Here is a 72,089-nt window from a genome sequence, read left to right as displayed (position 1 = left end):
ACATTTTAAAGCTGTAATCAAAAATTTTTTGCTTGAGATTATCATACTGTCAAAGTATGCATCTGTATTTAAGTTCCTCCTTGTATTCAGTACTTGGCTGTTTGTGCTTGCACGCTGTCTCACATCATTGTGTTTGAGTTTTTGTGTTAGTAAAAACAATTCTATTTGAATTTTCTTCATCGTCTTTGGTGTGTTTTTACATTAAAGTGTGCATGTCTTTTTTAAAGCAGAATACATCCAGAGTTGTAAATTTTAACCGGTTGGTGAAAAAACAAACAAAATCTAAATAATTTGTCATAAGAAATTATAGTATTATTATGGCCCACATATTGGAAAAATACAATTTGCAATTCCTTTCGAAATTATACTGGAATTTTTTTTTTTTTGGTCAATCAGAGGTGGTTAATTATTGCAATGAAAATATTAAAGGAAATAATTTATATTTATTGAAATTATTTTCCCCATTATCCTCCAGCTCTAACTTCCAGGTTGTATTGCTGCTAGCATTATTTAAATTCATCTTTATTGCAGGTGCAGTCAGGCAGAATCTCCTTTCTGCAAAAGCCTCAAATAAAGAGATCGAAACCAACATAATTAAATGGTTGCACCTCGCTGGAGACCGAGAGGGGGGTAGGAGGGAGCGAATGAATAAAAGAGAGGCCCAACAAAACACTGCCGACCCTCATTAGGCACATCATCAAAAGCAAATTCAAGTTCTCTACAAGTTACTCTGATTTTTTGTATTTTCTTCTGTGATTTTTATTTTATTTTATATTTTTATGAGTTTAATACATTCTTAAATGTATTCTTATGTTTATACTCTTAAAGCTGTGATGATTTAAGCACTTGTTTTGAAATAAATTGTTTTGAGTACATTTGTTGTTGAGTGTTTCATTTACCTTTAAGTTAACATACTGCCAGCTGCATGTGGGGCACATATGGGCCGTTAGATTTTTAACAGAACTCAACCATGCTAAAATTGCATATAAGGCTCACATATGGGCCACATTAAATTGTATTATTTGTCTCATGCTTATGGTACTGCTTTGGTTCAGTTTTGGCAAAGAAGAGGTGTGCCATATTTGGGCCACATAAATTACGTTTGGCTCATGCTTGGTGGACTTATGGCACTGCTTTGGTTCAGTTCTGGCAAAGGAGATGTGTGCCATATTTGGGCCACATAAATTTCGTTTGGCTCATGCTTGGTGGACTTATGGCACTGCTTTGGTTCAGTTCTGGCAAAAAAGATGTGAGCCATATTTGGGCCACATAAATTACGTTTGGCTCATGCTTGGTGGACTTATGGCACTGCGTTGGTTCAGTTCTGGCAAAAAAGATGTGAGCCATATTTGGGCCACATAAATTACGTTTGGCTCATGCTTGGTTGACTTATGGCACTGCGTTGGTTCAGTTCTGGCAAAAAAGATGTGAGCCATATTTGGGCCACATAAATTACGTTTGGCTCATGCTTGGTAGACTTATGGCACTGCTTTGGTTCAGTTCTGGCAAAGGAGATGTGTGCCATATTTGGGCCACATAAATTACGTTTGGCTCATGCTTGGTGGACTTATGGCACTGCTTTGGTTCAGTTCTGGCAAAAAAGATGTGAGCCATATTTGGGCCATATAAATTACATTTGGCTCATGCTTGGTGGACTTATGGCACTGCTTTGGTTCAGTTTTGGCAAAGGAGATGTGGGCCATTTCTGGGCCGACAAACACAAACTAATCTGGGCCACAGCTCAGCTGTTTATCTGGCCCAAATCTGGGCCAAAGGAAATTTGCTGACTGGGTTATGCTTATTATATTTTAGGTTAAACAGATCTTGAACTTTTCTCAGCAGCACATTGACCTCAACTCTGGTAATCGATGTTACAGCTGAGGAGCTGGCTACAGATGTAACAACAGACAACAATTAATTTTATAAAACTGTATTATGTATATTTGCAGTATTACGGACCTGAGTCCATTTCTGCAGATATATGGATATTTCATATAACCAAAATTACCTTTGAAATGCAGTGCAAAGTTGTTCACTGTGTCTGTTGAGTCCAGGAAATCTGCAGCGCCTTTGCTGCTCAGCTCATACACCTCTAAGCGGGTAAATAGCTGTTTCCACACCCAAATCCTCAAGCTTGGACTCCTTTACAATATTTATATAAAAACAACCACAAAAATAGTAAATAATTGTATACATTCATTTTTCACAGTAACATTAGCTCAATATAGTAGATATGCTTTAGCTATGATTTGTACTAAGGTAATTTACTTGTCTTCAACCCTGCTACTGCAGGACCCACTATCCTGCAACGTTTAGTTCCAACCCAGCTCCAACACACCTGCCTATAATTTACAAGTGATCCTGAAGCTCTTAATTAGCTTGTTCAGGTCTTTTTGATTAGGGTTGGAGCTAAACTCTGCAGGACAGTGGGTCCCCAGGAACAATGTTGAAGTCCTCTGCTCTAGAGGGACTCTGTTGTTATTCATTCATTTGCGGAAGTTTACCGGAAGTTAAGTTTGGGCCACAAAAGCAATTTGTTTATGTTGTTGTTCCCGCTGAAACCATCTATACATTAGCTGTGTTTACATAGAGTCCAATATCTAACTAATATTTGACTCATGGCCATATTTGACTACTAATGTTTCAATTGACCACCTTGATCTAAATAGACTAGCCCAACCAGTAGGAATTTAGTTTGAAAAAGTTGTATGTGCCTTTGACAATCTCTTCAATGTGAGAATATTTGATTCTGATAGCCTTGTAAACAAAAATCAGATGGAATATTTTTTGGGGATGAATTAATTTGAAATGATGAAAAAAATCTACAGATAAATAATCTAGTTGTCTATCACAATGTTCTGCTCACATCACAATGGCTGTTGATCATCCTTGTATCTAATACTATAATAATACCACTAATGCCTAGCAAATGACACTTCTTTTAAAACCTCTAACTTCAGCTTCTTCAGGTGCATTTTAATTTGGTGATTCCTCATTTAAGGGCTAAGGTCCTGTGCCTGGCCATGTGCCCTCAGTGCTGCTGCTTCTTTACAGTATTTGTATTTGTCCTCTTTCCCTAATGTGGACCACCTCCCCATATCTTTCATTGCACCTGAGGAAAAAAAATAGTCAGTCTCTCTTTTTTTTAAAGTAAATCAGGGCATGCTCACATTATACTTAACCGGAACGAACCGTACCAAAGTACGATTGTCCCCCCTCCCCAGCTTTATGATCCACACTTTATGATCCATACCTGAGTAAGATGCAATTGTTTTGAAGAAAACTGTAAGATATGCACAATGGAGTTCATCGTAATATTGAGTTTATGGCTTATTAGGTGTGTTTGAAATCATGCGCGCTTTGCAGATTGTTTGGCGTATGACTTTAAATAACCGCGAGAGAGATTTAAAAGCATATTACTGTAGGAGCAGTCTGCTTTCCAAATGTAATTTTATTTAACAAAATTTGGGAGGCACACATTCAGATAATCAACCAATAAGTGCAAGAGGAAGCCGGTATATAAAGCCGTCTCTCACCTCTATTCTGCGACATGTTTCACAACATCCCTCCACCACCCCGTCACCTCACTCTTGGCTTTTTGTTTTCCCAGAAAAAAAATGGGTGGATACTCTGAGTTCGGGCCAAATTCTGAGCTCGGAGCCCTCCCCGGACAGCATGCAAATATGCTTAAAATGAATATATACGAATTACTTTACTTTGATTTCATGTATGTGTAAACTTATGAATCACTCACAAGCTGCTTTAATGTCATAAGCAAATTGGTCCAGGTAGCGCACATAATGTCAAACACACCTCTGTTATGCTGTGCGGATGCAGTGACACATGGTTGTACGTATTTGTGTAAGTATCAGAGTGTTTTACAGGGACAGGAACCATACTCGACACCACCACTGCAAAGCATACCAGGGAAAGCTTAAGGGTACCACACCCTGGTACAGTACGAAGCGATCACACAAGCAAAATGAACCGTATTTTGGAGTCAAACGTATGCGGGTACGGTTCACATAATGTGAGTATACATACTGGTTCACTTGCGTTGTGAAACCCTTTTCTCTGTAACAACTCTGTTAAAACAAGATAAGGTGTGAAGTACAGTAGATGACCTGATAATTCATTCAATACAATTCAATTTGTTTTACAACTCTGATGTACAGAGAATGTCCCTACAAAAAAGGTTGTATGGGGACAGCTCTCGGATCTGAACTTTGGCCTTTGATGGTCGGGGCTCAGATGAAGCATTTAATGATCTTTCGTAAATTCGTAAAAAAATGGACAAAGTACCGTATAAATATAAAGGAATTCTCCATATTTCTGTTTTTACAGGCATTTTTTCCATATTTTTAATAATGCATTGAATTGTGGGTGCAATAACCCCTGAGGAGACAGCAAGGCGACCATTACACGAGGTCATCATGTAAGCGTTTGCCATAAAGTTCCTACTTCTGTGATTAAAAGCTGATTAAAAGGCAAAAGTTAAAAGCTGAAATCTTTCACTTTTGACACTCTATCACCATCTCTGTTTGAAACCTAAAATTACAACTTGCTTGCAGAGTTATTTTCTAAACATGGATGATAAGTTTAACTTCTAAACAACTGCTGTCAGAACAAGATACAAGTGCTCAACTATTCCAGCATCCACACACGTTATTTAGTAGACAAATCTTTCTGACGTGATGTAATAACAAGTCAAATGGATATTTTCCACCACATTTATCACATTAAATCTCCAATTTGTGTTTATTTTAGATTCATTTGAAGTCACCATTATGGTGATTACTGTTTCCTTTAGTTAGGCATTTGTCTCTTGACCATCACTGAGCTAACTCTCCTCTTTTAGCAATTGCAACAATATTTTATTAAGACCACTTGCTCATTGCTTGATGGAAGAGGAAAAACATCATGTCATCTAAGATTGATTGTTTATATGTTATGCTGCCTATTATTTAAACATGAAATGATGAAAGAACAATAAAGAAATAAAGCATATAAAAGTGATGCTCTATGCAAATGACACTGTATTGAATAAGACTGCTGTAATGTGCTAGTTCTTTTGCTTCAGAGAGACATCAACACTTTGGATACAAATCTCAACAATGGTGACAGTAAATGGTAAGAAAGTTGCACAATTTTGTCATGTCACAATGCATGATGGGAGTTGTGAATGAGTTTTCTACAATCCTGGTACCCAGCATGCATTGCGGCATGAAGCTTTGTTGTTGATTGTCACCATTGATGCGTTTATAGGTGGATTGAAGTGTCCCTAAAGGTTACGGAGAATGTACTGTAAATCTACAGAATATTCTGTTTTTTAAGTAAATGAAAAACAAAACGGAGAAAGTTCTGTTAATTTTCTGCCAGGACATTTTCCCTTTTTCTACGCAGGTTTTTTTTTTTTTTACAGTGTACATAAACAGACAGACAAGCAAGACAGACAGGCAGACCTGTGCCTTTGGGTTTTATTTTCCAAGTTCAATGTTGAGGACAGCAATAAATGTTTGTTAGCCTAAATCACTGCTGACACACAGAGACACCAAAGTCTATTTATTTATAAAAGATTAGTGTCCGTCTTTTGTAATGCATGTAATTGTAAGCATTCACAGTCAACAGGTGTACTAGTAGAGCAGCAGTCTGATTAAACTTAACATTACTATATCCTAAGGTTCCTCATGTAGGATCAAATGCAGCTTTGTTCAAACCCACAGAACTTTATTTTACATTCTAGTAACGATCCAAAGGTTTCCAAAAATACTAAGCAGCCATAAAATACGTCTTGGGTTTGAATATTTCACTCAATATGAGTATGATATAACTTTAGTGAAGCGATAAAGAGCAGATAAACAATATAAGCAATCAGCCTTATTGTCTTACAGTGTGGAAAACGTCATTTTTACAGGCTAACTTTGCGTTTTAATATTAAATTACATTTTCTCATTGGCTTCAGACATGTAAAACATGGTAATTAGTAACGTTAATGCTAAAAAAGAAAAAAAAAAAAAAAAAAACAGCAGGTGGGCTGGTCCTCCCAGCCTGGCAAAGCTGGTCAAGCTGGTGGGTCAGCTGGTCTTCCAGCTGGTCTTATTTCATGCCAGGCCACAGGCATGTAAAACATGCTTATAAAGTTAATGCTCACATATGTAAAGGGCTAATAACGTAATCTATAACGTTTACAAACACCATTTCAACACGGATCTCTCATGTCAACACTCATGCCACACCACCTTCAAACACGTTTTCTGTATTGTTTTCGCTTATTGGCTAATTAATAACAGTTTAAATGCTCTGTTTTATCATTTAATTGGTCTTACCTGAAAAAATTAACCAGGAAAGTGCCCAACGTTGCCGCGTTATCCAGTCGATTTCCAGTAATCGGTGAACTGGATTCCTGGTGAACTGGATGCCTCTGAGTGGATCTGGAGTCTTCTCTTGTAGTTGTATCATTGATTATTTGATAGATGATAACAACCTTCAGAGCCTTCCAGTAGCCACAGCATGCCCCCACTGGACCATATCGATGGTCCCATTAACCACTGAATAACATCCATACATAGGAGGATAACATTCGAAGCGGGTCGTTTCATCTGGTTTTGATGAGATATATAACTGTGTATCGTCAGCATAACAGTGGAAACTTATCCCATGCTTTCTAATAATGTTCCCTAACGGAAGCATGTATATCGAGAAAAGCAGGGGTCCTAGGACTGATCCTTGAGGGACCCCATAATTAACTGGCAATAAACTAGAGGATTCACCATTTAGTTCTACAAAATGGTATCGATCAGACAGGTAGGAACTAAACTAACTTAAAGCCTGTCCATGAATACCTGTGTAGTTTTGTAAGCGATCTAGAAGAATGATGTGATCTATAGTGTCGAATGCAGCACTAAGGTCAAGATGGGGTCAGACGTTTTTCCTGAGGATGGTTCTGGGAAGTGGAGCTTGCCGGAAGTTCTCTGAAGGAAGATGGAGTTGTCTCTAAGCTGTTCCGAAAATCTGACCACGGATTGGTGGTGTTTGTGACAATTTAAAGGTCCCGAACTCCACACATCTTTGGGGAGATGGCCAATACTACGGCCCGGGTTTCGGAGGGAAAAACTCTCTTTGTTTCAGGTGTCTGTGGGTATGGTTTATCTATCAAACTTTAGATGACTTTAAAGTCATCTAAAGTTTAAAGCCTTTCATGCTCAAATAAAATACACCATTGATTGAAAAATGAGTAACTGATAATATTGTGGTCATTTGGATACTAAGCATGAAGGGGAATGACGGTATAAAGGCATCGGTACATTATACACAGTATCAGTAATCAGATCAGTAATCAAAGTGTAACTGATGTTACTACAATATTGTGTTCTGATAAAGGAGAAAGAAACAAAAATGAAACACAAAACACAATGCATTTGCATTAGGGAAGTGAAAAACATAATTTTGTATACATCCTGACATCAGACCTTAAAAAGGACATACAGCCTTAGAACAGGTATACATTAACATGCCAAGATCGGTAATCAAAGTATAATTGATGTTAATCCAGTGTTGTGTTCTGATACATAAATAAAATACACCCTTTTCAGGAAAGTAAGGAGCACGTAATTTTAAGTCAGGCAAGCCTTAAAAGAAGGAACACATTACAACAGGGTTATAAGAATAAGAATCTTAGAGTATCTTATCTACTTGTTTTATTAGTAAAAGGAATGTCCCATTGTGTTGTGTTGTGTGTGTGTGTGTGTGTGTGTGTGTGTATGCGTTTGCAGGGGAGTGCGTGTGTGTGTGTGTGTGTTTGTCTGGTTGAGGTCCCTATGAGTTCAATCAGAGAAACAGCATGGTCTTATCTGGTCTTTGTGTAGGATCCCAGACCTTTTGGATCCAGGTGTGTGTGTGACACTGTGGAATGTGGCCCTCAATAAAACCGTAAAACTGGGTTGCTCATTGGTTGATTGAAGAGTAGATGCCGAAGTTTAGGGTGCCTGGGATATGAAATCTAAATGACTTGTACCAGACGCTACAACAATATAGATACATAGGTATGAATGGTGTTCATAGACTTCAGTTCAGCACAATCATCCTTTAGCACCTGAAGCCTGAGGCTTCAGGTCCTATAGCTCCTGAAGCCTCTATTCCCTGAGCCTGCTGGGAATGAACACCTCCCTCTGCAACTGGATCCTGGACTTCCTGACTGGGAGAGCACGGTCAGTCCGAATCAGGAACAGCATCTCCACCAGCGAGGAGGCTTGAACTGGCTTGAGTCTGGAGACATGGAAGCTAGGGTGAATACACAGGGCTCTGGGGAGCTTGAGTCTGACCGGCACTGGATTAAGCACCTTGGAGATAGGAAAAAGCCAAACAAAGCATGGGGCAAGTTTCCTGCAGGCAACCTTAAGCGGCAGGTCTCTGGTGGATAGCCAAACCCTCTGACCAACATGATACGGGGGTTTCGGACGGCGCTTGCGATTGGCCCACTGGGCATTGCTCCTAGAAAAACAGAGTACGACCGCACGTGCTTTTCTCCAGACACGTCAGCAACGCCTGACCAGGGCAAGAACAGAGGGAATGGATGCCTCCATTTTTTGGTTGGAGAGCAGTGGAGGTTGGTATCCATATGTGGCCTGGAAGGGGGAGACACCTGTGGCAGCCGATGGCAGGGAGTTGTGGGTGTATTCCACCCACACCAGGTTAGAGGACCAGGACGTAGGTTCTTTGGAACAAAGGATGCGAAGTCCTTTTTCTGGTTCCTGGTGAAACCGCTCAATTTGTCTGTTAGATTGAGGGTGGAACCCAGAAGACAGGCAAAACTCTTTCCAGAAGTTGGAGGTGAACTGAGGTCCACGATTGGATACAATGTTGCGTGGGAGGCCGTGCAGGCGAAAGACATGCTGGAGCATGAGCAGGGCTGTTTCCTTGGCTGACAGAAGTTTGGGCAAGGCAATGAAATGGGCCATCTTGGAAAATCAATCCACCACAGAGAGGATGGTGGTGAGCCCAGCAGGGGGGGGGTAAGCCCGTAACAAAGTCTATGGAGACGTGAGACCAGGGCCGCCTAGGGACAGGAAGGGGACGGAGCAAGCTGGCAGGGGAACCCTGGGGTGTCTTATGCTGAGCGCAGACAGGACATGCCGCCACGAATTCCCAGACATCCTTCCTTATCTTAGGCCACCAGAAGCGTTGCTGGAGGACTGACAAGGTGCGGGCAGAGCCAGGGTGACAGAACAGGTGAGAGCTATGGCACCATTGGAGGACTTGGGAGAGTAGATGGTCAGGAACAAACAACCTTCCCTCTGGACAGCCCTTAGGAAGCGGGAGACTGGAGATGGCCTGCTGGACACTCCTTTCAATGTCAAGGCGAAGGGCTCGGACCTTGATGGAGGAAGGAAGTATATGTTCCACGACAGGTTCTCCATCATCCTTCATTATGAATTGCCATGATAGAGTGTCCGGCTTGGCATTCTTGGATCCTGGGCGGTAGGACAGGGTGAAATTAAAATGTCCAAAGAAAAGACCCCAACGGGCTTGCCTGGAATTCAGACGCTTGGCCGAGCAAAGATATTCAAGATTCTGGTGGTCCGTCCACACTAGAAAGGGCTGCCCAGCACCCTCCAACCAGTGCCGCCATTCCTCCAGGGCCAACTTGACGGCCAAGAGTTCCCGTTCGCCTATAGCATATTTCCGTTCAGCCGGACTGACGCGACTAGAGAAGAAGGCACAGGGATGGAGCCGGTTGTCTTTGGCGGATCACTGAGACAGAATGGCCCCCATGCCGACATCAGATGCATCCACCTCCACAATAAACTGCCGGTCTGGGTCAGGGAGAGCCAGGATCTGGGCTGTCGTGAAGAGGTCCTTGAGTCTGGTGAATGCTTGCTCAGCCTCAGGATTCCAGCTGAAGGCCTGAAGCCCCTGATGAACTTGCGATAAAAATTTGCAAACCCCAGGAAGCGCTGGAGCTGCTTTTTGTTCTCTGGGGTTGGCCAGTCCCTCACTGCCTTAACCCGGTTGTAGTACATCTGTATGCTACCGGGTGAGAGAATGAAGCCCAAAAAGGTGGTACTGGTGGTGTGGAATTCACTTTTCTTTGCTTTCACATACAGATGGTTCTCAAGGAGGCGTTGGAGCACAACTCAAACATGGTTTCTGTGTTCCTCCAAGGAGCGGGAAAAGATCAGAATATCGTCCAAGTAAACGAAGACAAATTTGTTCAGAAGGTCCCACAGGACATCGTTGACCAAGGCCTGGAAGACCGCCGGTGCATTGGTCAGGCCAAACGGCATGACCAGATATTTATAGTGACCTGAAGGGTTATTGAAAGCCGTCTTCCACTCATCTCCCTCCCGAATACGGATAAGGTGGTAGGCATTACGTAGGTCCAATTTTGAGAAAATGGTAGCTCCCTGAAGGAGTTCAAAGGCAGAGGTCAAGAGAGGCAGGGGGTACCGGTTCTTAATGGTAATGACGTTAAGCCCTCGGTAATCAATACAAGGGTGGAGTGAACCATCCTTTTTCCCCACAAAGAAAAACCCTACCCCCGCTGGAGATGAAAAGGCCGGCCTTGAGAGAATCCTGGATATACTGTGCCATGGCCTCTCTCTTGGGTCCAGTCAGGTGGTAAAGACGGCCAGCAGGGGTGGGGGGGGAGTAGTTCCAGGCAGGAGATCAATGGCACAGTCGTAGGGCCGATAAGGAGGGAGGACTGAGGCTCTGGTCTTGCTGAAGACAACCCCCAGGTCATGGTAGTCCTGGGGCACAGAACTGAGGTCTGGTGGAGGTTCCTCAGCGACTGGATGCTGAGTCTGGGGTTTCGAGTTGAGGCAGTGAATGTGCCAGTGTGTTCCCAGTCCAAGATGTGACCACTGGTCCAGTCCGGGTGGGGATTGTGTTTCTGAAGCCAGAGGAACCCCAGCATAATGGGCGCTTGGGGTGATGGAATTATCAGGAATATTATCCATTTGTGTTGATGTTCGGCAACCATCGGGTGTACTGGTTGGGTTCGACATGAGACCTTATGTAAGATGTGGCCATCCAGCGCCCGGACTTGGAGAACAGACTTTAAGGGCTCAGAGTCAATGAAGGCTGCCAGGCAATGGTCTTGATGGTTAACAGAGATGCAAATCTTGAAAAGTGGTTTGGAGGGAGCTGGAGATTGTGGGCTCACCGCTGGCCCTTCCTTCAGTGGTGAGCCCTGCCTTTTGCTGGACATGAAGCAGCCATGTGACCAGCCTCCCCGCAGTAGAGGCAAAGTCCCTGGGAAAGCCATCTTTCCTTTTCCGTGGGCGAAAGGTGTCGCCGGCCGATTTCCATGGCCTGAACGGGACAGAAACCTCCAGAGGCTGCCCCCGGTAATGAAGAACTTGGTGGGGAGCTTGGAGTGGGAGGACGGGTGCTGCAATACCATGAGCGGCGGGAAACCCTTTCGGAGCAGCGCTCTCAGATATGTCGGTCAACACGAGTAGCCAGAGTGATCAGATCATCCAGTTCCGGAGGTAGCTTGCGAGCGGTGAGCTCATCCTTGACCTCATTAGCCAAGCCCCTGTAGAAGGCATCATACAAGGCCACGGCGCTCCATCCACTATCCGCCACAGCTGTCCGAAAATCCACTGCATATTCAGCTATGGAGTGATTGCCCTGAGATTTCTCGAAGAGTGACCGAGCGGCATCCAGTCAGGGAGTGGTGGAGTCAAAAATCTTGCGAAGCTCTCTGCTGAAAGCTTCATAGGAAAGGCAGAGAGAAGACTGGCGTTCCCACTCGGTGGTTGCCCACCGCCTGGACTTGCCGGTTAGCAGCGAGATAACATAAGCCACCTTGGTCCCGATAGTCACTGGTGCAGAGGTGGCTGAACTGGAGAGAGCGCTGAGCCGGTTGATGAGTTCATTGGTGGCCTTTGTAAGGTCAGATATCTGCTTTTCATGGGCCGCGGTGGTCTGAGCCAGGTTTCCGAGGTGGGTCCTCAGGTCTGGTGCACCTGCTGAGTCCATAATTGGCCAGATGGTACTGTCAGGGTGGGCCGGAAGGGAGGACTCAAAAGCAGGACACTGATGTAAATAATAAGAGTCTTTAATGCAGTAGAGAGGCAGGCAACAAATGCAGGGCAGGCAAAAACACAGAGTGATAAACAGTCCAATAATCTACAGCACAGGCAGGCAAGGTAATACAGGGCAGGCAAAAACACAGAGTGTAAAACAGTCCAATAATCCGGTACACAGGCAGGCAGAGTAATACAGGGCAGGCAAAAACACAGAGTGAAGAACAGTCCAATAATCCGGTACACAGGCAGGCAGAGTAATACAGGGCAGGCAAAAACACAAACTGGAAACAAACCGAGTCAAACCAGGCAGGGCAGAACGGGAACAAGCCTGGATGAATCACAGTGCACAAGGCGAGCTGAAAAATCCATCTGGCAAGGAACCATGTAAAAGCAGCATCCGTATATAGTGCCTGACACCTAAAATGGCCGCCACCCTGGAAGTGCAAAATCCAAGATGACCGCCGACCTGGAAGTAGTGCAGCAAACCAGGAGGTTTGATAAGAGAGCCTGTCCCATGCTGTAAATGTAAATTTTGTGCATTTGTCTTCAAAAAATATTGTTTTGTATTGTCTGTTTGCATTGTCTTTTGTCTTGCACTGTTGCATTAGGTTGCACACGTTGCACTTTATGTGGCTAGGACTTAGGTCTGCTTTAAAGTTTCTACAATCATCCCGGTCCCCAAGAAAGGGACATACTGTTTGTTGACTTCAGTTCGGCTTTTAATACTATAATTCCGGAAATTCTCCACTCCAAACTCCTAAGGCTCACTGTACCCCCTTCCTTCTGTCAGTGGATCACCAGCTTCCTGACAGATAGGAAACAACAGGTGAGATTGGGATGTGTCACCTCCAGCATTCGGACAATCAGCACTGGCGCTCCACAGGGATGTGTCCTCTCCCCACTGTTATTCTCCCTATACATTTATACACTAATGACTGCACTTCAAGTGACCAAACTGTTAAACTTCTCATTGGTCTCATCCAAGATGGCGATGAGTCTGCATACCAGCAGGAGGTGAAGCGGCTGGTGCTATGGTGCAGTCAGAACAGTCTAGAGCTAAACACCCTCAAAACTGTGGAGATGATAGTGGACTTTAGGAAAGACCCCAACACTACTCCCCCTCACACTATCTAACAGCCTGGTGTCATCTGTGGAGGCCTTCAAGTTTCTGGGCACTACCATTTCCCAAGACCTGAAATGGGAGTGCAACATAAATGCCATCATCAAAAAGGCCCAGCAGAGGATGTACTTTCTACGCCAATTAAGGAAGTATGGTCTGGCACAGGAGCTGTTGATGCTGTTCTACACTTGCAGTCATTGAATCTGTCCTGTGCACATCCATCACCATCTGGTTTGGTGCAGCAATAAAACAGGACAGAAACAGACTGCAACGCACAGTAAAAACAGCAGAAAAACACGCCCCTGCCCACTCTCCAGGACTTGTACGACACAAGAATCAGAAACCGGGCAGGAAAAATCACCACTGACCCCTCGCACCCTGGACACAACCTCTTTCAGCTCCTCCCTTCTGGCAGGCGCTACAGAACTCTGCTTACTTCCTGCCAGACACAGGAACAGTTTCTTTCCCCAGGCATTCACCCTGATCAAAACTCACCATAATTAATTATATTTATATGATTATACTGCATTATAATACTGCATTATCAGGACTGTCAGTGATCACATCATCTGTATATTACACACTACTGCTGCTGTATATTGTATAAAAGCATAATATTACACAATATTATTTGCACGCCCACACTTTATGTACATAACTGATCAGCCATATTCTATATTCATATTTTATATATTTTATTCATTCTATTCATATTTTATATTCATTCTGTCTATATTGTATCCCATTGTCTGCATTATCTTGTATAGTTTGTATATTATTGTGTATGTCTGTACTTTTGAGAGTCACAAAATACTGGAACCAAATTCCTTGTGTGTGTCAACACACTTGGCCAATAAATCTGATTCTGATTCTGATTCTGTGTTGTTTTATGTAGCTTTATGTTGTTTTATGTAACACCATGGTTCTGGAGAAATGGTGTTTCATTTTACTTTGTACTGCATCAGATATATATGGTTAAAATGACAATAAAAGCTTCTTGACTTGACTTGAGCTGAAACCTAGGTGTAAAATACTTACCACAGGACACTTACAATATGAGGTGATGAAAATGTATATGAGGTTTTTAATGTTATGGCATTGGAGTATCTCTTCTCTCTATCATGGACATTTACACCACACGCTGCATCCACAAAGCCAACAGTGTTCTGGATGACATCACACACCCCTCAAACACACACACACACTCCTCACACACACTCTTTACCCCACACTACCCTCACACACACTCTTCACCCTACACACCCCTCACAAACACTCTTCATCCCACACCCCCTAAAACACACTCTTCACCCCACACACCCCTCACACACACTCTTCATCCCACACACCCCTCACACACACTCTTCACCCTCCTGCCATCTGGAAAAAGGTACTGAAGCATTCGGTCCTCATGGCCAGACTGTGTAACAGTTTCTTTCACAGGCCATCAGACTCAACAACTGAACTGAACTTTACCGAGCACAATACACACACACCCTCAACTGTGTGGACTGCTATACATCCATGTCTACAGCACCACCATATCAAACTGTTTACAGGATGTATTTACACACTGTTTCTGCTCTTTACTCATGCTGTATTTTACATTTCAGTTGATTGCTGTTTTGCACAATACATTACATTACAATACCTCATGTAACTGCTGCTATAATACTGTGTTCATTCCAGTATTTCTGCACATGCAATATTGTTGAACATACAGTATTTACACTGGTCTGTGCTGTTTTGTGTATTGTCTTTTGTGAAACCTGTTGTTTTTTTTGTTTGAACTGTCTTTTGTCCTGCACTGTATAGACCAGATTGCACAGATGCACTTTATGTGGCTAGGACTAACTTACTAAGTCCTTAGCTCTGTCTTTGTTTTATGTAGCTCCATGGTCCTGGAGGAACATTGTCTCATTTCACTGTGTACTACAACAGCTATATATATGGTTAAAATAAAAGCTTCTTGACTTATCTTGAATTGACATAATAGCTTTTTTCAAGCTGTGTTCTTCCTACCAGCATACAGTCGATGTTTTCCCCTATGGTTTTGCACATGACTGTAGCTAGATGCATGACTGAGAAGGAGCAGTGCTTGTGGAGGATAAACTGAAATTACTGTAGCTGTATCTCCTGATGTGCTAGCAACATAGACACAGGCAGCACTAATATTGCTTTATAGGCTTAAAAACAATACATCAAGTTGTAACGACAGTTTAATAAATGTAATAAAATTTTAATGTTGGTTAAATTATGAGTATTCGTTAGCTGCTGCACAGAAATGCACTTGAAAATAAATCTATTAATAATAATTCCACGACTGACTAAAACAAATGAGAGGGAAGCAGGTAAAAAACAGATTGATACACAACAGAAAGAAGGAGTTTGTGCTCATATTCACTCATTCCCAGGTGAGTCTCCTCATAAAGGTGCAGTCTAAAATGACTGAGATTAAACATAACCCAGTTTGGGTCAATTCTGAAATCCAGCACTGGGTTTTGTGGACTGATCCAGTGTGAGTTGTTTTAACTCAGCAACGTTGTGTTATAATGTTAACCCTACATGCAATAGTGATTTATTTTTATTGAAGACATGTTTCTTTGTTAGACATACATTTATTTTTGAAGAACTATATTTATATAGATTATATATTTGAAGAACAAAAATATTTTTTCTACAGAATATTATACAGAATTATCTATACATAATATTAATTTTACACAACAAAAATAATGACACTGTATTTTTGGATTTTATTCCTTCTAAATGTATGATGTATTTATACAAGGCATTTTATGTGCATTCATACAATATTTTAATTATGTAATTATTTTTATTTTAATTACAATTTTAATTATGTATCCAGTAATATAGCTATAAGTATACATATGTAAAAAGTGTAAATCATATTACAATAATAAACAAATAATAAGTCACACAAACAGTAAAATCACAAACCATTGAAACTACATTATACAACAGTTAGTGGTGGAACATTAATTTGCTTTGATTAGAAGAGTTCTGATACTTAGTATAACATCACTGGAACATTAATTACCCAAAGGACAAAGCGATAAATGTGTGTAGTGAGTCTCCTGTGGGCTTCTTCAGATAAACTCCTCAGATAAACTCCAATCCTATCAGGTGAGAAATCCACCAATGTCCTGAAACTGTTCCTGTCCATTTTATTTCTCTTCCAGTGACTGGATTCAGCTCGAGTTCATGTGGATTTTCATCTGCTGTTCCAAATAATCCCTTAGGTTTTTATGGGATTGAGGTCCAGGGAATTTTATCCAGGGATCAGAGGTCATTATAAACTCAGTGTAGAATTGTGTTTAGTCTAATTCACTGTACACGATGAACACACACTTAAATGAGTGATGTGTTAATGAACTTAAATGAGTGATGTGTTAATAAATATGTTCTCTATTCTCCATCATGGTAATGCAGGAAGAATGGAGTCTTCATCACACACAGATATTCATTAGAACCTGAATTTAAAAGAAAAACATGAGTGGTACTTCATGATCAACAGCATGTAATCATCTCTGCTCCAACAGAAACATTATCATCTCCTGTTTATAATGAATCATTCAACATTTCTTCATTCTTACTAACATCTGTGTTCTAACATTTAACTAGTACAAATGAGAACTTCCACAAGTTCTAACAGGATAATGAGCAGATCTTTACACATCACATCACTGCTCTTATCCAATCACAGGAGCTTTTTAAAATAACAAACACTACTGTGTCATTTAGATCTTATTCTACATTTACAGTATATTTAAGTGCAGACTTTAAGAACAAACTGAGGTGTATTTTACAGGAATGACAGAAGACACAATGTTCACTCTCATGAACTCATTTGTGACTTTTTGTAGACTGTCTGAATCCCTGTTTTCTTCCTTCACATGAATTTTACATCAACACATTAAACGCAAAAGAGCATTAAAGAGAATCGTTAGAAAAATTCTGATTAAACAGAATATAGTGACATTTTCTAACCTGATAATCTGAAAGTTATTGAAGAGAAATGTAATGTGTATCAATGTGTAATGATAATGAGGTTAAACTTTTATTAAAAGGTCATTACTCACCACAGTGTCTGTAGTTTGTAATGTTTATCATCCTTAAGATCAGAAAGCAGCTTCTTTCCTGAGTCTCCTAGATTATTCCTGGACAGATTCAAAAGTCTCAGGTGTGAGGGGTTTGATCTCAGAGCTGAAGTCAGAGAAGCACAGCCTTCATCTGAGATACCACACACACACAACCTGTAGAGAGACACAATAACACACTCTTCACTGGTTGTACACAGGGATGTTTCTAGAGTTTTATCACTTTGATCACAGGCCCACAAGAATTTTACAGAAACCTGAAAACACAGATTTATTATTGTTTTTTTTTGGCAAAAACACCAACAAAGCCTTTATTTGTTTGTTTGTTTGTTTTTTGTTTGTGTTTCATCATATAATATAAGAAACATGTGTGGGAAAATAATTTTTAAGTCATTGGTTTATTTCATTTTAGTTCCAGCATATTACTGTGGATAATATAGAAGCCCAATCAAGTTACAATGCTAGTTAAATTCAAACTGCACATTAGACTTGTGGTTCCTGTATCTCATAAATATCAAAGGAAAGGGGCAAGGTAACTCAGGGTATCATCTGACTCTTTGCACAGTTTGTCCCATTGTTATGTTAATGGGATTAAGGGAGGGTGAAATTCAAGGATCTGGTGTGGGGGCTGTTGCATCCTTTCATGCTTTGATTGTCACCTGAGTGTTATGTCTCTATCTGATGGGACTGCCCCTTACAATGTGTATATAGACAATGTATTACAACTTTAAGTCAGACTTGATGACTGCAGCGCCCGTGCCAGTACGCTCTGACTTGCAGACTTGTTTCATCGTGTATCTACAATAAAGACTACTGCACAAGGATATCCAAGTCTCCTGGTCTTCTCTGGAAAAAAGTTTACAACACATGAATGTAACTTTTTGCTGCAGATCATTTTATTATTTCAGTTTTACATTTTATTTCACTGTAAAGATCTTTGCTACAATTACACATGTAAACTTTTTTAGCTAAACAACCTTAAATCCACAACTAGTATTTTTGTAAGAAAACTAACTAACTAGTCGTCTAAATGAATAAATCACTTCAAAAAGCTTTCACTGATGTCTAAATCACATCCAATTTTAGAAGATTTTAGAAATGAGAAAAGAAAACCTTTTAGCAGTTAACAATTTAACATTATTGATCAAATCTGTGGCAAATAAATCAGATCTGTAAAACAGGAAGTCCTCATTCATCTAAATCTAATTATCATCTGATAGTCGAGATTTCTACAGAGAAAAGTGAAAAAAGGAGTACAGTGAGCGGGCAGGAGGGGTCAGTAAAAGGGTGGGGTACAATAAGGGGGCAGAACACAACATGGGGGTGGGGCACAGTAAAAGTGTCAAAGTGATAGGGGTGTCAAAGTGAGGGGCTGGTGTATTTTTTAAACCCAGACTGTGAAAGTGTAAATGGTTTATTCAGTATTGACAAGAACAACTGTGACTGTGTTTTTTTATACAGAATGTGTTTATCTATTATTACGACCTGGATGAAGAATAGACCATGATTTATCATTAATGTTTTAATATATGATCTTACCAAAGTTTCTCCAGTTTACAGTGAGGATTCTCCAATACAGCAGAGAGACTCTTCACTCCTGAGTCTCCTAGATTATTCCTGGACAGATCCAGTTCTCTCAGGTGTGAGGGGTTTGACCTCAGAGCTGAAGTCAGAGCAGCACAGCCTTCATCTGAGACACCACACTTATACAACCTGTAGAGAGACAAAATGACACACTCTTCACTGGTTGAACACAGGGATGTTTCTAGAGGTGAATCACTTTGATCACAGGCCCACAAGAATTTTACAGAAACCTGAAAACACAGATTTATTTATTTATTTTTTGGCAAAAACACCAACAATGCATTTATTTATTTATTTATTTGTTTGTTTGTTTGTTCATTCTTTCGTTTGTTTGTTTTTCATCATAAAATGTAAGAAACATGAATGTCACTTTGTGCTGCAGATCATTTTATTATTTCAGTTTTACATTTTATTTCACTGTAAACATCTTTGCTACAATTACACATGTAAACTTTTTTAGCTAAACAACCTTAAATCCACAACTAGTATTTTTGTACGAAAACTAACTAACTAGTCACCTATTGCCCCTTTTCCACCAATGCAGTTTGAGTGCTGGTTCGGAGCCAGAGCCTAATTTAGAACCAGTTCTTTCTTTTTCGACAGCCAAAGCACCGGCTCTGAACCAGGAAAAGTGGTTCTTAAGGAGCACCAAAACATTGCTGGTCTAGATTTAAGAACCGCTTGCGTCAGGGGCTGTGGGCAGGGCTACTGTTAGCGCATCTGATAATGTTCCTTAAGTATACTAATGTTTAATACACTTTTACTTTACCGTGATATGATACATTATCAGCACACATGATAGTAGGTAGCTACATGCTAAGGCTAAGTTCTTTCTGTGTTAATAATAAAATAACGTTATGTACTTTCTCGATTACTACCTCCGTTTATACAGATTACATGGAGCTGCATGCACACGTTGGATTCGCCGCGTTTGGGTGTTAATGTAGGTACACAAAGCCATGAGCATTAACAGTAAAGCAACATCCGCCATTGCTGATGTGTTTGCTGCTGCTGCGCTAATGTTGCTGTGTAACGTGACACGTATACAGTGACGTCAGACTCGGCTCTGTGAAGGCTCTCTAACCAATGGAAAGGCAAACCGGTTCTTAGAAGGTTCGCCACTGGAACCAACTTTGAACCAGCACCAGTGCTAGCTCTGAACCAGCACCTTTTTTTGGTGGAAAAGGGGCATAAATGAATAAACCACTGCAAAAAGCTTTCACTGATGACTAAATAACATCCAGTTTTAGAAGATTTTAGAAATGAGAAGAGAAAAGAAAATATTCTTTTAGCAGTTAACAATTTAACATTGTTGATCAAATCTATGGCAAATAAATCAGCTCTATAAAACAGGAAGTCCTCATTCATCTAAATCCACATTCACATACTACTTATTAACACAGTGATAAGTGTTAGTCTGGTAGTTACATCTCCTCAGTCTTCAGATACAATGTGGGATTATTAATTATCATCTGACTGCAAGTCAAGATTTCTACAGAGAAAAGTGAAAAAAGGAGCACAGTGTTGGCTGCCGTCGCAACTGCTCCGGTTCCTGCTCCTTTTGTTGTTTATTTCATATATTTATTTACATAGATACCAGTTTATGTATACAAGATGGTCATCATTAGATATGACAGAGCCACTCTTATATCTATTGGTGTACAATCCACTCACCATTCGCCACCTTTAAACCCAGACCCATGCTGGCCAAGCGAGATCCTGAGGATGAACGATGGACTTGAGGGAAAACGGCGTCAGGAACAGGCTGAGGGCCAACGCACACCACGCTCTCTTACCTAGTATCCTGTTAGCCAACGTCCAGTCTCTGGAAAACAAGCTCGATGAACTCAGGACAAGGGTCAAGTTCCAGAGGGACATTCGGGACTGCAACCTTCTCTGCTTCACCGAGACATGGCTGAACCCAGCGGTACCAGACCATGCCATCCAGCCGGCCGAGTTTTTCTCGGTTTACCGCATGGACAGAACACTGGAGTTGGTTAAGTCAAGGGGAGGTGGAGTGTGTCTGATGGTGAACAACCACTGATGTGACAGCACGAGCTTCATTCCTCTTTCACACTCCTGCACAGCAAATCTGGAGCTACTGACCATCAAATGTCGGCCCTTCTTTCTACATCTTAAATCGGACCATGCCGCCATCTTCCTCACGCTTGTATACAAACATAGGCTGAAACAGGAAGCTCCGGTTCAGAGGGAGGACGCACGCTGGACTGACCAATCGGTGGCCACTCTGCAGGACACTTTAGATGACGCAGTCTGGAACATGTTCAGGCGCAGCTCTGATGGCATCAACATGTTTATGGAAGCGGTTGTGAGATTTATCGGGAAACTAGCGGATGATACAGTGCAGAAAACCACCATCAGAACGTTTCCCAACCAGAAGCCGTGGGTGGATAAAACCATCTGTGACGCTCGGAGATCCTGCTCCGCTGCCTACAACACGGGAACATGGACGAGTACAAGGCTGCGTCTTACAGTGTGCACAGAGCGGTGAAGGAAGCAAATCGCCGCTACGGGAGGAAACTAGAGTCACAGTTCCAACACGGTGGCTCTAGGAGCCTGTGGGAGGGACTAAGGAACATGACGAACTATAGAACACCAGCTTCTAGAATGGAGAATGTGGACACATCTCTGGCAGATGAGCTAAACATCTTTTAGACTCGCTTTGAGGCTGCACTAACCACGCTAGTGGCGCTAGTGGCACAAACAGCATGCACGCTGAGAGAGCTGGAGAGCTAAACACGTTCACCATCTCGGAGCATGACGTGAGGAGCGCATTCAGGAGATTGAATACCAGGAAGGCAGCAGGACCAGACGGCATCACAGGTCGGGTTCTGAAAGCCTGTGCTGACCAGCCAGCACCGGTGATCACTGAGATATTCAACCTCTCACTGGAACAGTCTGTTGTCCCCTCATGCTTCAAACAGTCCACTATTGTTCCTTTCCCGAAGAAACTCCAGCACACCTGCCTCAACAATTACCGCCCTGTAGCCCTGACCTTGGTAGTGATGAAGTGCTTCGAAAGACTGGTCAGAGACTTCATCACTGCATCACTACCAGACACACTGGATCCACTACAGTTAGCGTACTGCCAGAACCGCTCTACTGAGGAGGCCATTGCTCATCTTCTCCACACTACGATGAGACACCTGGACTGCAGAAAAGGGAATTATGCAAAAATGCTGTTTGTGGACTACAGTTCAGCATTCAGCACCATAATTCCCTTCACGCTCACCTGTAAGTTGGAAGTTCTGGGACTCATCCTGCCGCTGTGTCAATAGATCTCCAACTTCCTGACAGACAGACCACAAGCCGTACGGGTGGGCAAACACACCTCATCCACCCTCACCCTCGGCACCGCAGCTCCCCAGGGTTGTGTTCTGATCCCCCTGCTGTACTCACTGTACACATATGACCGTGTGGCCACTTCCAACTCCACCACCATAATCAAGTTTGCTGACGACACTGTTGTGGTGGGCCTGATCTCCAACAAGGACGAGACGGCCTATCTACAGGAGGCTAAAAACCTGGAGAGATGGTGCCAGGAGAACAATCTTCTCCTGATCGTCAGCAAGACTAAGGAGTTGATAGTGGACTTCAGCACAAAGCAGGAGCGGTCATACCAACAGCTAAACATCAACGGGACCCCAGTGGAGAGACTGGGCAGTTTCTGGTACCTAGGTGTTCACATCACACAGGACCTGTCTTGGTCCTGTCACATCAACACCCTGGTGAAGAAGGCCCGGCAGCGTCTGTGCCATCTGAGACGCTTAAGGGACTTCAAACTACCCTCTCAGGTGCTAAAGACTTTCTACACCTGCACCAATGAGAGTGTCCTGATGGGTAGCATCACTTCCTGGTTTGGGAACCGCACCATGCAGGACAGTCGAGCCCTCCAGAGGGTGGTGCTGTCGTACCATCCACACCGAGCTGCAGGACATCTACAGCATGCGGTGCCGGACCAGGGCCAGGAAGATTGTAAAGGACCTCAGCCATCGAAACAATGGACTCTTTCCTTTGTTGCATTCAGGGAAACGCTTCCGCTCCTTGAAAGCAAACAGAGAGAATGAGGAGAAGCTTCTTCCTGCAGGCCATTCGGAGTTTAAACCAGGAAACACACAGGATCTAGTACTGGACCTCTCCCTCCATCTTCACTGTTTTTCTGCACACCTTTTTGCACTATGACACTTTAACTCTGGACAGTCACTTTAACTCTGGACTTGCACAGCACAGTGCCACTTTATACACTTTATACACACACCATACTGCACATGGACACTTTAAGGACAATCATTAAAACCATACACATTTATGTATATACATTATTTTCCACATATATTTTCATATTTTATATAGTTTTTACATAGTTTATACTTTTTATTTATCTACCTCCTTTTGGTTTTATTTTATTTTTTTTATCCCTAATTGCATTCCTTTTATGTTTGAATACTGGACAGAGGCAAAAAGCATTTCACTGTATGTCTTACTCTGTATGTATGTGTATGTGACAAATAAAATTTGATTTGATTTGAGGTGGTGGGGCACGGGGGAGTCAGTAAAGAGGGTGGGATACAGTATTGGAGGTGGGGCACAGAAACAGGTGTGGAGCATAGTAAAAGGGATGGGGCACAGTGAGGGGGCGAGTCATAGGAGGTGTCAAAGTGAAGGGCGGGGCACAGTGATGGAGTCAAAGTGAGGGGGTGGGGCAAAGTAATGGGGACTGGGCACAGTGATGGGAAGGGCAGAGTGAGGGGGTGGCTTATGATGGGCAGGGCTTATGACTGAAGGGTACAGGATATTTTCATTTCAGCTAACATTACAATCAGTCTTCATGTTTTTAAATCATGATGTAAATATTAATGTTTGATGAAGACGAAGCCTATTTTCAGACATATCTACTGTAATCTACATCATCAGACACTGCTTTATCAGGAACATTTTACTGGGGCTCAAGTGTCGACCCAGACTGTAGACAGTGTGTATTATTGTGGACTGAGTAACACACACTTTAGAGACCAGGGCAACAGATAAGACTAGAACTTGGACTTTTTCTGGACTTTCATACACAACACTGATACATCAGCCAGATTTTATTTTACACATAACATATTTCATATATTGCAGTATTTAACTCATCTGAACTTTATTAAAACAGACACATTGTTCTGCCACTGATCCATATTCAGATTTATTTTTCCACTCTATTAAACTGATTCTTACATTTCTATTTGTTACATCTATTCTATTTTTATCCTATTTTCTTTTTTATTATTCTAGTTTATTTTAAGCCGTTCTGTGTATGGTTGTGTATGTGAGAAATAAAATATAAATGTAAATGTTTTCAGTAACCTTTCTCTGCTTCACATCTCAACAAAATCTCTGTTTTAATCCGAGTTCACATGAACAGATCTTTCTTGAGAAGATCAGACTGTCAGTAATCAGACCTAAAACAGGGTCAGACTAATTCGTTTTTGGAGTTGTTAGTTCCTTGGTGTATTTTAAAAAACCCATACTGTGAAAGTATAAATGGTTTATTCAGTATTGACAAGAACAACTGTAACTGTGTTTTATTTATACAGAATGTGTTTATCTATTATTACGACCTGGATGAAGATTAGACCATGATTTATTATTAATGTTTTAATATATGATCTTACCACATTATCTCCAGTTTACAGTGAGGATTCTCCAGTACAGCAGAGAGAATCTTCACTCCTGAGTCTCCTAGATTATTATCAGACAGATTCAGGTATCTCAGGTGTGAGGGGTTTGATCTCAGAACTGAAGTCAGAGCAGCACAGCCTTCATCTGAGACACCACACTTACGCAACCTGTAGAGAGACGCAATGACACACTCTTCACTGGTTGTACACAGAGACATTTCTAGAGTTTAATCACTTTGATCTATTAAAATTTTTTTTTTTTTTTTTGCAAAAACACCAAGAAAGCCTTTATTTATTTATTAATTTAATAATTTATTTATTTGTTCATTTGTGTGTTTGTTTTTCATCATATTATGTAAGAAAAATGAATGTAACTTTGTGCTGCATATCATTTTATTATTTCAGTTTTACATTTCATTTCACTGTAAAGATCTTTGCTACAATTACACATGTAAACTTTTTTAGCTAAACAACCTTAAATCCACAACTAGTATTTTTGTACGAAAACTAACTAACTAGTCACCTATTGCCCCTTTTCCACCAATGCAGTTTGAGTGCTGGTTCGGAGCCAGAGCCTAATTTAGAACCAGTTCTTTCTTTTTCGACAGCCAAAGCACCGGCTCTGAACCAGGAAAAGTGGTTCTTAAGTAGCACCAAAACGTTGCTGGTCTAGATTTAAGAAACGCTTGTGTCAGGGGCTGTGGGCGGAGCTACTGTTAGCGCATCTGATAATGTTCCTTAAGTATACTAATGTTTAATACACTTTTACTTTACCGTGATATGATACATTATCAGCACACATGATAGTAGGTAGCTACATGCTAAGGCTAAGTTCTTTCTGTGTTAATAATAAAATAACGTTATGTACTTTCTCGATTACTACCTCCGTTTATACAGATTACATGGAGCTGCATGCACACGTTGGATTCGCCGCGTTTGGGTGTTAATGTAGGTACACAAAGCCATGAGCATTAACAGTATAGCAACATCCGCCATTGCTGATGTGTTTGCCGCTGCTGCGCTAACGTTGCTGTGTAACGTGACACGTATACAGTGACGTCAGACTCGGCTCTGTGACGGCTCTCTAACCAATGGAAAGGCAAACCGGTTCTTAGAAGGTTCGCCACTGGAACCAACTTTGAACCAGCACCAGTGCTAGCTCTGAACCAGCACCTTTTTTTGGTGGAAAAGGGGCATAAATGAATAAACCACTTCAAAAAGCTTTCACTGATGACTAAATAACATCCAGTTTTATAAGATTTTAGAAATGAGAAAAGAAAATATTCTTTTAGCAGTTAACAATTTAACATTATTGATCAAATCTGTGGCAAATAAATCAGCTCTATAAAACAGGAAGTCCTCAGTCATCTAAATCCACATTCACATACTACTTATTAACATGGGGGGGGGGGGGGGGGTGGCAGTAAAGAGGATGGGGCACAATGAGAGGGCGGTGTTCAGTGAGGGGGCGGGGCACAAAATGGGGGTGTCAAAGTGAGGGGCAGGGCACAGTGATGGGGTCAAAGTTGGGGTGGGCACAGTAAGGGATCGGGGTACAGTGATGGGCGGGGGACAGTGATGGGCATAGCTTATGATGGGCGGGGCTTATGACTGAAGGGTACAGGATATTTTCACTTCAGCTAACATTAAAATCAGTCTTCATATTTTAACTCATGATGTAAATATTAATGTTTGATGAAGATGAAGCCTATTTTCAGACGTATCTACTGTAATCTACATCATCAGACACTGATTTATCAGGAACATTTTGCTGGGGCTCGAGTGTCGACACTGACTGTAGACAGTGTATATTATTGTGAACTGAGTAACACACTTCAGAGACCAGGAGGTCACATAAGACTAGAACTTGGACTTTTTCTGGACTTTCATACACAACACATCAGCCAGATTTTATTTTACACATAACATATTTCATATATTGCAGTATTTAACACATCTGAACTTTATTAAAACAGTCACATTGGTCTGCCACTGATCCATATTCAGATTTATTTTTCCACTCGATTAAACTGATTCTTACATTTCTATTTGTTACATCTATTCTATTTTTACTCTATTATCTTTTTTATTATTCTATTTTATGTTTAAATCACAGACAGTTTAAAAACATTTCACTACATGTCGTACTGTGTATGGTTGTGTATGTGAGAAATAAAATATAAATGTAAATGTTTTCAGTAACATTTCACTGCTTCACATCTCAACAAAATCTCTGTTTTAATCCGAGTTCACATGAACAGATCTTTCTTGAGAAGATCAGACTGTCAGTAATCAGACCTAAAACAGGATCAGACTCTAATTAGTTTTTGGAGAAGTTGTTAGTTCATTGGTGTATTTTTTAAACCCAGACTGTGAAAGTGTAAATGGTTTATTCAGTATTGACAAGAACAACTGTGACTGTGTTTTATTTATACAGAATGTGTTTATCTATTATTACGACCTGGATGAAGATTAGACCATGATTTATCATTAATGTTTTAATATACTGTATGATCTTACCCCAGTGTCTCCAGTTTACAGTGAGGATCCTCCAGTACAGCAGAGAGACTCTTCACTCCTGAGTCTCCTAGATTATTATAGGACAGATCCAGTTCTCTCAGGTTTGATCTCAGAGCTGAAGTCAGAGCAGCACAGCCTTCATTTGAGACACCACACACACAACCTGTGGAGAGACACAATGACACACTTCAATAACAGATTTTGATCTTGGTCTAAGACTTACTAAGATAATGTGTTTGTAAAATTATTTTATTATTCTAATTAACAATGACACTCTTCATCAACAGATTTTTAAAACCCTTTATTACATTTAATATTGTCAGATAAATAAAGATTTCTAGTGTGAATGTTTCCTCACATCAAATAGACTAGAATACAATAAATGTTTACCTATTACACTGCACAAAGGCATGAAACAGTTTAACTCTGTAAACAATATGGACATCCATGGATTTCCATTTAAATCAGCTTACTTTTGTAGCAGAGATGATTTTAAACTCTTTTAATATTTCCAACAACAAACTTCCCTCTGATCACCAATAAAAACATCATCATCATCATCATCATCATCATCATAATCATTATGTTCATCATCAGCTGATAAACAGGTTTGTGAACTTCAGAATATATAATCAGTACAAATCTGTTCTTAACTTGTTTAAAAGTGTTTATATTACTAAAGTATACAACACCTCCATAAACTTTATAAAGAACCACATAAGTTACCATTAACTTTCAGTATACTTTCTACATCACTGTACAAAACCTTTATCATGAAAACAAAATCAGGACTAAAACTAAATGCTGTGAACACATTCATATATAGCTGTGTTCGTCTTTTCTTGGTTTACTGACACTAGACCAAAATCTATTTAAGACTCTTACTGATATCAAAAATATCCCAGATAACAGAAATATTATAAAAATTCATCTTCCTGGGACACAATCTGTCTGATCACGATGGATGACTTGTTCTAAAACTTCACTTAGTCTGTTGGCCAAAACCTTGGAGAGTAATTTATAACCTCTGAATAACAAACTCACCAGTCTCCAGTTTTTAATATCATTTAGGTCAGGTGTAGGTTCCCCTTCAGAGAGGGCTTTTAGTACTGGGGGAATATTGTTACTCTCTTGTGGTCCTCATTAAAGTTGGATCATGTTGACTTGTGTTTCTAACAAAAACCTTTACAACACAAATGTATAGTACAAATGCTGACATGTATCGTGTAGGTTTAGTTCATTCACTTCTGAATCATTCTGTTTTCTACAGTGGAGTCTTATTACAATTGAATTTTATTATAACAGTTAGAGTGTAAAACAGACCCACTTGTACACTGAACAGAATTTTACATGTTCTTATTTTTTATACAGATAACTGTAATTTGACTGTAAAAATTCATAAGTGAATATAATTGAAATAAAAAAGCTGATAGCTGACAGATAACTGACTCTTGATGATCATTTTAACCTTTATCATGCAGCCCTTCTGCCCCCGGATGGAGGGTAAATCCATCAATTATATATTCTGAAAGTGTGAGCTGATCAGAGACTCTTGTGTAATTTTAGTCCCCAAGTTCTATTTATTTCCATCATTTCCATGTCAGTGCTGCTTTTAAACCCTGCAGCTCACACAGTAAATTTAGTTTGTGTCCCAGCTCCAGTTTGTGTGATTAATTCCAATGTTTTAGTAAATTTCACAGTAATTTTAGACACATTGCAGTCACATCAGAGTCTGTGAGAAATCATCTGTGAGAAATCATCTTCCTCCTCAGGACATTGATGATGAACCTAAAACCTCTGCTTCAGTCTCACTATTAGAGGATCAGGTCATGTGACTCTCAGAGAGATGATCTTACCTCAGTGTCTCCAGTTTACAATGAGGATTCTCCAGTACAGCAGAGAGACTCTTCACTCCTGAGTCTCCTAGATTATTATCAGACAGAATCAGGTCTCTCAGGTGTGAGGGGTTTGATCTCAGAGCTGAAGTCAGAGCAGCACAGTCTTCATCTGAGACACCACACTCACACAACCTGTAGAGAGACACAATGACACACTCTTCATCAACAGATTTTTATTATATAAAGTATAATTAACACTGAACAAAACATTACTGTCAGATTGTGAACAGTGGGTGGGCCTGGGTAAAACAGGGTGGGCACAGGTTTGCGAAGAAACTCAAAATCAGCAGTCACTCAAAAGAACTTACATGACTATAAAAAGAGGACAATGAGCTGAAAGAGGTCTGTTCATTTATCAGTTGTTTAAGTAACACACACACACACACACACACACACACACACACACACACACACACACACAGCTTCACCATTCAATAGGATTGTGTCACCTGTCAACATCAGCGTGTATGGACACTTAATATAGTGTACATGATATTTAAAGTCTATTTTATTTAAACATATAGGCTATGATGTTAAATCATGAAGTAAAATCTAACTAATGATATTAGATAAATTATTGTTTTAAAATAACTGAGAAATCACACAAATTGTTTTAGCTGAGATTTATTTTCAGTCTATGAGGAGATTCATTATATTTGTCTGATTATTATGGTTTGGTGATGATTTTAACAGAATAGTCAGAATGAACCACCACCACATCATATATTATTAAATAAATTCATTCAGTGTTTTAATTAGAGTTAAAATGACTGTGTTGGTGTTGCCCCATGTACTTCTAAACCAACTGCAGTTCTGTTCTTCAGCTCTCAGATGAGTCCAATCTCCACTCTGACACTGTTCTCCAGTGTAAACACAAACTGAAACACATTTCATCTTATTATATCCTCTGATTACAGTGTAGGAGTTTCAGGGGTAAAGACACAGTGTGGTGTCTGTTTCAGAGAAGATAAACTCTTTATTAATCTAGTCTGTTACACGACTACACACCACACAGAAATGTTACTGACCAACGTCACTCAATGAGAGAACTGAGGTTTATTAATAATTCTAACATTCTAACAGAGTTTATGTTTAACAGGTCCAGAGTTTAACAGGACTCCAAATGGGTGTGACCAGGACCCTGGAGATTCACCAGTTATATTATTTTATTATATTACTTATTATTATTGATATTAAGTTTTTCTTGAGCTGCAAATGTTTTGCTGGCATTAAAAATAATGACTCAGAATTTTTAACATTTTTCTTATTTACTGATTTTTTTATATCTTTACTGCATAAGTGATTCTGTAGAAAAATCATTATCACTTAATGACTAATCTATTTGTTCTGAATGTTGTAGTGTTACAGAACATTTCAGGTGAAAAACAACACTGTATATAACTGCTGCTTTTAGTGAGTTATTGTGATTCTCAGAGAGATGATCTTACTTCAATGTCTCCACTTTACAGTGAGGATTCTCCAGTACAGCAGAGAGACTCTTCACTTCTGAGACTCCTAGTTTATTCCCAGACAGATCCAGTGTTTTCACAGTCAGATGAAGTTCTTTCAGATTGGAGGTTTCTGATCTGAGCGCTGAGTCCAGAGATGGCCAACTTTTTACTCCAAGTGAATCACACCTGATACTAAAGGAAATAAAATAAAACATAATGAACTCACACTAGTGCAAATGATCAAACACGTCCTCAAAGCTTTCACTGAACCTTCTCATTTTTATAAATACTGAAAGTACAAACATCTACATGTTGATGTCATTAAAATGGGTAAAGTTAGTGTTTAACTACAGCTAACTAACTAGTATCTAGTGTAGGGTTGCCCCTGTCCTGTAAAATATGGGATTGTCTTGTATTGAAAAAGACAAAGATCTCACAGTAAACATTACAGAATGTAACACTGACATTCAAGCAATGATTCAACATTATAGAAGAGGAAAATGACCAAATGACCAAAGCTGTATGATTTATGTAATGAAAACTACAGTAGTGAACTAGTGATCACTCAGACAGTAAAACCATGTGCTCTTGAAATTTGTTTTCTTTTACGACCTATAAATAAGAAGTAAAAGAAAACAAATTTCAAGAGCACATGGTTTTACTGTCTGAGTGATCACTAGTTCACTACTGTAGTTTTCATTACATACATCATACAGCTTTGGTCATTTGGTCATTAGAAAGACCATCCAGAGTTACTCTGTAATCAGAAACATTTAAAAAAGTTTCTGATTACAGAGTAACTCTGGATGGTCTTTCTATTACATCATGTGCAGCAGTAAAAGACCTCGGTGTGATTATTGATACCGGTCTCTCATTTGAAGCTCACATAAATAATACCACAAGGGTAACCTTCTTTCATCTCAGAAATATTGCTAAAATAAGAAATATGATGTCATTACATGATGCAGAAACGCTAGTTCATGCATTTGTTACCTCTAGGTTGGATTATTGTAATGCTTTACTGTCTGGATGTTCCAGTAGGAACATAAACAAGCTCCAGTTAGTCCAGAACACAGCAGCTAGAGTCCTAACTAGAACCAGAAGATATGAACATATCACCCCATCTTATCCTCATTGCATTGAAATGTAAGACGTTAAACTAATGAATTTTAAGTTGCAGCTCAGCAGCCTTTTATCTTTAAGATAAAATCACTTTAAGATAAAATCACTGCTCAGGTGATGAAAACTTTCCAGAACTTCAGCAGCTCAGATGATCAGAACCAGTGAAGAAATGACTGATGATGAGGTTGTTTGCATAAAATACTGTTTGAATCATGTTTATGAAAACTCAGTGTAAAAATGATCAGGGTCCTTCCTCGCTCATGCTTCATGAGGAGTGTTGGGTCCCGTTGTACAGCAGTACAAGTAAATTGTGAACCTTTTTACTCTTGTTTTTGATTCTCTCAACGCTTCCACAACATGAGCCACTTGGGTATAATCTGACCAGAATTAACTATAGAGAATTTTGTTTAGGGATCAGACTGACATTAGCTAAAATCTTATCATGTAGTGTTATACAGTAGATTAGCATTAAAGGGAGTAATTTCAGCTAAATGAACACTTTGTGACATGAAAGTTATCACACAGGTTCATGATAAACTTAGTGACAATAATCTATTAGAATCCTTTCAGTTCAGGTTCTGTATTAAACACAGTATGGAAACTGCTTAAGTGAAGGTCACTAATGATCTCCTGATGGCTGCTGAAGCTCAACTCTTAACAATTCTTGTCCTGTTAGAGTTGAGTGCAGCCTTTGATACGTTTTCACACATTAAAATAATGTGGTATATAAAAATTTGGTATATATTTTATATGTCCACAAAACCTGACTCTGCTCTTCCACACTCCTGTCTCACCAATTGATGCTTAAATGAAATAAACCCTTGGTTTTCCTCCAACATTTTCAAAATTCTCAAAGGTTCTCCTTATACAGTAGGTTCAAAATCTACCCTGTCAAAGTCCAACAGTCTCTCACTTTATATTGATGCTTCCTCTTGCCTCTAGAATCTTCCTTCTCTGTCTCTAATAATAATAATAATAATAATAATAATAATAATAATAATAATAATAATAATAATAATTGATGAATAAATAATGAATAAAATCTTTTTGGGGATTACAATTTTTCATTACTGCAGTAAACATGGTTCTTTATGTCTGGTACACAGGTGTGTTTAATATACATCAACTTCCTAATATTTGAAAATATTAAGATCAATCATAACTAAAAAACTTCAAAACTCTCTCAAATGTAATCACCTGCTTCTACTTGTTAAATAGCTGCACTTCAGTATCATTCATTTATTAATGCAGTTTTTATTCTCTAATTTATCTATTCACATTAACTCCACTCTGTATCACCTTCATGTCAGAACATCCCAAAGTCCATATTAGAGTGTGTTCAGTTTCTCTCTAACACTGTAACAGTATAACAGTTATATTCAGATTTACTTACATTGCTTTACTGGATGCTGCAATCACAGGCATCATCTTCAGAACAACATCTTCTGTTATCTTATCTGTACTGGTATATTTACTCAGGTCAAATTCATACAGCTCCTGTGCTGATGCCAGTAACACAAACACAAGAGCAGACCACTGTGAAGAAGAAAGTTTACTTTGTTTTCCAGATTTCAGGTAGTGTTGGATTTTCTCCACTAGAAAATGATCACCCAGTTCATTCAGACAGTGGAACAGATTGATGGATTTATCTGTAGGAAGATCTTCACTGATCTTCTTCTTAATGTACTGAACTGTTTCCTTTATGCTCTGGGAGCTTCTTCCTGTCTGTGTTACTAAAGCATGTAAAAGTTTCTGATTGGACTCCAGTGAAAGACCTACAAGAAAGCGAAGGAAAATATCCAGATGTCCAGTCTGACTTTTTAAAGCCTGAAATACAGCACTCTTGTGTACATCTGAGATTGTATTTTCTTTCATCCAACGTTTAGAATCTTGATTCTGTTTAAGAACATTTCTCTTCTCCTTCATGAAGGTCAGGTGCACATACAGAGCTGCGAGATGCTCCTGAATGCTCAGATGAACAAAGCAGTACACTTTACTCTGGTGAAGCCCAAACTCCTCTCTGAATATCTGAGTACACACACCTGAGTACACTGCTGCTTCTCTCACATCAATACCACACTCTCTCAGGTCTTCATCATAGAAGATCAGGTTCCCTTTCTTCAGCTGCTGAAAAGCCAGTTGTCCCAGTTTAAGAAGCATTTCTTCATCACTCTCCTGCTTCTTTGAGTATTTTTCTCTTATGATGTTTGTCTGAATAATGAGGAAGTGTGTGTACATTTGAGTCAGAGTCTTGGGGACCTCTTCACTCTCTGCTTCACCCAACATTCTCTCTAGAACAGTGGCTGAAATCCAGCAGAAGACTGGGATGTGACACATGATGTAGAGGCTTCTTAATGACTTCAGGTGTGTGATGATATTATTGGCCAGGCTCTGATCACTGATCCTCTTCCTGAAGTACTCCTCCTTCTGTGGGTCATTGAACCCTCGTATCTCTGTGACTCGATCCACACACTCAGAGGGGATTTGATCAGCTGCTGCAGGTCTGGAGGTGATCCAGATGAGAGCAGAGGGAATCAGATTCCCTTTGATTAGGTTTATCAGCAGCACAGGCACTGATGCTGATTCAGTTACATCACACACTCTCACTGTGTTCTGGAAATCTAGAGGAAAATGACACTCGTCCAATCCATCAAAAATGAACAGAACCTTTTCCAAACTGGACATTTCTGTTTCCTTTGTTTCCTTAAAGAAGATATCAATTAGCTCCATCAGGCTCACTTTCTGGTCCTTCATCAAGTTCAGCTCTCTGAAAGGAAGTGGAAATATGAGGTGGACGTCCTGATTTGCTTTCCCTTCAGCCCAGTCCAGAATGAACTTCTGCACAGAGACTGTTTTTCCGATGCCAGCGACTCCCTTTGTCAGCACAGTTCTGATGGGGTTGTCTTGTTCAGATAAAGGGTTAAAGATGTCATTGCATTTGATTGGTGTTTCCTCTGTTGTTCTTCTCCTGGATGCTGCCTCGATCTGTCTCACCTCATGTTCATTATTGACTTCTCCACTGTCTCCCTCTGTGATGTAGAGCTCTGTGTAGATCTCATTTAGGAGTGTTTGGGTTCCCAGGTTTATTATCACTCCATTCAAACACTGAAACTTCTTCATCAGATTTAATTTGAACTTTTTCTGGAATTCATTTACAGCAGCAGATTCTGGGTCGTGCCTGTGATATGGAGAAGCAGAAAGACGCGGGGTTCGTTTATTAGACTTAATCATCTGTTTTCAGTAATCTAATCACTCTGTAGTATATAGACTATTATTTGGACACTTAAGCCATATTTCAATGCCATTGTATGAATGTCATTTGAAGAAAGATACCACAAGCACAGATTCCAATCAAAACATTTCCCCCAAAAAATAGACAGCGAATTTTAAACACATACTGTAATAGTGGCGTTATTAAAGTCAAAGGTCTAGTGTAGTAGTATTTAGTTTGCACCCTGTTTATCTCGTTAAATTACCCTATAAGTGTGCCTTTAGCATTGACATTAAAAGTCAACTACCTGTGTAGAAGTGAGGAGTCTACAACTTTAAACTCCGGATGATGATCTATAGACTCATGACTCTTCATGGAGATACAACTGGGTGTTGGTGATTTTGATCTCTTTCCCTGTTTACTGTACAACATTATAGACACTTCTTTAATCATTTGTTTACAAACTTTACAGATTTTAACTCACTTGCTAACTGAATGTGGATTTTTACAACAAGCGTTAATGTACATATGGAACAATAGAAATATTTTATTTAAGAATAAATCTTTATTCTATAACACTGGATGTTTTGAATGTTTAAGGTTAGCCAGCTTTTTAATAAGGCTTTTTATACATATATACAGTTTCGTTTCCTGTACCTGATAACACAACTATTGGTGGCATCTGCTTCAATAGGAAAAAAGGAGGAAATCACAATATAACAGCTTCTCCCATTTCATATTGGAATGGCCTTTCAGTCAGTTATTGATTTGGTTCAAAATCACTCATAAAATGTTTATTCCTAGAATGCCGTGTCTCACTTCAAAACCGGAAGAGCTTCCTGCTGTGGCATGACACACCTTAATGTAACTAGAGACATTAGTAATTAGATCTTCAAACAGTTAATGGTGAGATGTTATACAATAGATTCCTTGAGGTTTTAGTTTTCACTGCATGAATTCAGTTAAATTTCAATTCAATTTTATTGTATAGAGCTTTTAAAAATTCACAGAAGTATGGAAAAATATAAAAATAAAAATAAATAAATACATGAAAACATAAATCTAAATTTTAAAATTAATTTATAAATATGGGGGGCATGGTGGCTTAGTGGTTAGCACGTTCGCCTCACACCTCCAGGGTCGGGGTTCGATTCCCGCCTCCGCCTTGTGTGTGTGGAGTTTGCATGTTCTCCCCGTGCCTCGGGGGTTTCCTCCGGATACGGAAAGACATGCCTGGTAGGTTGATTGGCATCTCTGGAAAAATTGTCCGTAGTGTGTGATTGCGTGAGTGAATGAGTGTGTGTGTGTGTGTGCGTGTGCCCTACGATGTGTTGGCACTCCGTCCAGGGTGTATCCTGCCTTGATGCCCGATGACGCCTGAGATAGGCACAGGCTCCCCGTGACCCGAGGTAGTTCGGATAAGCGGTAGAAGATGAATGAATGAATGAATTTATAAATATGAATTTAAATTTTAAATATTATATATCTATCCCTACCCCTAATGAGCAAGCCGGAGGTGACGGCGACAAGGAAAAACTCCCTGAGAAATAATAAGAGGAAGAAACCTTGAGAAGAACCAGACTCAGAAGTGAACCTCATCATAAACAGTGTAAATGTAAATAATGTTCTTTCTACAACAGTATATAATTGTGCAACTGAGAGCTCCTGAGAAACTAATGGGTCATCATAAACTCTGAGTTCACCACAGACCCAACATTAATTCCTTCCTAATTCACTCTCTAACATTATTTTGCTGTGTTCCATCTTCTCTGACCTGGTAATACATATATAGTTATATAAAACTTCTGTTATGAATATCACGTGTTACCTTTATTTTGGTACCAGAATTATTCAAACACACCTTGTAGTTTTTGAGATATGCTCATTTAAAATTGAGCGTGTCATTTTCAAGCACTACTGTAGGCTTAGAAATACATCTTGGTCTCAACTATGTTCTTATCAACCAAATCCTCTGCTGAATGTGTTTTATTCTTTTGAATTTTCATTTCCATGCTACTTGGTTAGAATTCGAAAAGAATCTATCAAGAGGTTTATTTAGGACTTTAGAGAATTATTATGGATCAGCACAGAAGACAGTTTTGTTTGAATCCCAGGTCGACCAAGCTACCACTGGTGCTTTATACCTCTCCTCATGTCTCATTTAACCATCTCCTCTTTTGAATTCCATGCCATTTCAGTTACCTCTCCAATCAACCTTCTATCATTGTTGTCTACCGCCCTCCTGGTCCCCTAGGAGACTTCCTGGAAGAAATGGACACACTGCTTAGTGCTTTCCCTTCCGATAGCTCCCCTCTGACAGTGCTTGGTGATTTCAACCTCCCCTCTAACAAGATTCAATCTTCTTTCCTCCTGACTCTTCTCGAGTCAAGCTTCAATCTTCTTCCCTCCTGACTCTTCTATTCGCCCTGACACTCAACAGCTACATCCTCACACACAAAGGAGGCAATGTCCTGGACCTGGTTTTCACCCGTCCTTCTCCAGCTACAGACATGACTGCTACCCCAATAAACGTCTCCGATCATCACCTGGTATCCTTCACCATCACTCTCCCTATCCTACCTAAAAGTACCTCTCACCCCCTCACTCTAACCCGCCGCAACCTTCATGCTGTCTCCCCTACTTCTGTAGCTTCTGGCACTCTTTCTTCTCTTCCTGATCCTGAGTCTTTTTCCTCACTACCCTTGGACTCAGCTACAGATACTTTCCTCTCATCTCTTTCCTCAACTATGGACTTTCTCTGCCCTATGTTCACAAATGCCCCTTTTTTTCTAATTACAGGAAAATAAGTCATAAGAATCACCTATGCCCCTTTTCCACCAATGCAGTTTGAGTGCTGGTTCAGAGCCAGAGCCTAATTTAGAACCAGTTCTTTCTTTTTCGACAGCCAAAGCACCGGCTCTGAACCAGGAAAAGTGGTTCTTAAGTAGCACCAAAACGTTGCTGGTCTAGACTTAAGAACTGCTTGTGTCAGGGGCTGTGGGCGGGGCTACTGTTAGCGCATCTGATAATGTTCCTTAAGTATACTAATGTTTAATACACTTTTACTTTACCGTGATATGATACATTATCAGCACACATGATAGTAGGTAGCTACATGCTAAGGCTAAGTTCTTTCTGTGTTAATGATAAAATAACGTTATGTACTTTCTCGATTACAACCTCCATTTATACAAATTACATGGAGCTGCATGCACACGTTGGATTCGCCTCGCTTGGATGCTAATGTAGGTTCGCAAAGCCATGAGCATTAACAGTAAAGCAACATCCGCCATTGTTGATGTGTTTGTGTTTGCCGCTGCTGCGCTAAAGTTGCTGGGACACGTGACACGTATACAGTGACGTCAGACTCGGCTCTGTGACGGCTCTCTAACCAGTGGAAAGGCAAACCGGTTCTTAGAAGGTTCGCCAGTGGAACCAACTTTGAACCAGCACCAGTGCTAGCTCTGAACCAGCACTCGGTTCTTTTTGGTGGAAAAGGGGTATAAGAAAACTTCTTGTTCTGCTCCTTGGCTTTCAGATGTGCTGCACAACAATCGAAGATAGCTAGCTAAGCTCATCAGAGAGAAAGTGGAAGAAATCACAACTTGATGCAGATCTTGATTCTTACCTAACACTCCTGGCCAAGTTCTCCTCAGATCTGCCAAGACCTCCTGTTACAAGGAAAAGCTTGAAGCTTCGTCACATGACCCTCAGAAGCTCCACAACATCATCTCTTCTCTACTCAACCCCACAGCTCCACCTTCTTTGGAGTTTGGAGTCAAACAATGCTAAAATCCATTTGTCTCAATTAAGAAGCGGTAATGTGAATAGATATTACCCAGCATCAGCGTTGCTATGCAACCTTTAAAGCAACTATGTTCACGAAGGTAAATGTAGTTCCTGCACTTTCCAAAAATAAATCTCGCAATGTTTTCGACTACATTTTATACCTTACAGTGTTTATCGAAATTAGTATAAGTGCACGTGTTCCAGATCATCTTGTTTTTGCCACCGTAATTAGGATTTTGTTGTGGGGTAAATAAAAAACTTCCGCTTCTACACGACGAATCTGCTGATCACTGGGAATCAGAATGTTTGCACACGTGAGGTACCTGGATGACGGCTGCACAGCAGTTGTTTCAACTAGCGAAATTAAGGACTTTAATTACGACATTTTTGACCAAACTCAGGTTTATTGGGTACGATGGAAGCAAGACTTCTTCAGGGCACAAATACTGATGTATGTAACTTAAGCAGTAGCTGTTTTATCATAACTCGTTCACTGCACAATATAAACAAATGAGTGATATATAGTTTTATTTCTTATTTTGTTTCTATAATTTTTAAGAGAATAAAGAAGACATAGAGCAGGAATTGTCTAAAGGCAAACGACTCTGGGTAGCACCTCTTAAAAAAACATGGTCATCGCCACCACATACTACTTGTTCCTCACTAAAAGAGAGAGCAGAAGCTAAGACCAAAAATGTGTGTTGTAAAGGTTATATTGTGTAACGTTATTTGTGCACGTGTGTATATTACAGTGTGATGGCAAATGTCATTGTCCAATAAATATTTTAAACAACCTTATACATACATGCATATATATATATATATATATATATATATATATATATATATATATATATATATATATATATATATAAAGAAAGCCATGTAAATGATAGGAATATCCAGAATGTTTTTCTTTGTTAAAAAGTGAATTACAATTCTCAAGAAATTTGTCTTGGTCTTTATTTAGCTATGAATATGCACTAAGAAATGTGATATGTAACAAATGGGTTTTGTTGTGGTCTTGCTGGGATTATACTAGCATCCAAAAGACAACATATGTTGACCAGCACACCAGCACCTAATGCTGGTCAGCCAGCACACCAGCACCTAATGCTGGACCAGCATACCACCATCCAAGGCTGGTCGGCCAGCACACAAGTGACTCGCTCATGTTGGTTTCTTCTCTACAACATTAGAAGGATTCTGCCATTTTTGTCCACACAGGCTGCTCAGGTACTTGTTCAGTCTCTTGTCATTTCAAGGCTGGATTACTGCAATGCACTGCTGGCAGGTCTACCTATGAACACAATTCGTCCTCTGCAAATTATCCAAAATGCAGCTGCACGGCTTGTCTTCAACCTGCCAAAGTTCTCGCATACCACCCCGCTGCTGCGATCCCTCCACTGGCTTCTGGTAGCTGCACACATCAGATTCAAAACACTGATGCTGGCCTACAAAGCCAAAAATGGACCAGCTCCCTCTTACTTCAAAGCCCTCATCACTCCTGAACAAGGCCATTAACCCTCAATTGCTCAGATTTATAAATGAGTTACATGTAAGTCGCTCGGAATAAAGGAGTCTTCCACATGCCATAAATGTAATGTAAATGTAAAGACGGACGCTATTCGGCTAGACTAACACTTTTACGTTCAAACTGTAGTCAAAGTTGGTTCCACTGGTGATCCGTCTAAGAACCGGTTTGCCTTTCCATCGGTTAGAGAGCCATCACAGAGCCGAGTCCGACGTCACTGTATACAGTACGTGTCACGTTTGCCAGCAACTGTAGCGCAGCAGCGGTAAACACAAACACAACATCAACAATGGCGGATGTTGCTTTACTGTTAATGCTCATGGCTTTGCGAACCTACATTGGCATCCAAACCTGGCGAATCCAACGTGCACGTGCAGCTCCATGTAATTTGTATAAACTGAGGTTGTTATCAAGAAAGTACATAGCATTATTTTATCATTAACACAAAAAAGTTAGCCTTAGCATGTACCTACCTACTATCATGTCTGCTGATAATTGGTGATATTGCAGTAAAGGAAAAGTGTATTAAACATTAGTACACTTAAGGTACATTATCATATAAATCACTAACAGTAGCCCCGCCCACAGCTCCTGACACAAGAGGTTCTTAAGTCTAGACCAGCAACATTTTGGTGCTACTTAAGAACCACTTTTCCTGGTTCAGAGCCGGTGATTTGGCTGTCGAAAAAGCAAGAACTGGTTCTAAATTAGGCTCTGGCTCCGAACCAGCAATCAAACTGCCCCTGTGGAAAAGGGGCATAGGTGATTCTTATGACTTATTTTCCTGTAATTAGCTCAATAATGCTAAGCAGTGGTCTCACCTGCAATGACTGAACACACAGCAACCCCAAAACTACCTCACTAACATATGAATTTCACTGTATTACAAAACATCATGTCAAACCAAGTACTATTTATATTAAACACACCACAAACACACTTTTCCCAAACACATTCCCATAAAAATGATTAAATATTAAAAAAAAAGTATTTGGACACACAATAGTGGCTCCATTACTGTGTTTCAGTATTTACTTTACCCCCTGTTTATGTAGTTAAACTTCCCTTTAAGTGACGTTACCTGTGTAGAAGTGATGAGTCTCCATCCTTAAACCTCTGAGGAGGATTCATAGACAGATCACTCTTTCCCTGGAGTTTACTGTACATTATGCACAGTCCTTTATCATTTATATAAACTCTTTATTTTACTTACTGTATATTTCCCTTTAAGTGTGACTTTAGCAGTGACATTAACAGTGACCAGACGTTACCTGTGTAGAAGTGATGAGTCTCCATCTTTAAACACAGGAGGAGGATCCATAGACCCATCACTCTTCATGGAGATACAGCTTTGTGTTGGTGATTCTGATCTCTTTCTCTGGAGTTTACTGTACAACATTATACACAGTCCTTTATCATTTATATAAACTCTTTATTTTACTTACAGTATATTTCCCTTTAAGTGTGACTTTAGCAGTGACATTAACAGTGACCAGACGTTACCTGTGTAGAAGTGATGAGTCTCCATCTTTAAACACAGGAGGAGGATCCATAGACCCATCACTCTTCATGGAGATACAGCTTTGTGTTGGTGATTCTGATCTCTTTCTCTGGAGTTTACTGTACAACATTATACACAGTCCTTTATCATTTATATAAACTCTTTATTTTACTTACAGTATATTTCCCTTAAGTGTGACTTTAGCAGTGACATTAACAGTGAGCAGACGTTACCTGTGTAGAAGTGATAAGTCTCCATCTTTAAACACAGGAGGAGGATCCATAGACCCATCACTCTTCATGGAGATACAGCTTTGTGTTGGTGATTCTGATCTCTTTCTCTGGGGTTTACTGTACAACATTATACACAGTCCTTTAGTCATTTATATAAACTCTTTATTTTACTTACAATAAACAATACATTTTTACTGTGAAGTGACTGTTAGATGTGTATAGTTATATACTGTAATAGTAAAACATTTGGTTAAATCATTTCATATTTACTAATAATAATTTAGATGTGAATATTTAATGACTAGAACACAAGGATGTTGTAGATTACCAGTTGATTGATGGTGTAGAAACATTATCTGTGTCCAGATCAGGAGTCTCCATCTTTAAATATTAGTAAAGTTTACACAAACACACAGCTGAGTCCTGAAGAGTCTGATATCTTCTGATGGAATGGATCACATTCCTAGAAAACACACAAACAAATGTGCACATTCATTTTCACATCTTTATTCTTAAAGAAAATGCTGCTCCTTTAGTTTAAAATATCCTGTTTAAACCTCCTTTAATGTTTAATTCCCCATAAAGTGAAGAGAGGAAGCTGAAAGGTTTGTACAGTACATACGTCATACTGAGTTTAATATACAATATATACACATTCCTCTAACACAAAGTCCATCAAATAATCAAATAAATTACCTTTAGTCAACAGGCCTTGTTCTGTCACATTAATATCACATATTAATCATATCATTATATTAATTGTACAAACGCTTCACAAAATGGAGTCGATTCGGAGGGAGAAAACTTTCGGCATTCACTATATTCCAGGTAAAGTGGGCGTGTTTCTGGAGGTCTTTCAAAAACAAAAAAAGAGCATACCTACGATGGATAATGCTATTTTCAAAAACAAATAAACAACCAAAAACTACGGTTAGGGTTAGATTATTAAACAGGCCAGAACGTATATCTGCCCGCTGTCGCAATATCTGTTACGCTGTTCTGAAATCCCTGAAATAAGTGCATCCCCACTTTCACTTTCGGAAGAAGGAGTCATGTGTCGGTCAGGGTTGAGTCGACTCTTTGAACCGGCTCTTTTGGTGAACGTAGGAAACGGATTGACTAACGCAAAGGTGAGTAAAAGTGCAAGAAAAAAGTGGTGTAATACTGTAAGATTCTATGAACAAGTTAATATACATGTAGATTAGTCTGAGCTTGTTATTATGAAGTGTGATGAGTGATTAGAGTGATTGAGATATTTGTCTGTTAGTGTAAAACCTTTGGACTGGAAGTGTAAGTATATATTTTAATGATATCCATATGGCCTTAAAATGTCTTTTCACTGCTTCCCAGCCCACTACATCAATTTCAGACCCATTCCCACAGATTGTTGATATGTTTTGTCACTTCAGGGTTTGTTTTGGTGATCATTTAAAGGTGTGATATGTTCTGTAGTTTACACTAGTTAACCTTGTTCACTAAAATGTCTCCTCACCTTATGACTGGAGTTTTACTGTTTTTCAGGTAAACACAATGAATTTCACAACATCTGCCCTTAACTGACCAGCTGTTTAACCCGAGTTCAGCGATACAAATCAGACATTTAATGACTTTCATTTGCTGTCAGACTGCAGCACTTCCACTGCGCCCCCTGTTGTTTGCAGCTGGAGCTGCAGGAGTTTCTTGTTTGTCTCTATATGTCTCTCTACTGCATAGGCCACTAACCGGCGGACCGCGGTCCGGGTCCGGACCCAGAAGCTGTCCAATACTGAATTGTACTGAATTTATTTGATTTGACAGTCAGGTATTGATTGCCTGCAGATGTTGCTACAACTACTAGGCTACGTAAATATATATATCACACTAACTAATTAGACATTATGATCTTCCGGACCTTTGCGTCAAGAAATTTTCTCTTACTGGACCTCTTTAAATTTTAGTTGAATACCTCTGCTCTAATGTATGTACCTGGCCTGTACCACTACACACGCTTCACCCTTCCTTCTTTCACATAATGGTATGATCCTAGTCGGCTCTACCATGTGATTGGCCGCATGGTGTGCCCATCAAAATAAAGTCCTGCCTCCGCTACGTGGATTGAACGGTCTGTACGGCTGAAGATTCGACTCTCCCGACGGGAGTCGGCTCTTCACGTTCACTACAAAGAATCGACTCTTAAGAGACGAGAGTTTTCTGTCACGTTGTGTTTAAATATTCTCTGGATCCCTTTTTTTTTATCTTTCACACCAGTCCTCAGTAAATCTCAGGATAGTCTCCAAAAGTGTTTGTGTGTTTGTTCATTGTTCTTTAGTACTGTTCAGTCTCCCTGAATTCTCTGTCAGTCCTCAACATGTCTGAATGTGAGTGTAAAAGACAGTCCCATTCACATGGTGTATTTCAGGATTGCCTGAGTGAAGATGAGGAGAAGACGACGTGTCCAGTGCTCCTGTGGACAGAGAGAGCTCCAACCTGGAGGAGCGAGTGAGGGAGCTGGAGGAACTGCTCTGTGAGACACACAGAGAGTGTGAGAGAAACAACAAGGTGTGTTAGAAGAAACTCACCGTACAGATATTGAGAAAAGAAGCTCATATTCAGTAGCTAGAAATATGATGAGCATGTGTTGTTTCTGTGAGGAAAATATAAATATATACTGTGTATATGGATGTTGTAGCTTAATGACCAGTTGTATTTCCTCACACACTATATTCAGTGCAATACATGATCATTATATTTATACTTTATACATTACAAACATTTTGTTTATTTATTTAACACACTTTGATTTTTTCAGCTACAGTCACATTAAAATCACTAATTCTACATTCATTAACGCTAGTTGAAATATGAGGAAGCGATGGTGTACATAATCCAAGTGGAAGACGAGAACTCCAATCTGAGGTCTGATGTGGAAACTCTAGAAGACTCAGTGCAGGAGTTGGACAGAGAGCTCGCAGTATCCCGGATAACGTGTAAAGAGATAAGAATAAGTTCCTTTAGAAATAATAGATCATAAGGTCACGATGAGTTACTCCACAGGTTATATGTAGTTTAATAAAATAAACAAACATTTAGTTTAAGATGCTAGTGTTAATTTTGAATAGAGTTAACACATTGTAGATGTGAACATTTATCTGTTATTTTTGTCCATGGCTGTGTTTTAGGAACGTGATGGAGCAAAACAGCAGCTGAGGATCCTGCATTCCGAGTGCAGTGAGATGAAGGACATTTTACTGAAGGTAAGATTTGTGTATATTTTGTTTAAGGCTTAAATCCATGTCTTTTTTTAAATTCACAGTAGTTACTCTGAAGTTACTTCCTTTCAGGTGAAGTGAAGTGTGCCAGAGGTTGACCGTATGCTCATGTCACAAAATGAGGTGTTAAAGAAGTTGTTAAAGCAGAATGAGGAGTTAATGCAGGTAAGATCTGTCATCCTTTATAGATACCTTTTAAAGATCTGCGACCTTTACAAGGAAAAATAAATGTGACCCAGAAGAGTTCATTTGAGGTAAACCTTAAATTATATATACTAATCTTTTACATAAATACCTGAGGCTCAAATCCAAAACTCAAGACTTTCCAGACCTAATGGTAGAGAGATGTGAGAGAGTCAGAATTAAACACAGGCCTTTTTATGCAATCAGCTATGACTATGACTATGAATCATGTTACAATTCAAAGGACATCTAATATAGTAAAGCATGGAACCATGAGAGATTTGGGTTTAAGTATTAAACAATAAAAAAATCTTCCAGGCCTCTCTGGATGAAGCTGAAAGCAAATACGAGAAGGCTGTGATGACCATTGCTGAACTGGAGAACAAGAACTCTGACCTGATGTCCCTGGTGACCATGCTGCAAGGTACAGTGGAGGTGACGGAGAAGCTTGATGAGACATGCAGGACGTCTGAAGACATAAGGAGGGTAAGAGAGAACATCCTTGTCTTTAGCAATAATATGAGGACACTTGACATTCATGCTGCATGATAAGTGGCACCACCAGCTACATCATCTAATTTAGTTTGCTGAAAGTGACCCACTGTAGATAATGTAATGTGTTTTGGGAGTGTGAGCAAGAGCGGGAGGCTCACGTTAAACAGAAGTTACATTGTGAAGACTTTAGGAAAGCTTTAAGTGAGTGCAGTCAGTTACTAAAGGTAAGTCATGTGTGTCAGTTGTGGGTCAGAGATGTAAATACAGTAACTCTGGGCATTTTAAACATGGATATTTAGGAACAAATATTTACACTTTAAAACATACGTGACCATGTGTGTGTGAGGGCTCTTCATGTTCCTGCTGTTTGATAAGTTAGACGGATCGATAGATACAACTTTATTGTCATTGCATTGTACAGGTACACAGCAACGAAATGCAGTTTGGCATCTACCAAAAGTGCAAAATGTACAGTAGCATTCGTGCAAAAGGGCAGATAAATATATAGCATATTTACAGCAGGTGGTATACATGAAAGCGTATACAGTAATAAATATTACAGAGTGAAAGGATACAAGATTACAAGATTATGGCATTTAAGGCGTTAGCGAGATGAATAAACAATCTACTATATACATATACATGTTATATACACATAGATGAATGTGAAATGTTGGGCAGAATGTACAGTAACAATATAAAGATACATACAGATAAAAAATAGTGCAGATGTAATGAGGAGTAAAAAAAAAAAGATAAACTATGTAATATGTACCTGTATGGTACAGAGGTTATATACAGTGTTTTGTTTTGTGTTTGTTTTGTAGTGATCTAGTGGTGTAGTGTAGAGTTCAGTAGTGCGATGGTGGATGGAAAAAAGCTGTCCCTGAACCTGCTGGTTCTGGTGCGCAAGTTCCTGTATGTCCTTCCTGATGGAAGGAGGTTAAACAGTTTATGACTGGGATGTGAAGAGTCCTTGATAATGTTGTGAGCTCTGCGCAGACATCTGCTGTGGTGAATGTGTTCAATGGCAGGTAGTTGGGTGCCAGTGGCTCGAGGTCGTAATGCTGGGGTAGAGGGAGAGGAATACCGTTCCTCAGTGCTATATTGTGCAAAACACCACACGCCCTGACAATCTTGCACACTTTTGCTGGATGGTATAAAAGTCTGCCACCCGAGGCATCCAGAGCACGCCATCTGCACCTCAGGATGCCAATGGCACGCTCCACAACTGCGCGGGCACGAGAGTGGACCTCGTTATAATGAGTTTCCTCTGCACTCTGCGGGTTTAAAAATGGGGTGAGGAGCCAGCGTCTCAGGGGGTAGCCACTGTTGCCTGCAGGTTATAGTTATATCAAAAGCAACATTGTTATAATTATATTAAAAACAAAATTGTTACAGTTTCAACTTTTTAATATTGTTAAACTCACCAAGAAACCAGCCCGTTGTGGACAATGTGACTGCAAGGCAGTGCTGATTATTATTATTATTTTTTGAATACATTTTGAATTACTAGATGTATATAGCCTACACTGTTAAAAATTGCTGTAGTTTTGACAATAGACTACTGTTTTTTAGCATTACTGTATTTTGCCATGTGGGAGCATGCATAATTGCTGTGAATTTTAGAGGTCCAATAAGATACTGTGTTTTTTTTTTTTTTTTTTAAGGTAGATCACTGTTATTGCATGTTCCTATGACTTCTGCAGTAAATCCTTTTTTAAGAAGAAGAAAAAAACAGTTGCAAAAGTTTTCGTCATCTTCAGTGGACATCTTGGGAGTTGGGACTTTCCATTGCTTGGTTTTTATGTTTATTTATATTTGTATAAATTATAAAAGCAAACAACTTGATCCATATTCCATTCCAGTTGGTGGTGATAATGCACCAATAAGCTAGGTTGCCAACCCCCAATAAACACCAAAAAAGAAGTTGGGACTTTCTACGCACTTGCATAGTAACTAGCACTCAATTTTCGCGCGCACCTCGTGCTCTACGGTTACCGGAGGAGGAGGAGGATCTCTAATGAGAGCGAGTCGAGGTGTGTTACAGCTACAATATGGAATCATTTTACATCCACGTTGCAAAATGGATAATCTAGATTATTTGTCCAATTTTATGATGAATTTGCTTGATGAGTCGTCACAGATTAACGATTAGCTGTCTATATTTTCTTCACCATTAAAGTGTGGCCATGCTGTCATTTTACTATAAGATTATTGATAACTGCTCGGTATAACATTCTTTTACATTGTTGTTGGTAGTAGACATGTAAGCTTTTAAACGTTTTAAGCTTTTAACTTGATTGTGTAGGTTTTATGCAGTTAAATAGTGTTTAACTTGACTGCCAAGCCATTAATGTTAGTTTGCAGTGCACATGCTTTATTGCTGTGCATTTATTAGCTTGTGAAGTTTATATTTGGTTATATTTAGTTGAAAATGTTTATCTGTCACTTTTGTAATAATGAGAGCAGTACAATCCTGAGTTTTGTGCAGCATGTGAAATTGCATAGAAATGTGCCTAAATCAGATTTTAGATGTGCTGTACCTGATTGCCCAGGTTTTCTTCACTGAAGTCCCACATATACAGAAATCACAGGGAACATCATCAGTCTGCTGCTAAAGAGCATCAGGCACAGATGTGTGATAAAACATTTAAATGCCGTGTAGACATTTGTGAAGTTCAATGTGGGACCCTAACACAGCTTTTGTCTCATTTAAAGAGCCATATTCAGTAAGGTCTGGAGATCCGCTCTGTAAACCATCTGATAGAGCCTGCTATGACCATGGAAACCCCAGTTTCAGATGTCGTGTCTGAGAGTGAGAGATCAGAAGTTGCAGAGCAAAATCTTTCTGAAGTTGTGGATGAAGCTCTTTTTCTAAGAAATTTAACCCTCTTCTATCTGAAACTGCAAGCTAAATTGCTATTGCCTGAGTCTACCATTCAAGGCATTGTTGAAGAATTTCAAAACATCCATGACATTGGGTAGTCATATTTTCTTAGCAAACTGAGAGAAAAGCTTGCTTTGCTTGAATTACCAGAAGAAAGGATTAATGATGTGATTGATCAGTTGTCTAGCGAGGATTTGCTGACAGCTTGTAATAGTGGAGTTCTAAGTACAGCACAGAGGAGAAAGACTACTTTCAAGCAAGATTTCCACTATGTTGAGCCAGTCCCTATTTTTTTAGGAGTCAATGAAAGAAATGGGAAAGAGTGCTTTGCTCAATATGTCCCAGTTAAACAGACCATCAGTGCTCTGTTTCAGTGCCAGTCTGTGAGGGATCAATATGAACAGATGCACTCGCAAACAGCTGAAAATGATCTGTTTTGGGATGTAAAGGATGGTAAGAATTTTTCTGAAAATTCTCTCTTTCAAAATGATCCATCATCTCTGGGTTTGATCATTTACCAGGATTCATTTGAGGTGGTACTGTAAATCCTTTAGGCTCAGCTAGAAAAAAACACAAATTACTGGCAGTTTATCTCACCTTGTCTGATATTTTACCTCACAACAGGTCAAACATACAGTAGACCACATGCAACTTGCTCTTTTGTGTAATGAGCAAGATTTTAAGTACTTTGGACCAGCTCATGTTTTTAGATCACTAATTGAAGATCTCAAAGATCTTGAGGAGAATGGTGTTGTGGTGAATGATGGCAAAACTTTGAAAGCTTCTTTGTGTTCCATCGTAGGTGACAACCTGGGATCCGACATGATTGGTGGTTTTGTCGAGAACTTTAGCTGAAGCCTACATTTCTGCAGGTATTGCACCATTGAGAGAGACTCATTCCACGCCACACCTTTAGAACCTGCTATGAAGCGAACTGTGAAGTCTTACCATAGAAACATTCAGGAACTTGCTACCTTAGGCGATAATGTAGTTGATGGAGTCAAATTTATCTCTCCTTTTAATCAGCTGAATTCTTTTCTTGTTTGTCAGCCTGGCTTGCCCCCTGCCTTGGACATGACCTCTTTGAGGGTGTTGTGGCATCTGATCTTAAGTTGTACATTGATTACTTGGTAAATCAAGAAAAATTCTTTACTTTCACAGAGCTTAATTGCTATATTAAACAGTTTAAGTACACAGGAAATGATGCTGCCAATAAACCAGCTGAGGTTAACTTGGGGGGTGAGAAGCTTTGTGGTCAAGCTGTTCAGAACTGGGGTCTCATTTATAAAACTGTGCGTAGGATCCCTACTAAAAGTTTACGTACGCCCAAAAGCCAAAAATGGCGTACGCCAAAAAAAATTCCGATTTATAAAACCGTACGTACGCACTCCTCTAAGCAATGTTCCCTTTATAAATCACAGATCACCCGCAGATGTGCGTACATGAAATCCCGCCCTGTACACGTCCATTTTTAACGATAAATAGTCAATGCAAATCACTGCGCGGGCACGAGAGTGGACCTCTTTATAACGAGTTTCCTCTGCGCTCTGCGGGTTTAAAAATGGGGTGAGGAACCAGTCTCAGGGGGTAGCCACTGTCTACTGCAGGTTATAATTATATTAAAAGCAACATTGTTATAATTATATTAAAAACAAAATTGTTACAGTTTCTACTTTTTAATATTGTTAAACTCACCAAGAAGCCAGCCATCATGTACTGCGCCTGCATTTAGTCTGTTCCCTACACTGCTATGTGTCAAGATAAAGGAATCATATGTTGAACCAGGCCAGCGTGCCACAATGTTTGTGAGGGTCATGTTGGAGTCACATATGATTTGCACATTAATAGAATGCACATGCTTTCTATTAACATAAGCAAATTCATTTTCAGAGGTGAACTTATAGCAACATGAGCACAGTCAATTGCGCCGATTACATTTGGGAAACCAGACATTGCTGCAAATTGCATTTTAATTTTGGCTTGTTCTCGCACAGTGTAGGGGAACCTGATGTATCGACTACCCATATTAAGTATACCATTCAAAACGACAGATATTATGGCACTCAGGGACGGCTGTGATATACCAGACCTATAGGGTGAGATGATAGATTCCAATAGAATTATTTCATATACAAAAAGGTCTTAGAGACAAAGTTGAGGATTACTTATATTTTTTTTTTATATAAATAATTTACCTGTCTGCCAATTCCCGCTGGAAACAGCCGGTTGCCAAGAACCCCAGAGTGGTGAGGACTTGTATTTGGACTGGGATGGCATGGTTCCGGCGTGTTGCCCTCTCTAATACTGGACCCAATTCAACACATAGATCTAAGAGCACAGCTCTAGGGAATCTAAATCGGCTTATTAGCCAGGAAATCATCATGGTCCCTGAAAACTCGTTCTCTCCTTGTTCTGCCATTGGCGTAATCCTCCAACAGTGCCAGCAGTGCCATCAGGAAGCATTACATACCCGGGTCACCGGAGGATTTATATGTTTCTAGCAATTAGACTGATCGTTAATACCTTGACAAAATCACAGAATTAATTTGTGGGCGAAAATTTCAGACGAAAATGTTATAGTGAACACATGCTTCTTCATGACGGTTTTGTAATGAACACCGTAGGACCGATGATGAGTAGCGATTGTGCTTCATGACTGTATTTGCAGACTTTGGCATTTTATGATAGCTATATGTACATTAAGGAAAATATTTCGTTTTTACACTTCGCTCTGCAGTTCTCTAATAAAAGGGTATTTCATGCTATTCTGTATCACATGTAGTCGCGCCATCTTCTCCTGCGCTCCCGTTGTGGACAATGTGACTGTAAGGCAGCGCTGATTATTCATTCATTCATTCATTCATCTTCTACCGCTTATCCGAACTACTCGGGTCACGGGGAGCCTGTGCCTATCCTCAGGCGTCATTGGGCATCAAGGCAGGATATACCCTGGACGGAGTAGCGCTGATTATTATTATTTTATTTTTAATACATTTTGAATTATGTTTGGATTTTACTAGATGTATACAGCCTAAAACAATCAGCACAAATAACACTGTTGGATTTAATCTTCATGATAATGTGGAAATAGCGTATGAAATGGAGTGAAAATGAAATGTAATTAATTCTTATAATCGTTCTTCTCACATGTATTTTCTACAATCTAACTTCAGTTCACGACCTCACCATCTGTGTCGCCAATTCCCTTTGTCTCCAGAATGTGCGTACGCACAGCTCAAAGTTTGCTTAAAGGTGCGCACATTTTCCCGTCAAGTTTATTTTTTATAGATCACAACCTTTGCGCGAAAACTGGCGTACGCACGTTTCCAGCCCCGTTTTGTGCGTACGCACGCTTTATAAATGAGACCCCTGGTGTCTTCTAAGACTTTTACCAGTTAGTGTTGGACACCGAATTAAGGATCCAGAATCAGAAGGGTGGCAGCTCGTTCTACTCCTCAGACAAATTGTAGACCTAATTTGTGCACCAGCAATACTGGCAGATCAGGTTGCTTATCTGAAAGTGCTCATTGATGAGTACATTCATTTTAGGTATGTGACTTTCCCTTCTAAGCCTCTCAAGCCTAAACATCACTACTTGTGCCATTACCCACAGCTTATAAAACAAACCACTCATTCGCTTATGGACTATGCGGTTTGATAGCAAACATACCTATTTTAAACAATGTGCTAGAAAAGTGCACTTCAAAAATGTATGTGCACTTCAAAAATGTATGTGCAACACTTGCAGAAAGGCACCAGCTTCTCCAAGCCTATTTAAGTGCTGGAAACCTCTTTCAGCTTTCTGTGCAAGTTGAAAAAGGCTCTGAATTTTATTCTTGTGATTTTTAACGAAGCGATCAGGGAATCAGTTGATCATTTTGATTTTCAGCCAGGCAATACATTAGTAGCTACTGAAATCACTTTGAAAGGAACAAAGTACAGGAAAGGCATGGTTGTTCTTTTGGCCAGTAATGATGAGGGTTTGGAGGTTGGCAGAATTAAACTAATTCTTGTTCACCAGAATTCTGTGGTTTACTTTGTGTCTGAGAAACGGTGTGCTGTGCGGTTGGTGGATTTGGGTGTATACTGCATAACAGATGAGGACCCAAGACATGTCTGTGTACTTCAAGAGGATCTATTAGATTATTACCCTCTCCAGGAGTATAACACATGTGGCTTGTCTGTGATTGTGTTACACTCTTTTCCATCTTTTTAAGGTATGTCTAATTTAGAGGAAATAAAACTTGCCATCTCCTCTTCGTTACCTGGTCTCTCTGATGAAACGCTTCAAAAATTTATCCATGGTCTTTCTGCTATTGGTGTTGAGACAAAAGATGACCTCCGGTATGTTGAAGACCTCATGGAATTCCTCAGCCCTATACAATGCCGCAAACTACTGAATGCATGGAAAAATGAAGGTATTTTTTATTTGATTTGACTAATGTCCATTTGTCAAATATTGTAAAATGTTTAATGTTCAAATTTAATATATATTTTTTTAATTTGGTTATTTGTGTTAGAACAATTCAGCTGCTCGACTCCCCAATGATAATCGCGTCAAGTTCTTTCGGATATATCAAGCCCAGGATCAGAGAGTTCTACACCATCTCGTTCTATTGCTTGCTTTTCAGCATCTTGCGCCTGGGCTGAAACATTTAAGGAAGTCATCAAACATTTCAAACATTTGGGAAGTCATGCCTTCCGAAATTAAACTGGCCATTGCAAATAAAAAAAGACCATCACCAGCTGATTGAAGGAAGCTAGTAAGAATGTTAGTGGATAACATGCAAAAACATGAAGTAAACCCATCAAAGGCACAGTGTCAGATTGTAGTGCAGAATATTGTTAAGCAGTACCCGGACAGCTTTGCTGATGTTCTGTCTGATGGAACAAAAATAGGTAGTGGGTATGCCTCTTTACTCTTACAAGTTAAAACCCGTGTTGAACATGTAAACAGACACAACACTTTAGCTCGTCGGAGAAAAGAACGACTACGATCATCATGTTAGAACCATAAGCCATAACCATAGGAGAAAATGATGACACTCTAGAAGAGAAGCGCAAGCAAATGGTGCTGCTTCATTCTACTGAAGAAATGTCTGGAGCCAATAGAGGAGAACTTCACAAGTTGATGGAGGTCACATATTACCGTCAGCGCCGTGATATAAACGCCACTCCACCACTGTCTGGACTAAAGAACTCATGGCCTTACCTGTTTTGTCTGAAGGGGATCTTTTTACATTTCCAATTGCTTACTGACATCTCACTGCTACAAAAAATCATGGAGAGCATTGAAGGGAAAGGAAAGAGGATTCTAAGATTTATTCAAGAAAAGCCAACAAACAAAGAGGTGTGTGCTGTTCTGTCAAAGTATCAAGAGGGAAATTCTCTGGTCCTGTGCATCTTAACTCTTAATGGCCCATTTCAAAGAGAGAACAGAATCACTTCTAATTGAAGCTGATGTAAGTATAACATTTAGATTTTTAATGTCTTAAATATTTAATTGCAAATATTTAATGCAAAATTCATTTTTGTTTTTCTTAGGCAGCAGCAACTGCAGCCGACATGGAAAGAGAGGGATTACCGGATTCACCCGCATTGATCATCCAAGGTTTGTTGCTTTACTTTGTGTCTGTCTCCATCAATTATTTGCTTTCTAGCTCTTGTACATCTTTGTCCTGTACTGTTTTTTTTTTCTTCTCACTTTAATGGCCATTTTAAAAATTGATTTTTGCCACCTCTGTTCCTGTATTCTATTTCACAATTATATTCTCATTCCTATATTCCTTCCATAGTTAGCTCTCTCTGTGCCCTGTTTTTGTTGTTGTTGTCTCTGAACCATTCTCTCTCCTTAACAAAAATCCTTATTAGTAACATTAGTCTTCAGTATAAATCCCATAGTGTAAAGTGTCTATCTAAAAATTTAAAATTACATCATGATTTTGTCATGGACGCGGGGATAAAAACGGACCCAAGTGCAGGATAGCGTAACAAAAACGGGGATTTATTAACAAAAAAAACACCGAACAGGAACACGGACTCACGACAGGACAACAACAAAAGACAACAGAGGATTCCGCGCTGCACAAGGCAACGTGGCTCAACTAAATAGTACTAATAATTATCATGACACATGAGGGACAGGTGTGCAGAGGCAGGGAGGAAAAGACAAGGTCGGGGCAGACACGTGAACACAGAACATAAACAAAAAGGCACATGGCCAAAGTCCGGGCAGAGTCCTGACAGATTTACTCACCCACAAGCCATCCCAGGTGTATATGACTTTTTTCTTTCAGACAAATACAATCAGTTGTTTTAAAGAATGTCCTGGCTCTTCCAAGCTTTAAAATGGCAGTGAATTGATGATGAGATTTTAAAGCTCTAAAAAGTGCATCATCCATCATAAAAGTAATCCAGTAAAAAGTAATTCCAGGGGGTAAATAAAGACCCTCTGAAGCGAAGCGATGTGATTGTAAGAAAAATATACATTGTTGAACTAGTCGACTTATGCCAAAAGAAAGTAACTCCCTACATGATGTATGACGTAGGAGTAGTGTATGATTTAACGCCTCTCGTAACAAATAGGGCTGTGTAACAAACTCAAGGTCTTCTCTTATATCAATATCCTCAGAAATTTGTCTTTAAAAATTCTTGTTTTAGACTTCTAATTTGAGTTTTTTTGTTGTTTTTTGCTCTATCCTCTGCGCTTCCATGTTCTTCGTTACGTCAGGTCGGAGTTCACTCTTTCGCCATAAATATGCTGAAAAGTAGATATTTTAATTTATATGGTTTTAAATACGGATATTTTTCTTAAACAAATGCATCGCTTCACTTCAGAAGGCCTGAGCCATGTGGAGTACTTTTATGATCGATGGATGCACTTTTTGGGCTTCAAAATCTTGCCTGTCATTCACTACCATAATAAAGCTGAGAAGAGCTAGGACTTTTTTTTTTTTTTTATGTAACTCCGATTGTATTTGTCTGAAAGAAGAAAGTAATTTACTCCTAGGATAGCGTGAGTAAATCATGGTAATTTTCACTTCATTTCATTCTTTTCAGACTATCCCTTTAACATGAGCTATACAACACTTATTAAATTATGCCCTGCCATATTCTTATTTTATTTTTTATAGGTGAATCCATGACCCCAAGCAAATGGATGTTGTCTGTCGAGAGGGAAGTTGTCCTGGGCCCATTTTCAGAGGCATTTGTTGAGGGCCTGGCAGCATTGTTTGCGACCTATTACAACTTAAATCTTGCTTATCAGGATGACGCTGCATGCACGCTGGAATTTATTCAGAGGTATTTAAATTCAGAGCATAAAATCTTATTCAATATTTATTGTTACTTTCGTACGTTTTTTTTAGGTTTTCAATTTAGGATAGTTTATCAGAATTAGATATTTTATGGAAAAGTTTTCAAATGAACAACAAAAAATTGCTAACCACATACTGAATAGAGAATTATTTTATTCACTGCATGTTACTAAAAAGTGCAAGGTGCATCAGGATTAAAAACTAGACGAGCACAAGCAGATGCTTCAAGTTGCTTTTCTTCAGTACTTCCATTCCAGCAAACATTCACTCTTTTTTCGTTGTAGACTATTTAAGAATAATCACCTGGATTCTATTAGCAAGAGTAGAATGCCAAGAGTATAGCAGTTAAGTATAGCACAACTGTAGCAAATAATCTATTATAAATATGCAAATCATTCAAATACTACAAACAATGCAAAAACCGTATAAAAAATAAAAGAAATTATTATAATGACTAAAATAACAGTGAAAGATAATTAAAAAGAATAGCAATTCTATAATGTCCCATGTTGTCCCAACTTTTTTGGAGCGTGTTGCAGCCATCAATATCTAAACTTGTTTATTTATTAAATACAAATAAGTTGGAAATATTTTCTTTGTACTTTTTTTTCCCCCCAGTTAAAGTTGAAAGAGTATTGACATCACAGATTCTTGATTTTATTGCATTTTACAAAATGTGGTTGCACTTCCAATACAGTACAACTACCTTATCTTAAATCTCTTAAGGAGATCATTTAACAGCTGTATAATCACTGCAGTCTTCCTGTAGACAATGCACTAGATGCAGTGGATTGCAGTGTGCAATGATTTACATGTTCTATAGCCAAATTTTTAGAAATGCGATTTTAAATCTGTATATAATTTGTACATTTTGTTTATTGTAAACATGGAAGGCTAAATATTTTTACATTAATTTCTGATCAAATTAAATATGACCCTAACTCTTCATTGAAATTAAATGTAATTTGAATTGTCTGACTAATTTTGAATTTTATTTTTAAGTGTATAATGTTTTTGATAATTAGATGGTGTGTGTGTGTGTGTTTTTTTTCTTTTCCACAGAGGACTTGTGGGCATCAACCCAGAAACTGGATCAAAAGTTGCTGCTGGAAAGCGAGACAAGAAAATGCATGGAATGAACCCACATGTATGCACACTGTTGTGTAAACTAATGGACTTTAAATGGCTTGTCATTTAAAGTATTCCAATAGAATTAGACTCGGATTTCCAAGTTCATATTCTTGCCTTTAAGGAAGGCACAGTTCAGACCATTTCTTTAGTTAATGACTTCAGAACAATCACTTTAGGAATGTGTGCACTGCATAGTTAATATTTAAGTGCTGCTGTTCTCTGAGGTTTTTTCCAAGGCTAAAGCCTTACAATGTGCAATCTCTCTTTTTTTTTTTTTTTTAAATTGTTTCACCAAATACATTTTGGAATCTGGTTATGTTAAATAGCCATTACAATAAATTTATCTTAGTGAACCTGTTTTTGTGAGTTTTATTTGACAAAAATGCTTTAACTTACAGCAAACAAATAGTGAATTGAATTCCACATCAAATGCTCTAATTTACTGTAAAATGAATAGCAGTACATGTAAGTTCATTGTTGCTCTTGTAATTTCACTTTCATTCATAAACATTTCGACTTTAATTTTAGTTACAGCTGTAAAAAATGTACAGCATATATACATGTATATAAGGCAGTGTGCTGTGTTTTTTATTAATTAACTGTGTAGTATTATTTGCAAACAAAGTTGCCAGTAAGTTATTGTAAATTTCAGTTAATTTTTTACAGTATATAAGGCAGTGTGCTGTGTTTTTTACAGTACAATTGTAGTTAATGATTTACAGTACTCTTGGAAATTTTACAGTATTACTGGCAACCAAAGTTGCCAGTAAGTTACTGCAAATTTTACAGTTGATTTTTTTACAGTGTAAAACAATCGGCACAAATAACTGTTGGATTTAATCTTCATGATAATGTGGATTGTAATGAGTCTGTCTGTTTTGCCCTGTTTCTGTCTGCTGTCTGCCTTGCTGTTAATTGTTTGCTCCGCCCACTCATTTGTTACCATGGACACTAACTGCACTAACTTTGTCTCCAGAATGTGCGTACGCACGTCTCAAAGTTTGCTTAAAAGGTGCACATATTCTCCCGTCAAGTTTATAGATCACAACCTTTGCATGGGAACTGGCGTACGTACGTTTCCAGCCCCGTTTTGTGCGTACGCATGCTTTATAAATGAGACCCCAGATGACTTGTGTTTTTCTTGCACACTGGAAATCATTCCCCTTAAGCAAGTTTTTACCTCTATATCCTGATGAACTTGTTAATTAGCTGACATTCTGCTCCATGACTATGTTTTAGGAGAATGAGCAAGAGCTCAGAGCTCACAATATCCAGATATCACAGTATGAGCAGATGAATAACACACATGAGAAGTTACTAAAGGTAGGTTTTTCTTCTCAGGTTACCAAGCCTGATGTTGCAAATTGAATGTGTGTGTGTTCTTGTTTACTTACCAATGAGATTTCTCATGTCTAAATCTATGTATAGAAACAAAACGCTGAAGCTGAGAAGAGATAGGAGCAGGAAAAGGAGACCAATGCTCATCTGGTGAAAGAGAAGTTAGATCGGATGTCCCAGGTAGAGAATCTGAAAGGCAAAGTGGAGGGTTTGGGTGAACTGCTGGCTGAAAAACGCAGGCAGTGTGCTGAGGCCTTGTTGGTAATTCAGAAAACCCTTCTGTTAAGCAGTTCCTTTAGAAATAACCCGAGGGCTTGTTATGTTCCTGTTACATAATGTTACAATGCAGGTTGTGTACTCTCTCTTCCAAAAGTATTGTAACAGCAAGATCAGATCTTTGTTTTGAAGGCTTAAGGTAATATCTGACAGTAGATCAGAGAATTATTGATTTCAGCTTTCATTTCCTGATACTGCTGATACAGTTAATTTAAGCAACATTCATGCAGTCAAATATAAAGTGCCATTTGCTTTAATCACCTTAAAGACAGTCTGTTCTTATACTTTTGTTCACCTCTAAATCATCTGTTCTGCCACAATTTTTTTAACCCATCTAGATGTAAAAATCAGGAAATGAAAGCTGTAAATCTGATCTATTACCTCTTTAATATTTCAAGAGTACACTACTGTAATGATGGGTCATAACGCAGAGGATCCATATGCAAGCTTTTTTAACTCACTCGTAAACAACAGGCAGAGGTCAATACCAGCAAACACGACAATGTAGAAAAGGCAGAAATTGTAATTGAAGAGCAGGCAGTAGGTCAGGGAAGGCGGCGGCAAGCAAGCGACTGAGGGAAACCAGAACAAAGTAAACCAGGTAAACACAGGACAGCGCGCACTCAGACTGACAGCCATAGGAAATTGAGACTTCACACTGTTCAAGTGCAGTTATATAGGAAGTGGGTAATTGGCAGCAGGTGGCGGTGTAATCAGTCCCGGTGAGAGGATTATGGGAGATGCAGTCCTGTTAGTACTTGGGGGGAAGGTTCCCTCTGGTGGCGACCGGAAGGCGAGGCAGGTGATTCAATCATGACAACTACATACTTGGACAAAAGACAAATTCATGATACTCTGTTTCCTGTTTATGATACTGTAGATGTGAACTTTAAGTAGTAAACATTTGAACCTCTTTTGCTCTCTGGATGTGTTTTAGGAGTGTTCCATTGCAAAGAGCATTCAAACTATGACCAAATCGAAGGAGGAGACTTTAGAGTAGGAAAAAGAATCAATTAGGGTTTGCTTTTCTTCTGTCACAACCACAGCTGTTATTGTGAAGTGTGTGTGTCTGTCTGAATGTGTGTAGTAGTAAATAACTTTGTTAAACGTCCAGGTCTCTCTGAGTGAAGCTGAGATGCAGTACAGTGAGGTGATGAAGACCAATACTAAGCTGGAGAATGAGAACAGTACCCTGCAGTTCACTGTGGTCAGACTGCAAGACTTGGTGCATAACTTAAAGAAAGAGCTCTCTGAGACCAAGAGAACGTGTAATGGGGCACTGAGAGTAAGTTAGAAAATCCTTGCGTTAAAATCCTTGCATTGCGTTCCTTTTTATTAGAAGTAACATTATGAAATGAAGATCTCACGCATTGTTGTAACAAAAATGCAAAAAAAACAGGAAACCCATATTTATTGGCACCTCTGCTTAATGATAAAATTCTAGTGTCTTCTTCTTCTTTCGGCTTTTCCCTTCAGGGGTCGCCACAGCGAATCATCTCTCTCCACCTATCCCTATCTTCTGCATCCTCAACACTTGCACCCACTAGCTTCAAATCCTCATTAATTACATCCATATACCTCCTCTTTGGCCTTCCTCTTTGCCTCCTGCCTGGCAGCTCCATGTCCAACATTCTCCTACCAATATACTCACTCTCCCTCCTCTGAACATGTCCAAACCATCTTAATCTTGCCTCCCTAACTTTGTCCCCCAAACGTCCAACATGGGCTGTCCCTCTGATGTACTCGTTCCTAATCCTGTCCAATCTTGTCACTCCCAAAGAAAACCTCAACATCTTCAGTTCGGCTACCTCTAGCTCCGACTCCTGTCTCTTCTTCAGTGACACTGTCTCTAAACCATACAGCATGGCCGGTCTCACCACTGTCCTGTACACCTTCCCCTTGATTCTTGCTGACACTTTCCTATCACACAGAACTCCTGACACCTTTCTCCACCCACTCCAACCTGCCTGCACTCGCTTCTTTACTTCTTTCCCACTCTCTCCATTACTCTGGACTGTTGACCCCAAGTACTTAAACTCCTGTACCTTCTTCACCTCTTCACCCTGTAACCTCACTGTTCCACTTCCCTCCCTTTCATTCACACACATGTACTCAGTCTTACTACGACTGACTTTCATTCCTCTTCTCTCCAGCGCAAACCTCCACCTCTCCAGGTTTTCCTCCACCTGCTCCCTGCTCTCACTACAGATCACAATGTCATCTGCAAACATCATCGTCCAAGGAGACTCCTGTCTGACCTCCTCTGACAACTGGTCCATCACTATAGCAAACAGGAAGGGGCTCAGAGCCGATCCCTGATGCAGTCCCACCTCCACTGTGAACTCCTCTGTCTGACCTACAGCACACCTCACCACTGTCCTGCTCCTCTCATACATGTCCTGCACCACTCTGACATACTTCTCTGCTACTCCTGACTTCCTCATACAGTACCACAGCTCTTCTCTTGGCACCCTGTCATACGCTTTCTCTAAGTCTACAAACACACAGTGCAACTCCCTCTGACCATCCCTATACTTCTCCATCAACATTCTCAGAGCAAAAATTGCATCTGTTGTGCTCTTTCTGGGCATGAAGCCATACTGCTGCTCACAAATTTCCACCACCTTCCTTAACCTAGCAACTCTTTCCCACAACTTCATTGTATGACTCATCAACTTTATCCCCCTATAGTTGCTGCAACTCTGCACGTCACCCTTATTCTTAAAGATCGGCACTAACACACTCCTTCTCCATTCCTCAGGCATCCTCTCACTTTCTAAAACCCTGTTGAACAAACTAGTTAAAAATTCCACTGCTGCCTCTCCTAGACACTTCCAGACCTCTACCGGGATGTCGTCAGGACCAACTGCCTTTCCACTTTTCATCCTCTTCAAAGCCTTCCTGACTTCATCCTTTCTAATCTTATCTACTTCCTGTTCCACAGAGTTCACCCCTTCTACTCTTTTTTCCCTCTGATTTTCCTCATTCATCAGCTCCTCAAAGTATTCCTTCCATCTCCTCTGTACACTCTCCTCACTTGTGAGCACCCTTCCATCTCTATCCTTAATAATTCTAACTTGCTGCACATCCTTCCCATCTCGATCCCTCTGTCTAGCTAACCTGTACAAGTCCTTCTCTCCTTCTCTAGTGTCTAACCTAGTGTACAACTCGTCATATGCCTTCTACTTGGCCTTAGACACCTCCCTCTTCACTCTGCGCTGTAACTCCTTGTATTCCTGTCTATTCTCTTCAATCCTGTCCATATCCCACTTCTTCTTGGCTAATCTCTTCCTCTGGATACTATCCTGAACTTCCTCATTCCAGCACCAAGTCTCCTTATCTTCTTTCCTCCTTCCAGATGACACACCCAGCACCTTTCTCCCTGTCTCCCTGATCACTTCTGCTGTAGTTTCCCAGTCATCTGGCAGCACTACCTGACCACCCAGAGCCTGCCTCAACTTCTGTCTAAATTCCTCACAACATTCCTCCTTTTTCAGCTTCCACCACTTAGTTTTCTTCTCTATCTTTGACCTCTTCCTCTTACAGACCATCAGAGTCATCCTACACACCACCATCCTATGCTGTCTGGCTACACTCTCTCCCACTACCACTTTACAGTCACTAATCTCTTTCAGATTGCCTCTTCTACAAAGGATGTAGTCTACCTGTGTTCTCCTACCTCCACTCTTGTAAGTCACTCTATGTTCCTCCCTCTTCTGAAAATAAGTGTTAACCACAGCCCATCCTCTTAGCAAAGTCTACTACCATCTGTCCTTCAAGGTTCCTTTCCTTAACTCCAAACTTGCCCATCACCTCCTCATCACCTGTGTTCCCCTCACCAACATGTCCATTAAAATCCGCTCCTATCACCACTCTCTCACCCTTGGGAATACTCTCAATCACCTCATCGAATTCACACCAGAATCTCTCTTTCTCCTCTAACTCACAACCTACCTGCGGGGCATAACCACTAACAACATTCAACATCACCCCTTCAATCTCTAACTTCAGACTCATCACCCTGTCTGACACTCTATTCACCTCCAGAACATTCCTCACAAACTCCTCCTTCAGGACCACACCTACCCCATTTCTCTTACTATCCACACCATAATAAAACAGCTTGAATCCTGCTCCTATACTACGAGCCTTGCTACCCTTCCACTTGGTCTCCTGTACACACAGTATATCCACCTTCCTTCTCTCCATCATATCAGCCTGCTCTCTACCTTTCCCTGTCATAGTACCAACATTCAGAGTCCCTATTCTCAGTCCTACACTCCTACCTTTCCTCTTCTCTCTCTGTCTGTGCACTCTCCTCCCTCCTCTACTTCTTCGACCAACAGTAGCCCAATTTCCACCGGCGCCCTGTAGGTCAACGGCGCCGATGGCGGTCGTTGTTAACCCGGGCCTCGACCGATCCGGTATGAAATTCTTACTGACAATTCGCATGGTTAGTTTTGGCAATGTTTTATGCCGGATGCCCTTCCTGACGCAACCCTCTCTATTTATCCGGGCTTGGGACCGGCACAAAAGTCACTGGACTGTGACCCCCATGGCTAGATTATAAAATTCTAGTGTGATAATTTAAAAAAAATTTCAGTCTTAAATAGATCACAGCATATGAGGTTTATTGTCGAAATAAACATTAAGTGGTCAATTTTGTGTTTTAGGAGTGTGAGCAAGAGCGGGAGGCTTACAGCATCATGCAGTCTCAGTGTGATCAGATGAAGGAAAAGTCTATCTGACCTAGAGAAATCTCATATGGTATTATTTCACACATTATAGAAGTGTGTGTGTGTGTGTGTGTGTGTGTGTGTGTGTGTTTTAGTCCACAAGTGGCAGACTACAAGATGGGCTAGAAGTGAAAAACAAAATAACAATTCAGAAAACACAACAACATTGCAGAGAACCCGGAAAAGGTAGGAATACTTTGCGAATGGAAGAATTACTGCTGATTGGACAATATATCTGTCACTTAAACTATACAGGCAGTAGGAAATTGTGTATAACTTTATTTCAGGTGCATTTGTGGAGTTCTGCGTTCACGTTAAATCTAAGAAAATAACAATTCCATTGTCAAGCAAGAAAAGGAAGAACATTCATATGACGTGATTCTTAATATGCTGATATCATCTCATAGCATCTCATGGCAAGATTAGTTTGCCATGTAAAAACACACCTGAAGAATACAGGTATGTTTCAGAGACAAAACTATCCCAGATAAAATGATGTATGGAATGCTATAAGAGCAGAGCTGTGCGGACCAGGAGAGTTGTTCGGTAACCAAACTATGTGGTTAGAACTTCAGTAGAAACACAAATTGGGTGTTAAACCTGATGACATTATGCTGTTTTGCTGCAAGAACTTAATCCATAAGGAATAGCGTAGAGAAACATCACAGATTTGTTCAACATTATAACTCCAAGGGACCAAATTATCTGTGGCATGTGGATACACTAAAGCCATTTCGTTTCGTTATATCAAGCATTGATGGTTTCGAGACATGTCTTGTGGCTTATTTGTAGATCGACTAACAATAATCCTGCAGTTATTGCAGACCTACCATAAGAAAACAAAAAAAAGGTTCAAATGATGCAATGCATTTATCACTGGACTCGTCATGCAGAACAAAGCATGCTGAACTAATATATTCTTAGTTGATGCCAAGTGATGCCAACATCTCTAAGCTGGGAGACATTTTACTGGAGTAACATCATATAATATCCTTAGGTGCAGATATATGACTATACAAACATAGACACATGGAGATAAATTAACATGTACTTTTATTTATGTATAGCAAGCGGAACACCAGCACATCCACACTTGCTCGGCGACAACAGACTGAAACCCGAATACCACTCCCTACTGGACAACCTTGTTTATAGCATCCCAGTTACTACATCCCCTTCCCCCAGATAACACTAGCTTTACATAGTTATCTACATTACTCATCACAACATTTTTTTTTAGTTTTTATTTATTTATTGTTTTACTTGATACTTATGATATCAACCCATATATCACATGTTTCCATGACTATTGCAATTTTTACACATATGAAACATACGCAGGAAAACAACACAAAACTATAACATCTGTGCCTTTACAACAATAACTAGGGACTTCAGGTGGACTACCTCCCTCCCAGTGAGTTCCAGGACGCATTCCTGCACTGTGGCTGGGGAACTCACTTCTAACTACTCATAGTCCTGTAAGTAAATTGGAGTCTTCTTCTGTCTCGTTGATCTCCTTAGCTCTACATTGTCTTTTACCAAAGGAGTTTCTGACCTTAACACCTCTTGGGTCGCTTCCTCTGTCTGCTCCGTTTTAGTGTCTTTAGAGGCTGTGACACCTATAATTGATGTTACCTCTTCTCTCTCTTTCCTGCCCTAAGATTTCCCAGTAGTCGACTGCGGTGTGATCCTGTAACTGAACAATGCTCTAGCCAGTTTTATCTCAATAGAATCTCCTTTGCTCTTCTTCATTAGACCTTTAAACATTTGCACTGCCCGTTCAGCCAGTCCATTAGAAGCTAAGCTAAGCTTAGAATGCATGATACGGTGCTGTGGTGATGTGTTTGATACCATTTCGGGTCATGAACTCTTGGAACTCTGCACTTGTGAAACTACTGCCATTGTCCGATACTACAATTTCAGGTATCCCATGTTGGCTAAAACTTTGTCTCAGCCACTGAATGGTTACCTTAGAGGTAGACTTATTTAACGGGTACACGTCTAGCCATTTAGAGTAGACATCCACCAAGATTAAAAACATTCTCCCTATCCACGGACCAGCATAATCAATGTGGATTCTTCTCCATGGCAGATTTGGCACCTCCCATAGGTGTAAAGGTGAAGAGGGGAGAATTTCTATTCTCTTGGCATGTGGTACAAGTTTTTACCATGCCTTCTATTTCCACATCCACCTGTGGCCACCACATATAACCTCTTGCCAAACCTTGCATTCGGGTTATGCCCGGGTGATTGATGTGTAATTGTTTCAATAGACCTGCCAATCCCGGCGAGGGAATGACCACGCGTGCCCCCCAAAGAACACAGCCACCCTGTGCACTGAGTTTCTCTCGCGTTTTAGCGTAAGCCCCAGAAATGGATTCGTCCACTCTCATTGGCCACCCTCTGAGCACTCGAGATAAAACTGCATCTTTATCTGTCCATTTTCTCACTTGTTCTGCTTTGACCAGTGGCACATCATTTTCTTCAAGTAGGAGTACTCTTTCTTCCTCTGCTTGAGTCTCTACTCCTTTCTCTGTTAAGGGTTGTCTGCGTAGTCCATCAGCATTTTGATGTTCCTTGCCAGCTTTGTAAACAATGGTATACTCCTATTCACACAATGTCACCGCCCATCTCCGTATACGTGGTGATGCCATTTGTGGCACTTCTCTCAGTTCATTAAATAATGAAATCAACAGTTTGTGATCTGTTACGATGGTGAACTTCCTCCCATACAAGTATGTGTGGAATTTCTTTACTCCAAAAATGACAGCTAGACCCTCCTTCTCTAATTGACAGTAGTTATTCTCTGCTGCATTTATTGTTCGTAACACAAATCCGATCGGCCGCTCTGTGCCGTCCTCCATCCTGTGCGACAACACCACTCCGACCCCGTATAGGGAAGCGTCACAAGCCAGAATGATCGGTTTCTTTATGTCATAATGCACTAGTAAGGCTGACGACTGCAGAACATTTTTTGACTTCTCAAAGGCTTCTTTTTGTTCAGAGCCCCATGTTCATTTTGTCTCCTTCCTCAACAGTGCATGTAATGGTGCTAACAAGGTGGATAGACTAGGCAGGAACTTATGATAATAGTTCAACAGGCCTAAATAAGCCTTCAGTTCACTCACTGACTGTGGTGTGAGCGCTTCCTGGATCGCTTTGACTTTTTCTGCAACTGGTTGCACACCGGCAGCACTGATTTTGTGGCCTAGAAATATCACCTCCTCTCCCAGGAACTCACACCTACTCCTTTTCAGCCTCAACCCACTTCTTTTTAGCCGAGACAATACCGTGTGGCATGTTTTGCAATATTCCTTCCATGGTGTGTTGGAAGATGGCTGGGCTTGATGCTACTCCGAATGGTAGCCTACAGTAAGTGTACAGTCCTTTTTGTGTATTGATAGTGACATATTTCTTTGTACTTTCATCAAGCATGATCTGCTGATACGCATGACTCATGTCCAGCTTCGAGAATTTCTGCCCACCAGCTAACTGTGCAAACAAATCGTCCACTTTAGAAATAGTATATTGTTCCACACTGGATGCTCTGTTGACTGTGAGTTTATAATCCCCACAAATACGAATAGAGCCATCTGGCTTTTTCACAGGTATAATGGGTGCTGCCCATTCTGAAAACTGCACTGGCTCTATAATTTTCTCTTCCACCAGTCTTTGAAGCTCTGCCTCCACTAGGGGTTTTACTGCGAAGGGTAAACTTCGAGGCTTATAGAATCGTGGCTGGGTTTCAGGGTTAACAGGAATGTTCACTGTGGTGCCTTTAAGCTGTCCCAGCTCTTCCTTGAACATTTCACTGTGCTTGTCTAACATATCTGACAATTTTAGAGCTGGAGTCATTGTTACTTTATTTACCAGCTGTGGCAGCAGCCCTACTGTAAGTCTCTTAGCCAGCCACGGCCCAACAAATTTGGCCCTGCACCTTCTACTACAACCATCAGCAGTTTTTTTTCTACTTCCACGGCACGTCCCAGCACCCCCATCTTCTCAGATATCTTCAAGTTTAGATTGCATGATGTCCACTCTGGTATGTCTGTTCTTTTCCATAGCTGGGAGTATTGTTCTTTGCTGATGATTGTCACCCCACAACCTCAAATTCAAACTCCACTTCCATGCCATTCACCTTTAACTTTTGTGTGATAGCCCTGCTGAAAAATCCAGCATAAACCAGCATGAATTCCATGTTGGTCCAGGCTGGTTTTTACTGATTCATGCTGGTATAGTGCTGGTATAATGCTGGTCATTGCTGGTATAGTGCTGGTATAGTGCTGGTCAGTGCTGGTATAGTGCTGGTATAGCTGGGTGGCCAGCATAGTCATGGTGTTATCAAGCAAAACGGGGCTGGTGTAGCTGGTTAACCAGTATGATCTTGCTGGAATGAGCTTTATGGGAACAACCTTTATTTTTGCTTGTGTATGTTTCTATGTAACAGATTAATATAAGATTAAAACACAATATATTGGAATATATTTAATTATAAGTATGTTATTTCTTTTGCTCCCTCTTCTGAATAAAGAACTGAAATAAAAAAGCTCAAAAACTTTGAATAACAAAGAATAAAAACATTTAAAAATCGTTCGTTAGGAATTAAAGTGTCTCCACAAAATAAATATAGTAATAACAACAAATGTTGACCTCCCGGGCTCCATGAGGAAAGCAGCATATAAATCATACAGAATGATGGTTTTTGAAAGATGTATATATATATATATATATATATATATATATATATATATATATATATATATATATATATATATATATATATACGTATATATATATATATATATATATATATATATATATATATATATATATATATATATATATATATATATATATATACGTATATATATATATATATATATATATATATATATATATATATATATATATATACGTATATATATATATATATATATATATATATATATATATATATATATATATATACGTATATATATATATACGTATATATATATATATATATATATATATATATATATATATATATATATATATATATATATATATATATATATATATACGTATATATATATATATATGTGTGTGTGTATAATATCCATTTGTCTCAATTAAGAGGTAGTTAAGTTGTTTGTTTGTTTTTTTAGTAAAGCGGTAATGTGAAGAGATATTACCCAGCATCAGTGTTGCTATGCAACCTTTAAAGCAACTATGTTCACGAAGGTAAATGTAGTTCCTGCACTTTCCAAAAATAAATCTCGCAATGTTTTTGACTGCATTATATACCATTACTACTACATGGATGACGGCTGCACGGCAGTTGTTTCAACTAGCGATATTAAGGACTTTAATTACGACATTTTTGACCAAACTCAGGTTTATTGGGTACGATGGAAGCAAGACTTCTTCAGGGCACAAATACTGATGCTTAAAGGTATGTAACTTAAGCAGTAGCTGTTTTATCGTAACTCGTTCACTGCACAATATAAACAAATGAGTGATATATAGTTTTGTTTCTTATTTTGTTTCTATAATTTTTCAGAGAATAAAGAAGATATAGAGCAGGAGTTGTCTAAAGGCAAACGAGGGTGGCACCTCTTAAAAAAACATGGTCATCACCACCACATACTACTTGTTACTCGCTAAAAGAGAGAGTGGAAGCTAAGAACAAAAATGTGTGTTGTAAACAGAGCCGATCGGCCCTATACGCACACTACGCAAGTTGTGTAGGGCCCCGCAAATTACGCTAGGCCCCGCCTCCCCTTCCTCGTTTTACAGCGTGTGTTAATGTTTACTGTGTAGCATGGGCGAGGCTAAAAAGGAGCTCAGCACCCCTAAAATTTTTATTAATATTTTAGTCCAGCGAGTCGCCGCCGCTGTGGAGTAGCACAGCACCTGAGTGACTCGTCCATAGTCATAAACGGAGAGAAGTAGCGCCGGGTTACAATGTGCTTCCACAAGACTCATGTAGTTCTGTTTATTAACTGCTAGAGCGTGAAACAAAAACAGCAGCGTGACAAATAAACTGCATACCTGTGTAGTGTGTACGTGTGTCTCTGTTGTTAAAGTTTATCGTTAATTTGATACTCATTTTAACAATCAGGAGTCATGTAAACATGACGTCACGTGTGTCTTTTCTGGTCAGTCGTCATGGAAACATGAAGCCCTGGCGTTTGGACCAGATTGAAAATAAACGACATATCACTGTATACCACCAGTATGTGTGAAAACACTCACTCACTTTGCTGTATTTATTCATTCCTCACACACAGAGGATTTAACCTGAACCAGGCTTAACTCCTGAACTCCTAGCATTACACTCTCACTCTCTCTCTCTCTCTCTCTCTCTCTCTCTCTCTCTCTCTCTCTCTCTCTCTCTCTGTGTGTGTGTGTCTGTGTGTGTGGCCTGCCAGTGAGCAACGGACATACAACAGTTCTTTAAAAGAAAAAAGACAGAATCAGGTGAGAGACTAGGGACAGTCCATAATGATCTTGTGAAAGCCCAATAATAATAATAACAACAATAAAGACATTTAAAATGACACGCCTCGGTGTGCCTTTTGATCAAAACCGTGAAAAGGAGCTCAGCAACCCTAAAGCTCTGACCCTAGAATCGCCCCTGCTGTGTAGATGACAATATGAAGCGGAGTTATCCATCTGGCCATGAAAAGTGAAAAAAAAAGTGGACCAGTACAAAAAGTAGCGTGATAGCACTCCTAAATGACAATGTTTGTAGTCTCTCAAGGTTACAACAACGTTAATGCAATATGGAAACCAATGGATTTACATTGGAATGAGCATAATGCCAGGTCAATATGAATGCACATTCCTCAGTAAATAATAACCATCAGGGATCAAGTATTGCTCTAATGCATACTATAAAACACAGTGATACGGTATGGCAAGCCATTTTAGCTTTTATACATTCACATGATATGGATTTTTGATCAAGAATTCAGTTTTCAATACTTAAAATGTAAATATTAAGTGTGATTTCTAGTAGTAACCATATTTTTGATACCAGGAATTACATTTTACACTAGTAAAAACATAATTGCTGATATCTGCTATTGCATATTCACTAGCTGAATATTGCAAGAGCCAAGTCATATTATAAATAGTATTTTATATTTGAAAATGGATAAAGAGGAATCTGAGGGAGGCAGTTTAAGTGGGGCCTAATGCAGCTTATAAAACTGAATAATAGTAGTTATCTATAACTTACAGGTGCTATGCTGAAATTTGTTAGTAGAGGAGATGCTGTCAAGTGTGAATGTGTGGCAAATGGTTTACATGGCTCACGGGTCAGGTAGGAGGGCCCCTTAGCAGAATTTTGCTTAGGGCCCCAGGGAGGTCAGGATTGGCTCTGGTTGTAAAGGTTATATTGTGTAATGTTATTTGTGCATGTGTGTATATTACAGTGTGATGGCAAATGTCATCGTCCAATAAATATTTTAAACAAACTTATACATATACATTATATATGTTGTACATATATATATATATATATATATATATATATATATATACACACACACACACACACACACACACACATATATATATATATATAAAATGTATGTGTGCATGTATATATATAATATCGTCGCTGTAAGGATACACATATCGATGCTATTGGTCAGTCTGTTATTTTTACAAGTTATTAACCAATCTAAAGTCTTGAAAATAGCTTGAGCGCAAATCTCATAACTCCATTGGACACTTCAACTGTCCACCTCTTCCTTACACGGCGGGAGAGATTCTCGGCATATTTCTCCTTAATAAGAGTCGCAACGAATCAACAGTCTTCTGAGGTAAATGTCTTCAAAACACTGGGCTCAAAGAAAAAAATCTTGACCCCCGCTAGTTCTGGTGCTCGTCTGAGGACAGGAATTTAGCTCAAGACAATCCACTGCAATGCGGACTAAACCCTGTGCACTGCAGATAAGGTAATTTTTAATACACACACGATATGTGTGTGTATATATATATATATATATATATATATATATATATGTATATATATATATATATATATATACATATATATATATATATATATACATATATATATATATATATATATATATATATATATATATATATATATATAAAGAAAGAAAGCCATGTAAATGATTGATAGGAATATCCAGAATGTTTTTCTTTATTAAAAAGTGAATTACAATTCTCTAGAAAATTGTCTTGGTCTTTATTTAACTATGAATATGCACTAAGAAATGTGATATGTAACAAATGGGTTTTGTTGTGGTCTTGCTGGGATTATACTACCATCCAAAAGACAACATATGTTGACCAGCACACCAGCATCCCAGGCTGGGCGGCCAGCACACCAGCATCCCGACTGGTCGGCCAGCACACCACCATCCCAGGCTGGTCTGCCAGCACACCGGCAACCAGCACCTAATCTGGACCAGCATACCACCATCCCAAGCTGGTCGACCAGCACACCAGCATCCCAGGCTGGTCGGCCAGCACACCTGCAACCAGCACCTAATGCTGGACCAGCATACCACCATCCCAAGCTGGTCCCAGCATGCAAAACATACCTTATGCTGGACCAGCAATGCTGTTTTTTTTTTTTAGCAGGGAGGAGCCACTCTAGGTAGATTTTGTGACACACTGTAAATTGTATTGATGTTGCTTGCATCCTCT

At 39.7% G+C, this 72,089-nt stretch overlaps 2 protein-coding genes, 1 long non-coding RNA gene and 1 pseudogene across 6 annotated transcripts in view; 2 read left to right on the top strand and 2 right to left on the bottom strand.

The window, feature by feature from the left end:
• Positions 1–827, top strand: part of LOC132858871 (uncharacterized) — a 5,927-nt gene extending 5,100 nt beyond the window's left edge. The window contains exon 6 of the mRNA XM_060889412.1: positions 532–827. Coding sequence (XP_060745395.1) covers positions 532–689 — 158 coding nt within the window. The 3' untranslated portion in view covers positions 690–827. The remainder of the gene's footprint in view (positions 1–531) is intronic.
• Positions 828–15,966: 15,139 nt separating this feature from the next.
• Positions 15,967–42,796, bottom strand: LOC132858835 (NACHT, LRR and PYD domains-containing protein 12-like). 3 transcript variants are annotated; one of them, XM_060889346.1, is made up of 14 exons: positions 42,497–42,796; positions 42,129–42,263; positions 41,801–41,917; positions 41,570–41,686; positions 41,338–41,454; positions 32,926–34,710; positions 30,408–30,602; positions 28,918–29,091; positions 28,048–28,052; positions 27,062–27,224; positions 24,536–24,709; positions 18,816–18,989; positions 17,259–17,432; positions 15,967–16,649 (listed from the first exon to the last, which is right to left on the bottom strand). In XM_060889346.1, exons 2-14 carry the CDS (start codon positions 42,179–42,181, stop codon positions 16,643–16,645), a joined length of 3,255 nt encoding a protein of 1,084 aa, XP_060745329.1. In that variant the 5' UTR covers positions 42,182–42,263; positions 42,497–42,796; the 3' UTR covers positions 15,967–16,642. The 3 variants fall into 3 exon arrangements, with proteins under 3 accessions (XP_060745329.1, XP_060745327.1, XP_060745328.1); XM_060889344.1 differs by lacking the exons at positions 24,536–24,709; positions 27,062–27,224; positions 28,048–28,052; XM_060889345.1 differs by lacking the exons at positions 24,536–24,709; positions 27,062–27,224; positions 28,048–28,052; positions 41,338–41,454; positions 41,570–41,686 and having other exon boundaries at positions 15,968–16,649.
• A 75-nt stretch (positions 42,797–42,871) lies between these two features.
• LOC132858966 (uncharacterized) lies at positions 42,872–57,481 on the top strand. Of its 2 annotated transcripts, XR_009649676.1 has the most exons (12): positions 42,872–42,930; positions 44,199–44,338; positions 44,634–44,766; positions 44,959–45,033; positions 45,121–45,213; positions 45,550–45,717; positions 49,419–49,488; positions 52,834–53,034; positions 53,137–54,078; positions 54,161–54,227; positions 55,750–55,918; positions 56,995–57,481. It is a non-coding gene; the product is annotated as an uncharacterized LOC132858966 (long non-coding RNA). The 2 variants fall into 2 exon arrangements; XR_009649677.1 differs by lacking the exon at positions 49,419–49,488.
• Positions 57,482–65,072: 7,591 nt separating this feature from the next.
• Positions 65,073–66,280, bottom strand: LOC132859450 (uncharacterized protein K02A2.6-like; annotated as a pseudogene).
• Positions 66,281–72,089: the final 5,809 nt, after the last annotated feature.

Source organism: Tachysurus vachellii, chromosome 16 (assembly GCF_030014155.1).
Source record: "Tachysurus vachellii isolate PV-2020 chromosome 16, HZAU_Pvac_v1, whole genome shotgun sequence".
NCBI lineage: Eukaryota > Metazoa > Chordata > Actinopteri > Siluriformes > Bagridae > Tachysurus > Tachysurus vachellii.
This window is presented reverse-complemented; position numbering and strand designations above follow the sequence as displayed.

Coding starts and splice junctions, on each gene's coding strand:
- LOC132858835 (XM_060889346.1), bottom strand. CDS start 42,181: ATGGAGACTCCTGATCTGGACACAGATAATGTTTCTACACCATCAATC. Junction 41,687..41,800: donor GACTTATCACTTCTACACAG/GTAACGTCTGCT, acceptor AATGTTGTACAG/TAAACTCCAGAGAAAGAGAT. Junction 17,433..18,815: donor TGTAAACTGGAGAAACTTTG/GTAAGATCATAT, acceptor GTCTCTCTACAG/GTTGTGTGTGTGTGGTATCT.